Here is a 58,288-nt window from a genome sequence, read left to right on the forward strand (position 1 = left end):
GGGGTAGAGTAAACCGACGACGAGAGTCGCACGCGCATCGGCCGAAATAATTTTATCTGTCGCAACTAAAATGCCATACATACACAACACTAAACATTTTACTAACTAAATATTTAACGACTTTTCGCCGCACTGCTAGGCAAGTACTCCGGTCCCATTTGATTCAAACGATTTGAACGCATATTCTATCTCCGTTGAAACGCTAAACTGCCTTTACCGTTAAAATATTATTTTTATTGCATTTTTACGACGCAAAATATTATAGAAAAACTATATAGAAGAAATAAATTCTTTAAAATGTTTGTTTTCATAATTAAATTACCGTATGTTATGTTTAATCAAAAATCAATCACAAGTCAACTCACTTTTCAATACCTATGGTTTTTTAATTTTTTTTCGATTTATGGAAAACACAAATAAAAAAAAAAAATAACAGAAAATAATTTGAAATTATTATTAAAGCCTAAGCTTTAATAATATACTTTAGTTAGTGCTGAAAAATAGAGGATTTGAGAAATTCGTTATAGTTTGTTGTACTAGGTAAATAAATTTTTATCAAACAAAATAGAATACAGTTATAATTATTTATTTTTATTGTATACAATTCTGAATTTAGATTCATTGGTAACATTCCATGAATACCAAAATATAATAGTAACTTAAGATTAATAATACATTTAATATATTTCAACTTTATTAAATAAAATGCATTATTTATATAATAAATTAACACAAAACTCGATTAGTATAGCAATTGTATATAATTTTAGTCTACAAATAATTTAGATGGGGAAATATTCTATAAGTATAATAATTATAATTACTAGTAAAGGGCCTATACAATATTTGGTACAGGTATATAATAATCGGTATTTCATTTTGAGTGATTTAGTTGGTAAACTCAACATTTTTAGAAAAAAAAAATTTTTTTTTAATTTTTTATTCATTAATTGATATTTGCTTACTCTAATTAACTTTTAACAACTTGGGTGATTTGTATTTTGTTAAGGTTGGTAATTTAATAAATCTATAAAATAAAAGCTAAAAAAAATTAAAAATATTACAGACTAAACTTTTATTTATTTCTACACTAATTTACAAGTATTAACTATTTAATAATTTTTAATTTTAATTTGATTATTTTACTGTTCAATACATTTTCGACTAGAGATTGAGCTTCCATAGTAACATATATAAAATATGCATATATTAAAATACACACAATTATATTTTAAATAATATAACATATAAATATTTTGCATATATATATATATACGCTTAACACGAAATTAATTATTTTTTCAATATAATTTTAAATTCTTAATTATTATATGTATTAATTAAAATGAACACGCATCCAATAAATTGACTAAAGTTTCGAACAAATTATTTAAAAAAAAAAAAAGAATTCAGTAACACGCTGAATTAATACTACGCCTACTGCCTATGTTTAACTATATATATATAACTAGATTTATTATTTCCAATACGATAAATTATTAATATTTCATTTATTCGAAATCATATTATAGATATAACAGTAGTTATAAAAATTAATACATTAACCCTATAACTCTATAACTATAACTTCACCGTATCATAAGCATAGTATGAAAAATTAATTTAAGACAACATATGGATACGTGAAGAATTTTTTAACAGATATTTAGCTGTATTATTAAATATAAAATGCATTACAATTCATTATTTAAGATTTTTTCTTAACACAATGGGTATGAACGTCGAAAAATGTAAATTTCACACTTTTAAATAAAAATGTATAGAATATTTTATTGTAATAATCAAGATTGTAATTATAAATTTATTACAAATAATTATATTTATTTGAAAAACAAAACTATGAAGTATAATATGATAATATAGATAACCGATAGTTATAAAATGTGTTTATATTACAACAAAAAGTATAATAAACATTTAAAGATTCTCAAAAATAACACATCGATCCGGATATGTTATTAATAATATAACTCATTGGAGTTTTATAATTAACACATTTAGTTAACAGAAATAAGCATGAGTGTTTGATATATGAAATTAAACATGAAAATTAATATTTGTCTTAAAATTCAATATTTGTGAAAATTAAAATAATAAAAATATTGAATAGTTATGTAGTGAAAAACCAGTTAAATTGTTTGTTTAAAATATTTTACCGGACACAATTCTCCGTGTAAGTAAGATATTAAATTTGTATTTAACCTCGTGACCCGCGCATGCAATAACATTGTATAGGTGTCTGAACAAAAATGAGGTACCCGATTAACATCATGTTACGCATAAGCCTACGTAAAGAAATCCAGCATAAGTATGTGAGCATATTAGAGTATATTTATGTCTAAATAATCTGGCGAATAAAACACACGAAAGAACATCGTATCGATTCAGGTGTTGTGTAAAAATTATGATCGTATAACCTATTCAAGGACCCATTACGATGAGGAAGTAATACATATTTACTTAAGGTATACCAAAATTTTATTTATAGAATTTAATGGTTAGTTATAGGTTATTATAATATTTCTTTAATTTAATTAATCCAAAACATACAAAAAAAAAAAAAAAAAAAAAAAAAAATACAAAATTAAAATGTTATAAATCTAAATTTAAGAATAAAGTTGAATAAAATAAAATAAAACACATAAATTATTCGTTTGGCATTAAATCATTGGCAACCCCCTAATAATATTTGGCGACCTCCAGGTAGGGCACCACTAGTCTGAATCGCCACGACAATCAGAAACAACGGGTGATGGGGATGACGGACGGACGGCTTGTGATCAGATCACTCTAATTTCGCGTCGGTGGTGGGGGCCGAGGGGGCAACGGGGGTGGTGGAGATTGTAGTCGCGCGGTGAGCGAAAGGGATCGATCAGTTGCCAAATTTCTGTCCTGCACCGCAGCCCACGGTCCGCGAACCTGTGTCCGAGACAATGCACGTTTCTCCTTCCGATTTCGACGCGCGATTGACCGCGACCGCTGATGTTCCGAAGCGTCCGACGACGAACTGGTCGAGACCGACCGCTCGCGTTGGTGGTGCCGCTTGTCTCGCTGCTGCCGAGATTTCCGCCGCTTGGACAACGGCTTCGGAGAATGCGTCTCTTGGCACTCGTCCGATGATGTTACTTCCACGGTCTCCGTGATGGGCACGACCTCCGGCTGATCAAGCTTCGACTGCCATTTGAACGAGAAGTAACACGAAACGGGGGCCAACGGCTGTAACGAGAAAAATTAAAAAGTAAACGATAACTATCCTACATAACACGAACGGTACATAAAAACGGTGCATAAAAACTACATAATATACGTAATGTATTATAATAATTTTATTACAGTATTATAATATGTAATAAATAATAGTAATATAACATATCATGCGGGTCGGACTAGACCGGTAAAATAGTGATCAATAGAGTGAACCTCTAAATTATCATAATCACAAAAAAAACTGATTATTTTTAGGTAGTCCTTACTAATGTAATTTATTTTTGAAACAAAACGATTCCTCAAATCTATTTACTGTTTACTGTTATATTGTATTTATTTTAAGTGTTGTATATATATACACCGGGAACCGTCAAAACGCATCGCGTGACACAATGAAATGTGCCAGTTAAACAAAAAAAAAAAAAAAAGAAAAGAAAAGAAAGAAAGATCCATGGCCAATTGAAAACGTTACCCGTCCCCCGGTAGTTTAGTTCGACCCTGCAGTATACATCCAATAATGATAAAATCGAATGTAAAAAACTTACGTCAGATACCGACTTAAATGCCGAGTGCTTTGTACTGGAAGACACTATTTTTGGCTGTCGGACCGGTTCAAATGAGATGTACCTACGAGCAAGACATGACTGAAGATTTTCGCCTTCGGGCAAGACGAACCATGATACTTCACTGATATCTTCTTTGATCAATTCCATCGTTTGCAACTGATTCGATCGAGGTGGTAAAGGTGGTGGCGGTGGCGGCGGCGGCGGCGGCGGCGGTGGTGGTGTTGACCAAGTCGGTCGTTGTGATGGCCATACCAGTGGTGGTGTTGACCACATCGGTGATGGTGATGACCACGACGGTGGTGGTGTTGACCACATCGGTGTTGGTGATGACCTCATCATTGGTGGTGTTGACCACATCAGTGATGGTAATGACCATGCCGGTAGCGGCGATTGCGGTGGTGATGATGATGACCACATCGGTGGTGGCGGTGGCAGTGGTGGTAATGATGACCACATCGATGGCTGCGGTGGTGGTGGCGGTGGCGGCGATGGTGGTAGCGATGACCACATCGAGGATGACCACACCGACGGCTTCGGTGGCTCAAGCGGTGACAGCGGCATTAGCGATAGTGGTGGCGGTGGCGGCGGCGATAATAGGGATAATAAATCTGCCTCTGTTAATATAGACAAGGGATCACCTGTGTCCCATTCATTATTTTCCAGTATGTTAAACCCGTCGGGGTCCACGTCTCCGAGATTTCGTTCCACTTGATGGCTTATTATTTTATCTTTCGTTGTGTCTACACCGTGTCGTTCTCGGCCCTCTTGGTTCTTTAACCTTATGGCTCTCATAATCCGATCCGCAGGTCTTCGAAGTTGTCGGTTGCTATCGACTAATTCTTTTAGCGACCAAATCGCGTACTTATTACCTGATTTACCGTGTCGGGCGATTACCCACACGTGATTAATGTCCTTTTTTATATCGTCATTCCAGTATTTATGGTCAGAGCTATAGGAACGGTTTGATGTTGATGGCGGTAGGGATGGCTTATTGACGTGGGCTGATGATAAGCGGGTTTGAGTTATCATATTACTCTTATACGGCTGGCCAATAATCACACCACAGAGAAGTGCCCAATGTGCTTTACTTCCACCGTCTGTTGCATTCGGCATCATGCTTTTATCACAATCAAAACTACGGAAAAAAAAATCGATCATGAACTCAAATTATTACTCATCGTTTGTAGCAGAGACAAATGACGGTCCTCAGAAGACAGATAGCTGGACTGTCAAAATATCTTATTTAAATGGATTAATTACATTTTTAAATAGTATTTATGATAAATTGGAATATTTTTTTTTTTTGATATAGAAATTATTATTTCATTTTGTCTCAGATTACAGTTCTTTTTAAAAAAAAAAAATATCTTTTTTCTTTGGAACTCAACAGACCTAACCTAACCTAACTTATTGAATACATTTTCCACACCTTTTAGTAGGGACGAAAATAATAGAATTTGAACGAAATCAAAAAATATAACAACTGTGGAATTTTTTTTAGGTATTACAATAAATTAATACAAAATACTAACCACAAGGCTGGGGCCACACGATACGTCGATACGTGTGTAGTTTTTGACGCGGATTGTGAAAGTACAAAATTGATTGAGGTACGCTTTCCTAGGAGCACGTTTTTTGAGCCGCAGAAACCGATCACGTCGACGTGATGACTCTATCACGTCGGCGTCAACGCAAAACGTATTACACGGCGTAGCAGTATTTTCTTACAAGACTATTGGCAGCACGTTGAACAATTCAACTGACTACTGAAAGTGCGACTAGTGTGTAGCACATATATTAAATTTAATAAAGACCACTACCCTACGAGTAATTCTTCAGATCATATAGTATTTTATGATTGCTAACGAATCCGATTAGCTGATCGTCGTTGTCGTCGTCCGAAAAACGAACGTTCGGCCCAACAGAACTATTTTTTTTCCATATTATTGCTTAAATACACACACTGTATTAATACCAAAAAATATTAACATTATAATTTAGTTTTGTATACGTTCGATAAAACAGAAAATTAAAATAGAAACAAACCCAAACATCCATTCATAAAACGCTGCGCGCGACGCAATAAATTCCCTCTGTTGCGCCAACATGGAACGTGTTGCGCTTAATAGGAAAACAGTGCGATTAATTTCACAAGAACAAGTGAATAACGTACCGATTCAAGTGTATTACGTCATACAAGACGCGAAAAACGCGCTCCTAAGATAACGTACCTTTACGGGAGCAGTTACACGAGCGACACGCGTTAAGAATAGCATACGTGAACACGGAGCGTCAAACATATCAACGCCTAAATTAAATTTGTATTGTTTCAAATGTGAACGTCAAATCCACGGACAAACTTTAATCCGGACGCATATTTTATTGCACATTAGTATTTTGTAGTTGAATATAATTGTTGGTGTACAACAAAAGTTCGATCGTCAGTGAACGTGCGAAAGTAGTTAAAAAATGTTGCGGATCTTTTCAAAGTTTGTCGTACAACGTTACGTAATTTCATTTGTATATCGTTCACTGTTTATCGAACGAACCCATCATTCCCTTTTAGTTCGCTTTTATTCCGAGTATGAATATATTAACCCTGGGTCCATATTAAAAAAAAGACCCTTTTGAAAAAACTATGCATTACATATGTATTCACTACCAACTACCAAGTAGACAATAGTAAGATGCAATACGCAGTTATAATAAATTTTTATAGCACGTCTTATCGACGATCGTGCACTCGCTTGGTACGCGCTTTAAAAAGTACGTCCGATTTAACGGTCGTATTCTGTACGCTCGTGCGGTCCTAGTCTAATATTATTAGTAAGTAATTTAAGTAATTTCAGAGGGAAGAAGAAGCAAATTAAAACTTACCAAACTGCTATCAGATGACCACGGATCAATAGTTGCACTATATCCACCGACCACAACGGGTCGTTCGGCCGAACGGTTAGTCGCTCGTGGTGTTTGTCCATAGACGTTTGATCGCTTTGGAATGAATCGTCTCTCGCATTGCGCGCGTTGTCATACTTAGAGGTCGAAGGGGTTGGGTCGTTTAACAAATCGCGTTCCACCAACCATGCTTTGTATCGGCCAGCCTGGTGTTTATCCGCTATCACAGTCATGGCTAGAGCGCTGAACATTTCTCCGCGAGCCGTGTATCCGTGATTGATGGCGTCTAGTTGCAATTGATTTATGGTGGGCGGATTAAGTATTTCCGGCAAAGACGTATGATCTCCAACGAATTCAGACCAATTTTTTTTTATGTTCTGTATCAGGGCTTCTTCCACTGCATCGTTTGTGGGGTTAGTATTTTTTAACTTGTTATAACTGTCACAAACATTATTGGCTGCGGCACCATTAACTGCCACCTCAAAACCCAAGATAGGTCGTGCGGCCATGGCCAGTACTGCTAGTCCACAGCTGTTATAGAATGAAACATATAATATTAGAAATATACTTAGTTCTAAGTATAGCTACATCAACGTATACAATCCAATTACTACTTGCATTGATCTACATTTTAAGTAAATCCTATCTCTACCAAACATGTACAATAACTTATTAAGTATATCCAGAACTCCCACAAATGGGGGGGGGGGCAGTGAGTACCATAGTCCTGGAGCTCGGAAAAAAGTATAATATTATACATACTAATAATTTAATTTAGAAAAAAAATGAATCACGCCACTCCAATCACCATATTATTTTTATATAATATTGGATATCGGTATATAAATAATTTGATTTTTTACTACATAATTTCGTGTATTAATCTATGTGTATATATATTATTTGTATTTCATAAAATCGGGAATTGGCGTCGGTAGAAGGGTGCGACGCGAGCATTTATAAAAATAATAAAGAAAAAAATCCGGAGATGATAAAAGCAATCAGTATGCCGCCATAGAAATTTAAGTTGAATATCCATGTTTGCTGCCTATCCTACTGGTATTTATTTTACTGAATATTCGTATTCCGACAAAATGTTCATTATTTATTTATTACTATTTATTTTATCGACAGCCTAGGTCTAAAAAAAACCCACGATCATATTAATACACTACCAGAATTGAACGCAGGGGGTAGAAGTTTAACTCCTCCCCACTCCAAAAAAATCATAAAAAAATAACTTGACTCATAAATGTAGTAATTATTTTAAATTTTTCTGTGAGGCTTACAAATAAAATACAAAAATATATATTTATATATATTATATTATATATATATGTAAAGAATATATTATAATTCTTTAAATTGTATTTTATCGCACTCTGCACGGTTAGTGTGGTCATAAGGTGATTAGTAATAACAATAATAATGATAAGCAAGTTATGATAAAATAAATTAATTGCAATAAGGAAGATATGTAATATTATATGTTAGTAGTTTAGGAATTGACATTTTATTGAATAACAAACATTTATTGTCGTTTCTTTATGTTTAGGTAAGTTCTGTATATAATATAAATAATATGTAATAATAATAAATAAAACTTTATGTTTAGAGCAACACAATTCCAGTGTGATTTGTTCGTGGTCAATTCCTGAATAAAATAATTAACAGTCTTATATATATATATATATATTATAAAATGAGTAAGAAAGCATAATATTTATCAACATTTTACATTTATACAAACTCCATTCCCCCCAGACATTTTTTCCTGTGCTCGCCTTTGTACACTGCAGTATGCATTTTAGTTTTTACCACAATCGCCAGGCGCTGATCAATAATCTACGTGACATCTAATTATATTCACTCTCCGAGCTGTGGTAGTTGTTTGTTATCCTGAGTCTGTCAACTTTAAATATTATACACATTAAAATACTTGGAATAAGACCCGAGATTTTCATTGTATAAGCATAAATCTGGATCCAAAGAACGGACAATGAAATTGGAAAAATAAGAAAAATCCGTTTCAAATAATTCAAGTAATATATACATTTTTCAAACCAGTTAAAACCAATACGTATTCTATGAAAAATATACGACATGATAACAATGTATTAGAAATTGTCGGTCTTGAAAAATCTTATCATACTTTTAATGGAAAAATAGACAGACATGAAAATGTGAGTGCCTGTTCTTCGCTCGAAATCAAATGTAATTGACTGATTTATGGCCTCAAAAAATTATTAATGTAAATCAAAATATCTTCTCTAGAATTATTGAACGATATTCAAGCAAAGAAATTAGAAAATATTTTTAAAAATACTTCTGTTGTTTTAAAAATATTTTGTACACTACAAATGGAAGTTTTTGAAGCACAAAGATCTTTTAGTAAATTAGGAAATCAGCTTAAGACTTGGCAGGAGGCTTCAACTGGCCATGAATGACTTAACTTAATTTAACGTATATCAATTGAAAACAAATTTATATTACAAATTAACTTTTATAAAATTATACTCCTACATAATTTTGCCAAAAAAGCAAAAAAAGAAAAATGTAATTAATATAAAATTAAGTTTTAAATTGAGTGATTGAGTATAAAAAAAAAAAAAAATCATATACCATATGAATTTAGGTATTCGCAATGTACAAAGATATTTTAAGTTTAAATAATTTACATTATATTTCATTATTCATAAATAATTTAAAAAAAAAAAATTTTAGTTATTAAATTAAACTGCTGTAAATGTGTTTTTAACCTATTTCAGGATAACTTTGATAACTGATATTTTGTAAAGTTGTATAACGGCAAAAGAAGCTGTTTAACCAATAATTTAGGTATATTTTGTAAAAATAAAAAAATGTAATGATAGAATTTATATTAAAATTATATGATAACAATATACGATGAAGGCTCAAATTTATTTACAGTACCGTCATAGAAAAATGCATGTGGGGTGGGGGGCCTGAATATAACTAAATTTATTAAAAATACTTTTGTAAATCTAACGTGGCGTTGGAATACTTTAACTAATCGACTGATTTAAATACATGCACTTAAATTATTATTCGATGACTAATATAAATTAGGACGCTCATTTTTATAATAAATAATTTAATAAACTCTATATGATAAGAAACTGGAATTTTTACGGAGTAATTATACTACATTTACACTTTCGCCAATCGAATTAAAAAATTATGTATGTATCTGTAACACTAATTAAAACTACTTTTTCAATATGTTTCATGGTGAGATGCATTTTTAATCAAATATTCAAGCTACACATTAGTAATGGACACAAAAATAATTGTATTTGATTTTTTTACATTGATAATTGGTACACATGCCAGAACTAAAATTACATGACTGTGCACGGACGTACGGTACATTTTATGCTGTTTAAAATTAAAAATAGTTGGATAGACATGCTGTGCAAAACTGATAAATGCCTTCTTACGGTTCGATGTGTGCTTTTTCATCATCTTTGGTGATTCCTTATATTATGTTTACGTAATGATAGCTATTTTCACAGTATAGTTTTAGCATGATAATATTAAGAGTAATGAATTATAAGAATCTATATATTTGTCATGAAAATAAATCACTACGTAGGATATGATATTAAAAATAATTGTGCATCATATATTTTATTTGTAAAATATTCTTCTTAGATAAATTAAGTTCAAATTAAAAAACTCTATAACCTTAAACTTTCCGAACTAATCTAGGAGCGACTCAAATAGAAATAAATTCAAATGTATTAATCAGTAAGAAAAAATAATAAACATAAAAAAAAAATAAGATGGAGAAATTGTTAATTTAGATTTAGATACTTTATCAGACGCGGATCTAAGGAGGGAAGGGGCGAAGGAGAGCTCTTCAAATCAACCATTAAAGTTTTTTTCAATCGTGACAAAGAAAAACTATTCAATTATTTTTTATTTATCATTTAAAAATCCTAAACGTTTTATCTACCGATAGAATATTATGAACAATTTACATCGTACAGAATCGACTACAATTTCTTGTACGCACAAGTCATATACCAATGATTGTGTTGTATCTCGTTTTTCGTGTTTTATCTTACATCAATCGGTAATATTATGCAATGTAAAACGGCAAAATTTGATTTCGTGAATTTTCAACCGGAAAAATATAACGGATGTTTATGATTTTTATCGTTTTGACAACGCTTAACATTGTCCATGTTATATATTCCTTCAAAACTGAAAGTCCGTGTACCTACAGATAATAAACTCATAAATACCAATCGTGTTGCGGATCCATTAAATTAGATTCGCCCGTAATTTGACGCGTTCCAATATGTGCAGCACGTGTATTCGTAATTATTACGTGGCGGCATACATTAGGGAAAATAATTTTCTTAAACAGACACTGCGAATAACGCTACGTTAGATTACACGTTAGCGCAGGGGTCGGCAACTGACGGACCGCGGTCCGCATTCAGACCGTGGAGGGCAATACTCTGGACCCTGTAAACTTTTATTTTCATACTCCTAATATTGTAATTTTTAATATAAATTAATTGTAATAACCGCATAGTTATTTTTATTTTTATACTGCTATTTTTAAAATATAAAGATTTGAAAAAGATTGTTTTCACTGGACCTCATTGATTTACTATTTTAATCTTTATGATTCTAATATAAATTAATTGCCGACCCCTGCGTTAGCGGATGCACGTACGCATCGATGGCGGAAAACTGTTTCGAAACACGTAAACTCCTTCGACCGTCCGGCCCCCGTGCAGAAAATTATCCCCGTATATCGTTCGTGCAAAACACTCACTTGGGACCCGTCTGCTGCACCCATCGGATCGGCGACATCCAACACCGCAGGTGCAACGGTTCTTCTATGGAGACGCCGTAGTACCGTTTCCAAGTGGTGAACACTTGCTCGCTGAGCTGCTGCCGGAACTCGTGGAACCGACTGCGCGTCAGCTCGGCGATCGGATGTTCGGCGACGCGCAAGATTTTGGCCGCCGACCGACGTGCATCGCGACGCCTCTTGCACGCGCGCGCCGCCTCAGCGCGGTCCGCGAGCCAACGGTCCTCGCAAAGTTTCCGCGCGCACCGAGCAGCCGACGTCTCGGCACACCTCGCCTCCTGGTCGTAGGCCGGCTCGCGTTCCCGGCGCACCGGACAGAACCGCGACCGGACATCGCGCCTGGCGTGTCGGGCCGACCGGCGCGTACGTCGACTGTTGTGGAACGACCGGGCGTACGCGTCGAACTCCCTCAGCTGGCCGCGCTCCCGCCGCGACAGACCGTACCGCGGTCCCAGTACATGGAGCCGGCCGTCCGGATGCAGCTCGTCGCCGGACGCGTGGCTGGACGTGTCGCTGCCCGCCCATCCGGCACCGGACCCGGCCGCGTCTTCGTTCTCGTCCTCGACGCCCGGCGAGTCCGGGTCGTACGAACTTCCACCGTCCGAGCCCGGGTCCGGGCACCAGTGCCGCGGCACATGGCCGTCGGCCGTCAGCATCACGTACGCGATGTTCGGCACGGTTCGGGTCCAACCTCGGGCAATGCCGTGCGGCCCCAGCACGAGGCGCGTCGCGCGCCGCACCGAGTCCGCGCCCGGCAGCTGGCCGTGGTCCAGTCGCGCGGTCAGGGCTCCGTAGTCTTGCGGGTGCGGGTGCAGCATGGCCGTCATCACGACCAAGTGCAACCAGTTGGACGAGTCGCTGTGTTTGAGCGCGGTGCGCATCTCGCGTACCAGTGCCGAGGTCGCCTCGTCTTCGCGCGCGACGCTGTACAAACTGTCCAAGTAGTTCACGTAATAGCTCGCGGCGAAACGTTTGTAATAGCCGTTCACGGGCCACACGCGGTTCCATCTCAACGACGGGAACCAGTACGGTTGGTCCACGATCGACCGATGGCTGATACGCAGCGGATTACCGGTGTTCCTGGGCGCTCCCAACGGAAGCTTGACGACGAAAGTGGCGTTGCACGTGGCCTTGCCGATCGGGAACCCGTCCTCGTCCCGGAACCACATCTTCGGTTGAATCAGGATGGAGTCCAGAAAATCGCGGGACGCCTGGTACCCGTTCCACGGGATCGGTTCGCCCATTCGGGCCGGTGGCCCGTCTCCGTCTGTCGGTCGTCCGTTCGCGTTTTCTTCCTGGGGCCCGATGTTGCCAACGATGTAGCCGGTACCGTTGGGCAGTCTGACGCTGTAACTCGGAACGAACGGGTCGTCCGGCATGACAACCACGTCGTTCCCAGGGCTCTGCGGCCGGACAATCTGCATCACGGTCGAATCTCCGTTCGTGGTGGAGTCCATCCGGACGTCGCCGTCGGCAGTCGGTGAACGACTGCAACAAAACGTTTATCGTCCGCGTATATGTGTATGTGTAAAATTATATCGATATAAATGTAGAAATAGCTATTCCGTTTGTTAACGTTGTTTAAAAGTACAGTTCCGACTAGTTACGTGTTCTCGTGACGACTACTGCTACTACTACCACCCGTGAGATCGGCGCGAGCAGCAACTCGGTGGGAAGGTGCATGTGGGTGGGTGTTTGATGCGTAGACAGACGTACGGAGTTGGTGATACGCGTGATCGGTCGGTACTCGGGTCGGCGACGGCGCCGTTGGGTGGGTTCACGAGCAAGACGCGATCCGCGACTGCGCGCACTAGCGCCCTGCTGGACGGCGGATACAGGGAACAAAAATCGACGGGATGACACACACAAGAAGAACCTGTAGCGGGACAGAACGGTGACTACGATGACACAGTCGGTTAATAGGTCACTGTCCAATGCGGCGGGTATTGGGGGGGGGGGCGGTGCGAGGGAAAGTTGAAGGGAAAATTGCTTTTACGACACCGTATTAGTGTGCATCAGTGGCGCAGAATACATACTTCAGGTAGTTCAATTGAACCGCCTGGAAAATTGTAATATTAAAAAAAAATAATAATAATAATAATAAAAATGATCATTAGCTTATTCAAATTAATTACATGGAAAACGTTTTCCATACAAAATAGTACATTTATTTATAGGTACTTAAAAAAAATTGTTAGGGTGTTTGACAGGGTGGTAAATTGGATGAAGTAGTTGTGTAAATCTAATTATTTGAATTGGCAGTTTCAATTTCATTCGGCACCACTGGTGCGCATCGTCTATTTTTATCGAGTAGAATCCGTCAAAAAATATTTCATTGTGCATACATCTATATCGACGAAGCTGGTAGGAAACGGTCGGAATCCCAGAATAGCCGGGCATGCAAAGAAAAACGAACCGAATAACCATGTGGCCCAGGACTGCGCTTAGGGCGAAAATTGCAATACCTTATTTATTAATTGTAGTCGACAGGTTTCATGAACAAAGGTGTTGTGCGGTAACGTTTTTCTAGAGTTCGATAGATAGGAATATCGTTAGCGAACGTTTTTACTACCTACGTTTTCAGACGAGCGTATAACGCGTCTTAGAACGGAAAAAAAAAAAAAAGAAAATTCGAAAGTGTTTAGACCCGAAATGACGTAACGGGAGTACGGATCGAGATGCACTGCAAAGGCGATGACAGTCCGGAGAACACGGTGCACGCGATACGAATGACGTGAGCGTGTGGAGCCGCTGAAATAGTTCCATGTATCGAACGGCGCTCGATGGTCGCGACGACCCATCGATAGGTAGTCGCTCGATGTTTTTGAACACGTCCGTCGTTTCGAGGACAGGAAAGGCAGGAGCGGAGCGGGTGGATCGGAGTTTTTTTGAAATGCGAAACGGGTTTCTGTCGGCTCGCGAATACGGCCGAATGTGGAATATTGTTATTTTCAAACATTCGGCCCGTGTGTCTTTGGCAATTGCGGCTATTGTTACTTAGGTATACTTTGGTATACGGCGTACGTTCTTACGAGATACGCGAGTAACAATCGATAGTGACCCGGCTCGACGAGCAATCGATAGTTTCGGAAAAGTTCTCAACGGTCCGCGAACGCCTGCGCGCCAACTCGGAATACGAATCGCGCCGCCGCAGTTCCGGCCGTCGTGCGTACCGCGGGCCGTCGCTACTGCCACTCGCCGTCATCACTTCCACGAACTACTCGCGCGCCGCCCGTAGATGGGAAAATTATTATTATCTACCAAGTTCTTATCACGCCGAGCCAGCTGCCGTATTGTTTGCCGTTTGATAACGACCGCGACGACTGCGATAACATCACGATTAGCGCGCGGACGTACAAATGAGTACCTGTATAATGAACGTAACACCGAATAATTGTATCGCGTACTTGGCGTACCGTCGGTTCTCTCCAATTTACTTTTGGTAACGAATTCGAAATCGACGGCAACATCATCATAATATCATAACAACGGTTGTACATTGTTTTCCACGATCCTTTGTGTGGCGACAACCGTAAAATGTTATTGTACGTTATTGGACTATGGTGAGCAGCATTAGTGTTACAACAACAATTTGTTGACGACGACGAACGACCTTTAGGCTCGCAGATAACGCGCTCGTCTATGTTTTTATCGGATGTCTCTGTTTAAACACGGAAAACACACAATCTAACGACGGTTTATCTGTGACGTTAGTCGTGTACGCACATACACACTGACGGAAAAAAAACGAATGCAGTAAAACGACATCAGATAACACTTACATAACATGGTTCGTGTTGACCGAATCGTCGTTGTTTGGACATTTCGTCGTCGTCGTCGTCGTCGTCGTCGTCACCGCCGTCGTCGTAGGTTTGTACATAATCGAGTACAAAATATATAGCAGCGTTAACGCGACGAACACGACGTAGGATCATATTCCCTTTTGCGATTCGTTAGCGAAACGACGGCCGAGGTCGTATTCGACACGGTCGTTTGATGGCCGCATCATTATAGTGTGGAAAGATGAAAGCGGAATAAAATTTATTAATAACAAATAAACAAACAGATGGGGGAGAGAAAGAGAAAGATAGAGAGAGAGTGAGTGAGAAGGAGAATGAATAAAAAATAGAAAAAAAAAACAAGCCGTACCGATACGCGGTCGGAAGTAGGTCGCGTTGCGGCTGTAACGTACGGCCCTTAACACACTCGTCGGTACGGGAGACGGAATCCGTGATAACGACGACTGCTGATAACCACGTAGTCGTCGTCGTCGTCGTCTCGTACTGATAACGTTCGGCGAGCAAACGGAACGCGCACGGTGCAGCGCGTTGTAATAAATCCGTCAACAACAACAACAACAACAACAACGGACGACGAGAACATCGCCGAGTTCAATCCGTCGTCATCGGCTGCAACGCGACGCGCGGTTCGCGGTCCTGGTCGAATGACATCGGACGACCGCGGGTCCAGTTGATTGAACGCCGCGCGATACCGTCCGACAACCGCCCATATCCGCGTCAGGGTGACGCGAATGTCACGTAATGCACACGATCTAAGCGGATCGAACGGCGGAAATCACCACCACTGCGAGTGTTGTTACTGACTCCGTCTCGCCAACAGCACGGGACGGAAAAAGGTTCGTGGGGCACATATTATTCGCACTTCCATCGTCACCGCAGGACCGTCTTGCCTTTTTGCGCTCGAGTCTGTACATTCCGATTGCGCTCTGTTGCGCGTTCGTTTATATTTACACGCGTGCCGCACGTACGCGCATTACCCGTATCGCACGACGACGACACACCTGCCGCAATAAAAATCGCGTTGTCTCGCCGCCGCCGCCGACATTCGGTAAATATTGATTACGAAATTGTTTTACTACCTACCCGTCACACCTATTTGCCGGTGTCAAAGTCGTCGGTTATCGGAGCCGCACACTCGCGATGACGACGGCCCATTGTTATTATGATTTTTTTATCGTTTTCACTAACTACCAGAACGCTATAAAAACCGACCATACGTATAAATCGAGATTTCAATTATACGCAAATAACGTCGAGTATAACCACCAGCGTTCTGTTTACATCTATAAATACCATTGGACAGTGCTCAGCGAGTGAGTGTTTTTTTTCTAACTCGATTTTTCGTGTTTGTAGCGTGTCCACTTCTGTCTCTACAATGGATTATTTCATCTTCGGCCGCGGTAGATAGCGACAAGCAAAAACAGTAGTAGTGTCGTTGTGGGCAACAGCCACAAATCAGCAACGTAATGATGTCATCAGGTGGTGCCTATGGCCATCAGCCTTCGGCTGCCACTGCGGCAGCCGCGGCTGCAGCAGCTGCAGCTGCAGCATCTTCTGCAGCAGCAGCGGCTGCCTCCTCATCATCATCAGCTGCAAGCAGCTTTCTACACCTGGGTGACGTGGTGTCACTATACTCGGAAGGCACTGTGTCCGGATTCTTGAGCACATTAGGGTAAATATATATTATATTATTATATTGATCTTGACACAATGTTTCTTAAACGTTAATAATTCAGAATATAATTTTTGTATTATTTTCTAATTTAAAAGGCTAGTAGATGACCGTGTTGTAGTATGCCCTGAAGCTGGTGATCTTAAGAATCCACCTAAAAAATTCAGGGGTAAGTACTAAACAATATAATAAGTAATTCATTTATGTGTAAAATGTATACTTTTTTTTAAGATTGCTTGTTCATGATATGCCCTATGAATCGATATTCTGCACAGAAACAGTTTTGGAAAGCTGCCAAACAGCAACAGCTGCAACAGCAACAACGTTTAGGTGGTAATGGATTTCCACCAGGTGTTGGACCGATAGGGCCAACAGCTGCTGTTGGACCTCCAATGGCCACTGATACGGTTTTAATAAAGCGATTACATGTTAGTATTTTTAAATACAATTACAAATTTTATTAATTTCAGTGATATATAATACATTTTTATAATTAATCTAATGCTATTAAGTTTAAAAGCATAATATGTCAGTAAAATAAAAAGATTCAACCAATTATAATAATTTAACATTTAATATTCCTTTGTATATATATATATATATGTATTATGTTTGATTTATTTTACTTCATTTATATTTAAATGTATTTAATTTTATAAATAATTAGTACGTAGTTAATCTTTTGAATGATAATATTTTATACCAACTGGCTTAATAGTTATATTAGAAGTAGTATTAATTTAATATTAAACCACAAAATACCATGGTTTATCTAGTATAGACTTTTTTTGTCATTTATAGCATGCTGCAGAAATTGAAAAGCGACAAAATGAATCTGAAAACCGTAAAATCTTGGGAAATGTAATCCAGTATGGTAATGTTGTCCAGGTAAACAATAGTTCTATAATATTTTATTGAAAATACTTACTAATGTTATATTCTGATAATAGCTTTTGCATCTGAAATCCAATAAATACTTAACCGTCAACAAGCGTCTACCTGCCTTGTTAGAGAAAAATGCTATGCGTGTGTACTTGGATGCAAATGGTAATGAAGGATCATGGTGGAATATTATGCCATTCTACAAGCTGCGTTCTACTGGCGACAATGTTGTTCTTGGTGATAAAGTCACTATGGTACCAGCCTGTGTAGGCGGTGGTGGTGCATCACTCGGAACACCTGGCTTAGGTGGAGCAATGGGCGGTGCAATGGGATTTGGATATGGTGGAGGCAGCGGATATGGAGGAGGAGGAGGATTCGGTGGCATTGGTACATTTGGTGGTGGCAGTTTTGGAGGCGGTAGTTACTATCACAACCAGCAACAACAAGTAGCTTTACACGTAGCTGGAAATTATGAGCTCCCGGACAATCCAGGTTGCAAAGAGGTTAGCAGTTAAATTATTATCATGCACTTATAAAGTTGATTGAATAATATTTTTAATTTTAAAATCCATGTCAATCATTTTTGATAAATAATAGATTTCTATCAATATTTATAAACATATTGCTTAATATAAAAGGAGACAATATGATATATTTATAAATCTACATTTTAACCTTTAAAATTGAAAAATGAAACATAATTAATTATCTAAACCACCAAATAATATGTAATATATACATATTATATTATTCACTACTGCTTTCTTAAATTAAATTTTCATGAAACAGACATCAATAGTGTGGTTTAGTACTAAAATATTGCTTTAAGTCTAATAAAATTACATTACATATATTTCATACCTGTATTTTACATTCAACGGAAAACACAAATATTATACTACAAATAATTTCTTATAAATGGATAAATAATAAATTGTTCGGTGTGATTATATCATCACATTATTCATAGTATAGCTAAATGCAGAACACTTAATCGAGTTATACATTAAATTACGAGTAATTTGTAAATAAATAAAATGTTATAAATAATAATATTAATATTATATAATTAATATTTAATGATATATAAGTTAATAGTTACCAAAATCTTGATATATTTAGTAAGTTATAACAGAAAATTATAGTTAAATTACCAGTATAAATTAAATGTAACAGCTATTATAAGTGTAATCAAATTTTAAGTATGAATTACATCAATAATTTATTACAGTAGTTATAATTTAAGTATTTTATTTCACTTATGTAATATTTATATGATGTGAAGAACATTTATATATTTATAGTGTTTATAATTTAATAATTAGTTTTTGTGATTTATAGGTAAATGTTGTCAATGCGGCTACCGGTTCTATCCATCATCATGTTCAACATGGTAACCAACAAATTCAACAGTATCAACAACAATCATGGAAAGTTACACTGTTCATGGAGCACCGAGATAACCAAGATGATGTTCTTAAAGGAGGTGATGTTCTTCGGTTATTTCATGCTGAACAAGAGAAGTTTCTTACTATGGATGAATACAAACGACAACAGCACGTATTTTTGCGTACAACAGGACGAACATCTGCTACAGCAGCTACATCGAGTAAAGCCCTTTGGGAAGTGGAGGTATTTTATTGTGAATTAATTTAACTTTTGGTGCTGTAAATTTATTGTTTATTACAATGCTGTGATATGATATTTTTCTATAGAATCCAAAGGTATTCTTACTATTACTGATGTATATCATCTGAATGTATCTGTGGCTTTATTAGATTTAATTGTAAGAAACAGAATTTATTTTTCATTCCTTCTGCTCTATTTTTATTTGTTAAATAGAATTAAATAATATTTCTAACAAATTTATATTAAAATATGTTATTCATTTTTGTTATAATAAATCATTTTCTGTTAGAAACAATCACAAGTAAAATATTATGTACTTCAACCAATATTTAACTATAGTTTTACTTTTTTTATTAAATACTTTTAATAAATTAAATATAAAATTGAAAACAATAAAAAAATTAATTATTTATATTGGTTTGTTTAATTACTTTCCTATATTTACTTTATAAAAGTCAGTTTAACATGGGAATGAATAATTTTTCTGTATTATTTTTGATTATATTTTTATATAATAAAAATGTTATGAATACTTGATATGACATGTAACATAATTTATGTTTTATTTTTAGGTCATTACCAGTCTTATTAGTCTTTTAATTTAAATTTTATTTTATTTTTTTAAATTAAAATGTTAAATGAATCACTAATGATTAAAGCTATATAATTACTTAATTTACATTAACAATTACAAAAATACAAGTGTTAATAAATAATAAATAGTTTTTTTTTAATGATGAATACAATTTATGTCATTCTATTATTTTACTTTTATTAATAATACCTTAGTGTTGTTTTTAACATAAAGAATTTGTATTAAATTAAATGTACATTTGTAGGTAGTGCAGCATGATCCATGTCGTGGTGGTGCTGGTCACTGGAACTGTTTATTTCGATTCAAACACTTAGCCACTGGGCATTATTTAGCAGCTGAGGTGGATGATGATGAAACTATGGATCAAATGCGATCAAAGCTCAGAGGTAAATTATCAATTTATAAATTGTATAAAATTATTAGACAATAAATATTTTGTATTTATGTATAGACGTTCATGGTGGGCCTGTATATCACCTGGTGTCGGTACCACATTCCAATGAGATATCATCATTATTTGAATTGGATCCCACAACATTATATCAAGGTCGAAGTGGTAATCGGCTCGCTATTCGACAACTACAGTCTGGAGGCACTACAGCATATGGTGGGTCTTCTTCTACACCAGCTATTTCAGGTTATAGTGGTGGATATGGTACACCAGTAATAACCACCCTACAACATCATCAACAGCCAGCTAACTTGGACTCAGTAGTGCCTCAATCATCATATGTCCGTCTTCACCATTTGTGTACTAATACATGGGTTCACAGCACTTCAATTCCCATTGATAAAGATGAGGACAAACCAGTCATGTCAAAAGTAATTAATATATTTTAAATATTTTGAATACATAATTTTTTTGTATTTATTGTAACTAAAATTTGATTTATAATTCTAAAAGGTTGGCTGTGCTCCTGTTAAAGACGACAAAGAGGCGTTTGCTCTGATACCTGTATCACCATCTGAGGTACGTGACTTGGACTTTGCCAATGATGCGTGCAAGGTGTTAGCTTGTAACAGTGCCAAGTTACTAGAACATGGTTCAATATCTGCTAACGAAAGACGGTAAGGTTTTTTTTCTATAAATAATTTATTGTATTAATGGTATTTTTTCCTCTGAAAGTATTCATAATCTGTTTTTTTTTCTAAAGATCTGTTACCACATTACTTCAGGATATAGTATATTTTGTGGCAGATATGGAAAATGAACAAAATAAATCTGAAGCATTGGAGTTAGTGGTAGCCAATCCAAACAGGTATAATTTGAACTAATTGTTTTTTATCATAATTGTTACTATTTTAATTATTCTTAATAGAGACCGACAAAAACTGCTTCGTGAACAGGACATACTTAAACAACTCTTCAAGATACTTCAAGCTCCATTTGTTATGGACAATGTTATCAACTCTAGTAGTGGTGGTAACAATAATAACAGTAGTGGTGCACAAGTAGAATCTGGTAATGGAGCTGCCTCTGCTATTTTTGCTACAACGACAACAGAATGTCCAGATGGAGATAACCAGAAGTATGCTGCTGCTTATAAATATATGTTCAGACTATGTTACCGGATATTACGACTAAGCCAGCATGATTATCGCAAAAATCAGGTATGCCAACTTTATTTTAAATTATCTCTAATCTATACTATATGAGTAATATCATTATCTAAAATTTAAGACTAGTATTGTTAATATATTATAATTTACAGGAATATATAGCCAAACATTTTGGGTTCATGCAAAAACAAATCGGTTTAGATATCTTAGCTGAGGATACTATCACAGCGTTATTACACAATAACCGTAAACTGCTAGAAAAACATATAACAGCAGCTGAAATTGAAACATTTGTGGGCTTGGTACGGATGAAAAATGGTGGAGGTGGTAGTGGATTCAGTCAGTCAGCACCCAGATTCCTTGATTATCTCAGTGACTTATGCATATCAAATAAAAAGGCTATTGCTATCACACAAGAGTTGATTTGTAAAAGTGTATTGCTAAGTGGTTCCAGAGATATTTTAATTGAAACACGGTATAAATTTAAAAACTTTATTATTTATTCTTCTAACTATAATAGTTAGAGAATAACTTCATTTAAGCTTGTTATCCATGTATTTATTATTTTTTATTTATATTTTTTATCATAGGATGATAAAACGGTTACATCAGCGCCATCACAGTAATAGTGGTAAAGCTCCAATGAATATCAATGATCTTGGAAATCTTGATTTCTCGGATAATTCTGATTCAGACTTGAATGATGATCATGTTGTTATGTTGTCTTGGAACAATGGAAAGGTTTGATACTCAACTATCAGATATACCTGTTGCTGCTACCTTTTGGCAACAGCCAACAATTATTATAGATTAACATTATATATGTATAATTTTTTTTTCCGTTGAAAATAGAATTCTAAATCGTTGGTTAGCTTGTCAGCCGATGCACGACGTTGGCAACTGCAGCAGTTACAGCAACACCATCAACAAAACAAAGTTGGCTCAGCAGCAACAGCAACTGCAAAAAATTGTAGTGGTTTTGAAGATTGGAATCTACTTGAGTACTATCGACATCAATTAGACCTTTTCTCAAACATGTGCTTAAATAGACAGTACTTGGCACTAAATAACCTTTCACCACACTTAGATATTGATTTGATACTTAAGTGAGTTCTGAGTGGCTCCAATCAAATCTTATTCTTTCAATAAAGCTATTAAATAAGTTTTATTTTTCTACATTTTTTTTTACATTTTCAGATGTATGGCTGATGAAAACGTCCGTTACGATTTACGTGCTTCATTTTGTCGGCTTATGTTGCACTTGCATGTAGATCGTGACCCTCAAGAACCTGTCACGCCTGTCAAGTATGCCCGTCTATGGTCTGAGATCCCATTGAAGATAAGCATTGATGAGTGTGTATATATATAAATATATATTGATTAAATTATTGGTAATTTATGTTAAATGTATTGAGATGAGTTTTTCTTAATTATTGCCATAGTTACGATAATAACAGACGGTTAAATAATGACACAGCTGCTGCACAACAGGTACGCACTCGATTCAGCTCAACTATAGCATTTGTTGAAGATTATCTTTTCAATGTGGTTGCAAAAATGTGGAATTTCCAAGATGCTCAACAAAACAAGTTAACATTTGAGGTTATTTTTATTTTTTGTTTCTTTTATAAGTTTTTAAGACACTGTTCTCAAGAAATATTATATGTTGATATTACTACAAATATTAATTGAATTAAAAAATAAAAAAAAATGTCAAACATTTTATTTGTGTATTATAAATGACTTGTTAAAAAGATTATCATATTAACTTATTTTATCAGAAAGTTTTATTCATAAATCAATCATTGAATTCTATTCTTGTAAAATTTGTTCTTAAATTTATTAGCTATATCAGATAATTTCATTCTTTATTTCATATTAATTTATAGTTTTGTGTTCATATTCATATATTTTAAATTATAATATGTTTTTTTTTTAATATTTTTAAATAACAAGCATATTACTTAGATGATTAAATAGTAGATTTATTTTGAATATGTTTTTATTTATTGTTTTATTACAATATGTTAAAATGGAAAATGTAGATTGACAGAATATAACTTATGGTTATGTAAGTAGTTTTAAAATGACCAATTTTTATATAAAATAACCAAGGATTCAATACCTGTGAAGCTCATGATGTACTACTAAAACATGTTAACATACAATTTACACTTAATCATTTTATAATAATTAACAAAGCAACTTAATACATCTGTCATTAACTGTCTTGTATATAATTTCTTTAAAAAAATGTATCATAAAATAATTTTTTTGAGTCATAATTAAGAATTAATTGCATAAATTTTATAATATATTGCTTAGTGTATAAATAATTGCATATAGATTCACTTCTTAATAAACAATTGTATATTATAATTTTGTATATAGCAAATTCCATCTGTTGGATATTCTGTTTCTCTACATTATTTTTTTAGTTTTATATTTATTCATCATTAACAAATTCGTAAAATATACCTATTATGTTATAAATCTTAAAGTAAAATATTATTATTTCTACCAATATTCATGAATGTGACTTTTCATTATAAAAAATAATCTAATGATAATAGAAAAATAATTTTTGTAGATAATTTGTCAGCAAAAAATAGTGATTTTGTAGAATGCATCACTTATAATTTTCATAATGCTTATAGATACAACAAATATCTTAAAGAAAATAATTAACAACAATTAACAATACATCAAACATTTCTAGTTAGGTATTTATCATAAAAATATTTATTAATTTTGTATTCTTATAGGTCGTCAAGTTGGCTAGAGACTTGATTTATTTCGGATTCTATAGTTTTGGTGACTTGCTTCGACTTACAAAAACGTTATTAAGCATTTTGGATTGTGTATCAGAAAACGACTTTGCTGCTATCGGACGTGCTAGTGGTAGTGATATTGTCAGCGCTACGGCATCAGTATCGACAACATCAGCAACAGATGTACAAAGTAAGTTGTCAGATTTTATAATAATTTTATTCTAGTGCCCATATCATAATGTTACAAGGATGCTCAAGGAAACTGATGGTTATAATTAATAATCGACGTACTTTGTTAATTACGTTATAGCAGAAGGAATAGGTGCTATGAGGTCAGCCATCGGTGATGTGGGTGCCGTAGTAACTGGTCTTACGTTGGGTGGAGGTGGTGGACGCAGGCCTCCGCCACCATTGCTGAATAAATCGAAGTCCACTCTAAGTATGGTCACCACAACAACGACCGGTTCTTCTTCGTCGTCACTTCTGCATCAACAAACTTCTGGAGGTGGTGGTACTACGATTGTTAGTGGCGAAGCGTATCCTCTGGTTATGGATACCAAATTAAAGATTATTGAGATACTACAGGTTAGATAATATTTTTTAAAATTGGTTGAACCAGATATGTTATTTTTAATGAAAATTTTTTTCTCATTTAAATATTTGTATTTATAATGATATAACCATGTGAAATATTATGTCTTTATAGTTTATATTAGATGTGCGCTTGGATTATCGTATCGGTTGTTTACTTTCGATTTTTAAACGAGAATTCGATGAAATCGAAAAATCAGCTGCAATCGCTGCGTCATCCACTCCAACCACATCACAGCTTTCTACCGAAATAGGTGCCAGTTCTACATCACCAACTTCGTCTTCTAGTACTACAACAACATCGTCTACAGCTCCGCCATCTGCTTCATCAGCATTCATCGACCATCAATACCACAAATCCATCGATTTGGAGAGGGTTGGTGCTCAAGCTGAACGCATATTTGGTGAAAGGTATTTATCTTATTTACCACTTTATGTTTGGTTTGATGTTTTCTAATTGTAGTATTTCTTTATGCTACCTAACGAGATAATTTACGTGTGTATTTGTTTGTGTGTGTGTGATTAACTTAACAGCGAAGAGTGTGGTGGTGCCGCTCTAGATCTTGATGACAATGGTGGCCGTATGTTTTTACGTGTGCTCTTGCACTTGACCATGCATGATTACCCTGCCCTTATCTCAGGAGCATTACACTTGTTATTCCGGCATTTCAGCCAGCGACAAGAAGTATTACAAGCGTTCAAACAAGTACGTTGCCCAACTTATATTTGCAAATTAGTGGTATCAGTAACAGACAATCGTTCATATGCCTTATGTTATTTATACTTATATCTGATTTTCAATCAAATAGGTACAACTCCTTGTATCGGACGCTGACGTTGAATCATATAAACAGATCAAATCAGATCTAGATGTACTTCGACAAAGTGTCGAAAAATCTGAGCTATGGGTGTACAAATCTAATAAACCTACAACCGTTTCGGCAACCGTAGTAAATCAACAACAACATGGTGTAAGTGATGAACATCAACATCAGCAACAAATGTCATCAGTTACCAACCAAGTTAATACGACTTTAGAAAATGTTACACCAGTGATGAATACGTCGTCGATTGACGCGACTACATCTTCACAACCCGCAGAATTAGTAGACGATTTAAAGAATACGGTTCCACCAATTAAAGAAAATGGTGACACTTCCACAGTTAATGGTGATGAAAATGACGAAGTAGAAGATGAAGATGATGAATATAAAAAAATACAAAAAGTAAGTTAATAATGTGTTGGTTACTAAATACTAATGTCGATATTATCTGTGTACTTGATTTTTATTTTGGATTAACATTCTCCATCATCATATTTCACATTTATAGATTTTGATTCGAATGAATGAACTGTGTGTAACTCGTGTACCCTGTGCTGCTGGCAATGGACTACAGCCGTCGTCTTCCAAGTCAAGTCTATCCTCAATTCCGGTAAAATATATAGCTACAAACACAGTAACAGCAATGAAAAAACCTAGAAAACACGAACAGCGATTGTTACGCAATGTAGGCGTACACACGGTAGTGTTAGATCTCCTTCAGGTACCATATGATCGTAAAGGTGATCGGCGCATGGATGGCCTCATGGAGCTAGCCCATGAATTCCTTCAATCATTTTGTCTAGGAAACCCTCAAAACCAGCATTTACTGCATGCTCATCTGGATCTATTTCTCAACCCTGAGGTATATTAGTTGATAATAATAAAAATATAATATAATAAATTATATTATATAAATAGATTCGAGACGCGCGCACTGTATGTGCTATATTTAAAGACAATCCGGTTTTATGTAACGAAATTGGTGGCGGTGGTGGTGATAAAGTTATTCAGCATTTCATCCACTGTATTGAGTCACAAGGTAAACGAGTAGAGTACTTGGAATTCTTTCAAACTATAGTAGGATGTTGCTCACCTGAATCTGGATCTGCTTCTGGAACTGGACCACATGGGACAGCTCAAGAACCCGAAAACTACTATTACAATGGTAGTCCAAAGCATCGACATGGGGCAGCAGCAACCGCGGCAGTAGCAATACAAAAGCAGCAATTTATAAGAAAATCACAAGATATGGTTATGCAAGAAGTATGTTTTCAATAAAATATTATAAACAAGAATCAGACATGTACACAAAAAAATTATTTTTGAGGGTTATAGGTTGTACATTTTTATACTTATATAATCTATATATGTTTTTTACTCTATAAAAAAAAAAATGTTTAATAATTTTCCTGCATTTTGGATGGGTTGGTACCTCTTAACCACCCTCTTTCTTTTGTATGTGCCTAATAGAATTAAAGAGATTCTTGTCAAACAACTCTTAATTATATTAATTGGAATGTTGAAAATAAGCTATTTAACAATTATTTTACAGCAACAATGTCAGATGGTTTAAAACTGATTACATTTTCAATATATTCAAGTAATAATTAACTAATAACAAGCAATTGACAATGATAATGTATTTTTGTTACCTGTAACTTTATTATCATTTTAAATAATTACTGCTGTCATAATGTTAGGAAGTATCACAAATTTAGTAGTACCATCGTAATTATTCTGCAATTTATCATCACTTTAATAATGACAGTAATAATTGAAATCAGTGATTTTTTTTTTTTATTTGAATAATATACATTTAGTTTGATTTATTTTGACATTTAAGTTATTTTTAAATCTGTTGTCAGTAATACTGTAGTTATTTTTTAGTAGATTTTCATTTTATTCTTACCCTTGTCTATAAGGCTTTCGTTAGAAATAAAAATTAATTCTTCTATTACACATATGCCTTAATTATTACCAAGTATTTCAATTTTTCTTTTAATTGTATTTCTTATCACTTATTCTCTATAGTAAGACTTGTAATGTAAAATTTCTTTAAGTACGGTGAATAAAACTTCTTTTTTGATGATATTTTATATAACCATTGGAAGTATAACATAAATTTAGATGATTAAAAAAGTAATCGGTTAATAATTATAAATCCTAAGATAGCTTTATAGTATGTCTTTACAGCAGCGGCGCAACTAGTGGTGGGGTTTGGGGGTTGTGACCCCCCCGACATTGTTCTGAGATTTTTACAAATTCTACGTAAGAAAAAAATGGTTTATCTTGAACACGCGAAATGGCTGATTAATTTAAAATATGAATATTCGTATTATTATTGATGTCAATTATAAGTATAAGTACCTATTATAATTATGACAATATGGAACGTATAGTAATATTCCGTTCAACTTTATAACATCAATAGCCTTGCTACTACGATTTCTCGATAGTCGATTGTATAATACTTTTTTTTTTGTGGTATCACAATATGAAATAGAAGTTGAACAATTTAATTTGTAATTTAAATATTTTACTCTTAAATCTAACTTAATCTTACTTCCTTATCCGTACCAAAAACCTGCAGAAAATGCTTATTTTTTACAAATTCACAGCCTCCCCCCCCCCCGCCCCCGAAAACCAATCCTGGTTGTGCTACTGCTTTACAGCATAAACCATTGTCTTTTAGTGAGCTTAGGTCGCCTGAAATATCATTAAAACCATTACTGCAATTTCATGGTTTATTGTTAACATATATAATCTTGTTTACTAAGTAAATATTCACTATGGTTCATGTATGTAAGACAGAGATAACAAAAACATTTGTTTGCTCTCTATGTCTTCATATTAAGAGCTATACCACCATAGTAGAATATGGAAGTGTATATGTAGCATACAAGTGACAAAAATCAAAATATTACTTATATTTATTGACTGCAAACAACTTATAACTACTTTTTATTTTACGGAGGTATTTTTCAACGTTGATATCTTTTTAACGTTATTCGAGTATTCTAAATTTTGTTTAATAACATGCAATTAATTGTATTTTAATAGTTACTTAATGCTGGCGAGGATGTGCTGGTGTTTTACAATGACAATAAGGCGTCTTTTCAACAATTTGTTGATATGATGCGAAATGAACGTGATAGACAATACCAAGAAGACCTACAGCTACTGGTAATGGCATCAGAGAACTTCAAAAGTTCTAATAAATCACAAGAGAATCAAAAAGTAATTGATGATGGTGTACAAGGATTAACTAAAGAAGTAGTGGAAACGATGATTACAGAAGACTGCTTGCAACGTGAAAGAGTGGTTGAAGAATCAGAATACGAAGACAATAATGATCATGGTGCTCTACGGTTTGTTATTAATTTATATTTTATTAATTTTCCATATTTAAACATTATTTTCTGTTCACAAAATAATCATAATTCAATAGTATTTTTTTTAAAATATATTTAATGAACCCATCTAAAAAACGGGTTTTAACATTATCTTGAAAATACACGTACAATATGATTGTTATAATCACAAAAATATTAGAGTATATTATACTTTATAATGAAAATGAATAGTATAAATTAATCCAAGTATTTAAATATGTACAATTCATGCATATTAGTGAACTACAAACAATTTATATGGAAAAGGTTCTGTCTTAAATATTATACGAGTAGATAATAAACATAACTATATAATATAAATAAACTTTGATTAAAATATACTAAGTTAGATATATATTATTTAATAATGATGTTTTATGATTACAAGTTTTAATTTATATACATATTTCTAATAGATGATAACTAATCATAAAAAATATATTTAGTGTTCTGTAAAAAAAAAAAAAATTTAAATAAACTCTCTTCAAAAAGTACAAATATTTTCTAAAACTGAAATAAAAAATGAATGTTACTTATAAATTAAATTTACAATTGTAGAAATATAGAAACAATCGAATTTATATTTTTAATAACAAAATCTAAAATTTGTTTTATAGTTGGTTATAATAATAGGTGAAATATTAAATTATGTTCTCACATACATCACATTTATCAAAACATGTCTCTTACAGATACCATATTGAATTAGTGAAACTATTGGCTGATTGTACAATTGGTAAAAATGTGTACACAGAAATAAAATGCCACAGCCTGTTGCCCTTGGACGACATTGTAGCTATGGTGTCGCATCCTGACTGCATACCGGAGGTAATTGTCTCTCATGAACACTGTTTTCGTGTTGTCAAAAAAATAAATAAATTTTAATAATTATGAGTTCTTATGAAATAGGTAAAAGAAGCATACGTTAACTTTTTGAATCACTGTTATGTGGATACCGAGGTTGAGATGAAAGAAATATACGCGTCGAATCACATGTGGACAATTTTCGAAAAAAGTTTTCTACCCGACATGAATCGTGTAGCGGATCAAGTAGCCGCTGCGGCTTTAACGAAGAACTCAAACTCTACATCGACCGTTCCCTACTTGACTCGAACGAAATCACATCGCCAGCTGACCAAATATGTGTGTGATTCTCTAATGACAGTAATCGGTTCGTTTTTCGGTAGTCCATTTTCATCGACGGCCGCAGCAGCAGCTACGGAGGCCGCCGTGTCTGCATCTTCATCCAACCATCATCGAATGCGCACAAGCATCGACGACGTTGGTTCATCTTCATCGGTCTTAGCAGCCGCTGCCTTGGCCACTAATAGCAACGCAACCGCGGCAGTGCAGGTGAGTTACTTCTACGGCTGAGTACTGTGGTATAATAGACTCTAGTCATGGCCATGGTAACAACCCATATATGTACAAACCACTTATTGTAATTGTAATATTAAACGGGCATTTTTGTCCTATTCTTGTTACAGGCCAGACAACCAATATTCGTACAGCTACTACAAGCCGCAGTTCGGGTACATAAGCAACTGACTGCTGCTGGATATTTAACAGTCCAACAACGGTTTAAAATAGAGAACACAATACGTATATTATCTAATTATGGTAACTAAATTTTAAAAATAATGAAGCACTTGATATAATGTATTATTTTTCCGCTCTAAAAAATACTTGCTATAATTCCAAACCAAACCGTTTTATTGATTATTATTATTAATTTTTTTAATGTAATTATAAATTATTTAATCCATCTAAATAATATACAACATATTTATTTTTAAATTTAACACCAGCTAAAAACATACCAATCGAATTACGCTCTGATTTGCAATCTGAAATCAGCAGTATATTAAACAAACAGTCGCAAACAACAGCTGGAGGAGGATCATCGGGTAATACATCACCATCGGATCTGTTGTTTAGAAGGCAAACAACCAAATGGTTACTAGCAGCCAAGTCTACACCTAAAAAAATGATTGAAAGATCGCAGTCTCAGGTATTTTAACTATTGCAATTTATTAGTTTTAATAGCGATGGTGTTATAGTGATGGCAAAACAATCATCATCGACGCTGATTAATTTTATAAGAGTAAATAATAATCTCGATATTATCTATCTAACTATATTTCAGTTGATAAGGTTGGATAAAAGCATCGTCGAAGGGTTACAGGATATTGTATTGGTTTTAGAAGATCAGCTCCGACCTTTAGTACAAGCCGAGCTTTCACTTCTCGTTGATATTTTGTACAGACCTGAACTATTATTCCCTACTGTAGCAGCAGCTGCAGCTATTGGTGACACAGCATCAGTAGCAGTAGCTGCAGCAACGTGTGGTGTTACTGGTTTCATCAACAGGTATTACAAATTATTAAAAAATATTATTTATTTGAATCCTTGCTAGTTTAACTAAATATGTTATTTTACAGGCTCATCAAACATACAGAACAGTTGCTAGAAGAAAAAGAAGACAAATTGTGTGTCAAAATTTTAAAAACCCTTCAAGAAATGATGGCTATCGATTTAGATTACGGTGATAAGGTATATTATGCTTGTGTATATTATAATTAATGTTATTTATTTATTATGACATCTTTATACTTTAATAAAAGTGTATATTTTTACCCAAAACATAAATATACTGCTTTTGATATTAGGGAGATGCACTTAGACAAAACCTTCTTGTGAGGTACTTCAATGGTGGCAATTCTGGTATTGGAGTAATGGGTAAAAATAGATCAAGCGATAGTGGAATAGATTTGGCTGATCATGATGGTGATAAAGGAAGTTGCAATGGTACTGATGATGAAGACAATGACAATGTTTCTACAACCTCTAGTAGTCGCCTTAATGCAAATATCCCTGGAGATTCTACGAAAAAGATGAATATGAATCAGCAACACCTGCAATATTTACCTCATCCAGCATCAAAAACGTCATGGTCTCCTCCTCCTCCTATATCATTTCGATCTGAGCAGCAGCAACAACAACAGCATAGAGTTACCCATGGACCGGGAGGTAAATATTATTAAAATTAATTTAATCTATTTATCAATTTTATCTAATGTATTGATTTAATTATATAATTATATATATTATATGTTTAAGTATGTATATTTTATTAGATTAGTATATTTCATGGACATTTTTTTTTTTAGCCAAATTTTTACAACGTGCTGGATTGACATTGCATGAAGTACAGACCCATTTAGACCGTGAAGGAGCATCTTATCTTGTAGTTGAGTTAATTATCAAATCAGCTGCCGCATCTGCTGCTGCAGCATCAGTATCCGGTGGTGGTGGAGGAGGTGGTGAGGCTGTCGGTGGTTTCTTCGGTTCCAACGGTGTTGGCGGCATTGGTGGAAACTTTTTCGGCAACAATTACTTTGGTGCCGGTAGCGGAGTATTTAGTGGCATGGGACCAACAGCTTCAGCGGCAACCGCAGCTCTATCTGCATCTCCATCTTACTCAATATTTTTCGAGGCCGTGCAGCTTGGTGTCGCCCTGTTAGAAGGTGGTAATCCAGTAGTCCAACGTAGCGTTTACAACAAACTATTGTCCCCACTACCTCCGGGTACAGCTGCTGCTGCTGCAGCCGCGGCTTCGGCAGGTGGTGGAGGTAGTGGTGGTCGTAGTAGTGGCGCAAGTCCTACTGATCCATCAGTTAATTGCTGTCAACTATTTTTCCGAGTGTTTTATGATAAAATGCGTGACGCTCAAAACGAAATTAAGTCGACAGTTATCGTGTCGGTTAATACAGCTGCAACAACAGCTGCAGCTCAAGCAGCTCAACAACAACAACAAGAGGCAGAAATGGCTGCCGGTGGACGGCGAATTCCGAGTGTTGGTGGGCAAAAAAATCGTAGTGGTCAGCGACGACAAAATCAACGTTTCGATCGGCACCCCGGCAAAAAAGGTATTTCTACTATAATTATTTAAAGAATCAATTGTTGATGACACCTATCGATTTTTTTAGATTTGTTTTATAATAGTTTTATGAAAAAAAATGTCCATGAAATGTAATTAAAATGTCTGGTATACATGTAGGTAAAACAACGATGTCTGGAGGTGGTCATGGAACACGGCGCATTTTGATGACTGAAGGGTTACGAGAAGAACTTGCACAGGCTGCGGCTGCCACCAGCCAGGCGTACGCTGTTGGAGTTCGAAATTTGTCTATGGCATCTATGACAAATGCTACTGGTACACACTATATTGAAACAATCACTAATAAAAAACTATTTTCACAAAAATCTAAAAAATAGTCTTGTACTTGTAATATAATACTGTCTGTCAAATGAGTTATTTAAATGAGTTAAAAAGTTAAAAGTTAAGTTAGAATTTTTAAAATTATACTTATCTGAATTATCCACAAAACTCACAAGTTTAGAAGGATCAAATAGCCAATTACTTGATAGTTTAAATATATTTAATGAGATTAAAAATATTTTGATAAATATGAGAAAATAGCTATAGATAAATTAAAATATGTCTTGGAAAAAAAATGAAGAATATAAAACTATTAAAACTTACTCTGAGGTTATAGCAAGATATAAAAATATTAATTTAGATATAACACCTAACTTTTAAATAATTTTAAATATGCACTAATAACAAGTCTAGATGTTAAATCTACTTTTTCATGAAATAAACATATTTTAAGTAACAGATGATAAGATTTTCAAAAACACAATTTAGAGATGTATATAATAATAAATTTTAATTAAAAAAAAATAATATACTTTGGATATATTATGTAAATATCCATAATATTATTTAAGTAATTAATGATTATATATTTGATATGATTTTACTATGTAATTTTAATGTATTTTAACATATTTATACTACAGTTTTGATAAATTTTCATTACAATTTTGGCATCTTTTTAGTGCAATTCCAAGATATTTTTAATGTAACTATATAATTGGCCTTTAATTAAAATATAATATATAAAGATATACCATACTGCGGCATAGGGGCATATTGTAAGAATAATAATAATAAAAATTGATAAATACTAATAACTAAAAAGTAATATATTATATTATTATTCGTATATTGATATAGATACAAATGAAAAATATACTATTTCCAAGCACATAAACATATTATAAAATATTTTCACCATAAATAAGTTATTTTTAAATTAAATCAATTGGGTTATGCTAATATATATTTATATTTCAAATGTTTATATTTATAAATAGCAAAAATTGTCAGTAGACAATATCCTTATAGCCCACATGGGTTCACATTTAGTCACCTGAAAAAGTATTCAGAGTTTAAAATAAAGTATATTCTTAAATATCACGTTATTTTTATTTAATAATCTTAAAAACATGTTTAGTACCTACCTATCTGTATTAATATACCAAAAGATGGTATTTATTTTGACATTTTATATACTTTTGGCACCTATTACATAATTCTATTCATCAGTACCTAATAGTTTAATTATATGTATAGAAAATCTATTGGCTATTTCCTGTATTTAATAATATGATTTTTATTATTTTAAACCATTTACTGGGTATTTATAGAGATATTGAAAAATAATAAAAATAATACTTAATAATAACTTTTAACTCAACTAAGTTTTAAAAAAAATTAGGTTAACTATTAACTTAAAAATTTTTAAAATCTTCAATTAACTTAACTCGGTTAAAAATTAACATTAACTTGTCCAGGCTTGGTGAAATATTATATCTATTATACTTATTGTGTGTATATATAAATATTGTTAGTTTTCCCTTTAAATTGAGTGTACATAATCTTATGTTAAATTTTCTAATTTGGTAGATATTGTTTGATTAACAATTAATTATTGGTTATAATTCATAGACAATAATAAATTAATTAATATTATTGATACTATTATTGCTTATTAAAGGTGAACTTGACAATGATGACGATGGTGAAGGATCATTGACGTCAAATGAGGATGGTATTGGGTCTGCAGCTGATGGACTTCAACGACCAGAAAACTCATACTACTATAATTATCATAGACAACAGCAACAGGAATACATGCAACAACAACAACTACTGTCACCAAAAATCTTGATTATGCAACCCATACTGCGGTTTCTCCAGCTTCTGTGTGAAAACCACAATCGTGATCTACAAGTATGTCTTAACGGTTACATTATATTAAAACCATTTATCACAAATAATTATACTCATATCATACTAACCATTTAAGTTTTATTTTATTAATGTTCAATGATTATCACAACAATATTAATTTTATATTTACTATTACGAAATATTAATAATTATTATTTTCCTTTATTAGAACTTGTTGCGCAATCAAAACAATAAAGTTAACTATAACTTGGTGTCTGAGACTTTGATGTTTTTGGATTGCATATGTGGTTCAACAACTGGTGGCCTAGGACTATTGGGTTTATATATCAACGAAAACAATGTGTCACTCATTAATCAAACGCTGGAAACGCTTACGGAATACTGCCAGGTTAGGATTAATTAATTATTATAATATTTTATAAATTACAAAATGTATTTAATTATATAAGCGCATGTCACTCATTTTCATAAATATTTTTATAATACTATATATTTAATTTAGGGACCCTGTCATGACAATCAAAACTGTATCGCTACACACGAATCCAATGGGTTAGACATTATCACAGCGCTTATACTGAATGATATCAATCCTTTGGGTAAAACACGTATGGATCTAGTACTGGAGCTGAAGAACAATGCATCTAAATTACTGTTGGCTATCATGGAAAGTCGAGGTGACGGCGAAAATGCTGAACGTATTCTCTACAATATGAATCCTAAGCAATTGGTAATTAAATATTTCATATTATAATGTTATGAGATATTTTAATATTATAACCTTATGGAATAATACTTCACGTGTGATTATTAGTTTCTATTGTTCTATTGTTATTTTGTTATAGTTATGTAATTGTTATTACCATTCTCATTGCAGGTCGATGTGGCATGTCGGGCATACTATCAACAAAATTATGATTCGTCGTCCTCATTGGCTCGCCGTCGCCGTCTTGGTAGTAAGTCAGCATCCGCTTACGGTGTCGTCGATGATGACGACGATGTTAGCGAAGATGAAGATGATGATGAGGATGATGACCACGATGGCTGCGATGAAGACAACTGTGATGATGAAAATGTACGGCTCAGAGAAGGAGTGTCCACCCGTCGTGGTCGCAGTACTAGTGCCTTTCTTAATAATAGTGCTGAAGGTGACGATGACGATGATGACGATGATGATGGTGCTGTCTCTCCGAAAGAGGTACGAAACAACTCAAATAGTATCTGATTAAAATGTGATCACATGCATAAGATTATATATAAACAATAAATATATAAATATTATAAAATTATATTTAACTGGCCGATTTGAGCTTAATTTTTTTAGACCTTGTTTTTTTTTTATCTTAAACACTTATAGGTAGGCCACAATATTTACATATTGTGTCATCAGCTAGCTCAGCACAATAAAGAATTGGCTGGATTGTTAAGACCCAACAGCCTATATTGTAGTGAAGTCGAGAATGGACAAGCGGCAAGTGGACAAAACCAACAAGAGCAGCAACAACAACAGCAACAATTACTACAACAGCAAAACCAAGTGGATCCTCGAGTTAACCGAGCGCTGGTGTATTATGCATCGCATACAGCTCAGATTGAGGTATCATTATAGTAAATTAATCTGATTTTTATTCTTGTTAGAGGCTATTGCAATAATAATATAATTTTATAATGTCATTGTGTCGGTCATGAGATAATAAGTAGTTATATAGTAACTACATAATATTTTGTTTTTAGATTGTTCGTCATGATAGGACTCTAGAACAAATAGTATTTCCCATACCAGAAATTTGCTATTACCTAACCCGTGATACAAAAATTAAAATTTACAACACGGCTGAACGTGACGATCAAGGATCAAAAGTATCAGACTTTTTTGAAAAAACCGATGATATGTTTAATGAAATGATGTGGCAAAAAAAGCTGAGAGGTAATTTTTCAAAAATATTAATCACAGTATTACACCATCACTAAATTATATGCCGCTGAATATATGCATGTTTTATGTTATAGCTCGACCATCTCTATTCTGGGTCAGCAGCTACATGTCTTTGTGGAGCAATATTCTGTTTAATTGTGCTGTTATCATCAATCTGATTGTTGCGTTTTTCTATCCATTCGATCACGACGGAATCGATCGGAACGATGGTGTTAACAACGACAGTGGTCAACAACGCAGAATGATAAATGGTAAGTCAAATGTACCATTTATGATTCTATATCTAATTTGTATGTATCCTGATAGAGAGGTTTACCAATACATGGTTTTAAACAGAGTTGATATGTTTAAAGGATTTAGTTTTAAACAGTAGTTTAAAACATGTTTTAATCATTTAATTTAATCAAATGCCATTTTGTTAAAATAGTTTAAACCATTTGATTTAAACCATGTAAAAAAAAAAGTTGTTTTAAACAGAAAAAAATATCATTTTTGGCCTATCATTTACCATCTACAAGTTTTATTTGATTTTCTGCAATAGTTAATTCATTATTTGATTTTTTATTGTTAAGTGATTAATCGAAAATTCAGTGTAATACCTACATTTTAACTTTTAAGATACACTATATTTCTATAAGTTAATTAGAGAATGATTCTAGTAGTCAATGGATACTGTAAAATATTAAATTAGTTATATTAATAAGTTCCATCCCTTATGATAGTAACAAAATAATTAAATACCTATAAAGAATATATAAAGTTTAAACAGTTATTTTACAACTCGGTTTTATAAATAAAGATAAAATAAAACAAGACAAACATTTAGAACAAGTTTAAAAAGTACAATACATTTTACCAATATATATAACTCTAATATCAATAAATATTAATCAATATTAAGAATTAAGATCTTAGGTGTTTTTGAATCTAAGGTCCTTTTGAAAAATAGAAAACGCAGAAACACGAATTTACATTCTAACACTTATAATCACAATAATAATAAAACAATATTATTGCATGGATACTAGGATATAATGCTTAATGTTATGTATTTTATTAGTATAGTATTTATTTGTAAATAAATGATTCTATTAATTGTTATAGTATTAAAATATATCCAACGACTAATAAGTAATAGTCAAGATCAAGTCTACAGTAGTCACTATTATAAAAAAAAAAAACTTTTACGTACACCTGCATTAGTTATTATCACTTATTCTTAACTTTAAATTACAATATACTTATTTTTATTTTTATAATTTATTTACATTTCAAACATAGTACATACTTCTGTTATTACATTTTTACTATTTAGTATTTGTAGTATTTTATTACTTTTTATTTATTATTAATAACTAAAAAGTAATAACATAATTAAGAAAAAAAACCAAATAGAAGAAAAAGCAATAAAAAGCAGGTTTTGGGGAAAAAAGCAAAAAAAAGTTTACTTCATTGAAATCAGAACGATTCAAAACGTACTTATATATAAGAATTATTTTTTATCATATTCCCTTCAAAAAAAGCATTTCCTACAGAATCCTATCCCTAGTTATTAGTGCTATTTATTATTTTTAATTTAAACAATATTTTCAAGACTCTCACTTCCACACAGCTGTTGGCTTGGAAGTGACCAACTACTGTATTCTGAAAATATTAAAATTTGTATTGAAAACTATTAGTTGGAAAATAAATATATTATTATTATTATTACTTATTACTTACTCGTATTACTTATTAGTTTTACGCCGTAGACACGTAGCTAATTGCTACTATATTTAATATTATATTAAATAATTTTTTATAATACTCATTTAAGTTTATATATTATATTATAAATAAACTTTTACCAATCATTTTATTTCGTTTAAAATTCGATTATAATGTGTTTTAAAAATGTTTAAAATAATTAAAAAAAAATAATTGGAATAAACATGTTTTAAACGATTAAAACTGTTTTTTTTTTGTTTTTTATAAAAAAAAAACATGTTTTTTATCAACTCTGGCCTTAAGACGTAATGTGAAAGTCTATGTTTTATTTGAGAAATTATACTTTAAATCAAAGTTTCTCAACCTTTGTATTATAGCGACACACTATTAAAATATTTCATACTTTGTGACTCACAATAATAAAAATAGAAATGATGAGTAATATTAAATATTTATTATTAATTGATAATGTAAACTTAAAAATAGGTAACAAAGAAAAATATAACATAAAACAGCATTTAAATGAGAAATTTGCAACTGATATTTCTTACATAATGTATCAATACATGGTAAAATCTTCGACAAAGCTACTATTAACTCTTCTCCGACATTAATTAATCTTTCCCTTTTTTTTTTTTTTGTTTTTAATTTCGTTCAATGCAAAAAAGCTATCTCGCTATATGACGTTGAAAATGGTAATAACACGGAAAGTGCCAATTTTGTTAAACTTGGATATTCTTTTTTTGTGTAAATCCAAAATTCGCCTAGCCCGAGCTCATTAAACTTCATTTGAACAGAGCCATCGTTTATTAATTCTGTAAGTTCTTCTTTCTCTTTTAATAAAATATATGAGGTTTCTAAACTTGGATTAAATGGATTTCTCACCCAATCAAACATTTTAAAATTCCAGCGAAGAAAAGTTATCAATTAATAAAACTCTCGGCAATTAAATAATTTTTTTTTTTTAAGCTAACGATTAGGCAATACAAAAACTAGCTTCTTGTGCCTAATCTAAAATGTTCACTGATTTCACAAATTGATTTGATTGTAGTTTTTTAGAATCCCAAAGCCATTAGAATTACGATAATGATAAAATTGATTTAATGTCAATAGCTGATAATCTATTTTTATTCATTACAGAAATTATATCTAATACCTTTTAATTTTTGTAATAAATGTCAATAATGTTTGTACATTTTGTGTCATTTAATACTAGTACTTTACGCGACACATTTGGACTTACCCGGCGATACACCGGTTGAGAAATACTGCTTTAGATAGTAAATATTTTTATCAATGACAAAAATAGGCACGTTTAGGTAATTATTTTTTACCAGGAGTACTAATAGAAAGTTGTAAAATATCTTTAGTATCGGTATATTACTCTCATATCTCATATTTATATGTTGCTGCAGCATTAGGAGGACATATTTCGGCAGCAGTATGGCTTGGGTTGTTAGCTTCGATTTGTGCGGCTTCGTTTTTGTTGTGGGCTCGAGTTGATGAAAATGCAGATGACATCGACGACGAGGAAGAAGACGACGATGAAGATGAAGATGATGGTGGAGAAAATAGCGGTACAGATCGAAAACAACAGCAGCAGCGAAAAACGTCTCTCCGTCGTAAACAACGGCGACGGCGTAGACGAAGACGTACGTTGCTCACAACCAGGACTAGCCGCCGAAGGTGGACAGCCGCAGTGCGTACTACTTTAGTAGTCACTGCCATTCTCCGATTGATCTTGTCTGTCGGCCCGGAACCTACTTTGTGGCTGTTAGGTGCAATCACGGTATGTCCATGCTCTATTATACAGGTTGCCTCTACGCACTCTTTTATTTTCATCCAACACTCATCGATATATCTAAATCAATGCTTCTCAACGGGAGTGATATCGTCCTCCGGTGGGCAGTGAAGGAGTACCAATGGGCGGTGGTCTCGTTTTGGACGATTGGGGGAACGGTGAACTTTTTTTCTGTTCAAAGCAACTTACCAAGAATTATTTGTAATTGCTTTCCGTTCATCGATTTCTAAAATAAATTCGTGATTATGAAATATAAACTACATATATCAGAGGTAGTGCGTTATTATCTAATAACAAAAAAAAAAAGAAATCGATAAGACATCGTCAAAAGAGGAGATTTACGGTTTCATCTCATAAATTTAAACCAAACGAAAAAAAATTGGCTTTGAATCACCGAACATTTCATTGATCAATACATTTCAAACCATTTAAATTATCCTTTTAAATTATATTTGAACATAAATTTTACATTTCATTTTTATTATATTCAAATTTTTAGCTTTATTATTTATTATTCAATTATAAACATTTTATGTATACTATTTTTATTTTTATTTTAATGAAGTGAAGGGTGGGGGGCGTTGAAAATCATTTTACTTCTTAGATGGGGGGGAGGTGGCAGTTTGAAAAAGGTTGAGAAGCACTGATCTAAATTTAAGAAATTAAATCATGAACTGTGTTTTATGTTTTGTTAATTACCGCAGGTTGTAATGAAAAGCGTGCATATAATCAGTATCATGGGTAATCAGGGTACATTCACTAAACGCCTGGGCGAAATATTGGTTTCAGCAGAGATACTTTATCATCTGATGTACATTATGTTTTGCGTGCTTGGTCTATGTATGCATCCGTTCTTCTACAGCGTTTTGGTTAGTTATCAATAATATAAAATCTGATTAATTTTACTATGTTAGACTCGACGTAAATTTTACTTATTATATAGTTATTAGACGTCGTGTATCGAGAAGAAACATTGTTGAACGTCATACGGTCAGTCACACGTAATGGTCGATCTATCATATTGACCGCCGTCTTGGCTCTCATATTAGTTTACCTGTTTTCAATAATCGGGTACATGTTCTTCAAAGATGATTTCCTCGTACAAGTCGATGACGACGTTGTATTTGGTGAGCATAATTATACTATATTTTATAGTGCTATTATCATTAGATTATATTATGAAAGTAACAGAGTTATTTCCGGTACTATTCCAAAATACACATTTTTAACACAACAATAATTGTTATAGAATATAATTATTATAATCCTGAGATACTATAGAAAACAATAAAAAAAAAAATTAAAATAAAAAACTACAGAAATATTTGTTTTACTTCACTGGACATAACCATTTTATAACTCATCTAGATGTAATAATTTTTCTTTAATTATATTCGTACATATTATATTTTATTTCTAACGCGTTCATTATGTGTATTACCAAAACATTTTAACGACAGATATAATGTACGATTGTTACCCTTCTATTAACGAAATTAATTTTAGTATTTTATGATTTAAAAATTTACACCTTGGCAAAAATTAAAGTCAGAAGAAAGGCAAATTATCATGAATCTATAGTAGAAAGAATATAGCAACTTAACATATTTTTAGCATTAAATTGTAATTTATCATAGTATATACTTATTAATGTTTACTTTTATGCATAGAAAATGGTGATAGTAACGAACAGACCTGTTCAGCGACGATGGTAGGAGAAAATGTTGACTGCAATGATGCTAACAGTTTGACAAGATCATCATTGTTAGTAGATGCAGGAGGAGGTGACAGAAAAGAAAGAGCTTGCGACTCGTTAATTATGTGTATTGTTACGACGTTAAATCAAGGTCTAAGAAATGGTGGAGGTATAGGTGATATACTTCGTGCTCCCAGTAGTCAAGTAAGCAACCGTCTATAATATTATAAATAATTATATTTAATTTAAATTATTTCACCTTATATAGGAACCTCTTTTTGTGGCTCGTGTCGTGTATGATCTTCTGTTCTTCTTTATTGTCATCATTATCGTTTTAAACTTAATTTTCGGTGTCATCATCGATACGTTCGCAGACCTGCGTAGCGAAAAGCAAGAAAAAGAGCAAATACTGAAAAATACTTGTTTCGTATGTGGTACGTATTCATCCTTCACTTCTACACCTATATCATACATTATATTGCAATGTCATGTTTTCTAATTCATCGTGTAAGGATAAAATACTAATTTTGTATTTGCATAAAAGTAATTAATTGAATAGTGTTTATGATCACTATTTACGCTTAAGTGGTGATGTGTCTATTATTTAATTACAATAATTTATATTTTGCAGGTCTAAACAGATCTGCGTTTGATAATAAGACCGTGAGCTTCGAAGAACATATAAAGTGTGAGCATAATATGTGGCACTATCTGTACTTTATCGTTTTGGTAAAAGTCAAGGACCCCACGGAGTTTACTGGGCCTGAGAGTTACGTATATGCCATGGTCAAGGTGTGTTGATATACATTCTATATATGATGAAAATTGATTATTAATTTATCATTATGTTATTGTAAAATCCTTATAGGATCGCAATCTAGACTGGTTCCCACGATTGCGAGCTATGTCTCTGTTAATGGCGGCCCAGGTGGATAGTGAGGGTGAACAAGTTGAGCTTCGAGGCTTGCAGACCCAGTTGGAGATGACACAGACTTTAGTGGCTCTGCTGTCACAGCAGCTGTCCGAGCTTAAGGAACAGGTATGTCAATGATTCCTTGTCATTAAAAAATAATTTACCCAGATTAGTGATGTGCGGCCATTGATTATTCCATATTTGATACCTTAAAAATATTTTAAACTATTATGTAAAGTTATTGTACTATTTTTAGACACTTTTGTACTTCGTGGACTAATTATTTAATTTTCAATATACACTCGTAAATTGTAATAAGATACAATGTTTATTTAATTTAATTTTTCTAAATTAATGGAATTATTTTTAAATTACATTTTTTTGTATATTATTTAGATGACAGAACAGCGAAAACAGCGGCAACGAATCGGACTATTGAATTCTACCAATGCATATTATGGTGTTGGTGGTGGTAATGCTGGTGTTTTTCGTCAACAACAAATGGGCATGATGTGATACGCATGTTTTAAATTTTTCTACGATAATATAGATGTATATTATATAAAATAATTTAAAACAATATGCGCTCAGAAACGTTTGTGATAACAGCAATAGTTATGGGGTTAGCAATAAAATAAATACTTAAATGAAGAAGTGATTATAATTTTAAAAAGTTATTAATGCTATAATTATTAGTGTAGTTAATTGTTATTGTTTAAAAAAAAATATCAGATACATTTTAAAGTCTGACATTTTTTTTAATGTAGTACAGGGTAGTTATATTTGTTTGTAAAAAAATTATCGTGAGAAATTTTAAAGTTTAATATTGTTAAAACATGTTATAGACAAATGTAATAATATATTTTATAGTTTAGTACCTATTTATATTAACAACGACTATGCTGCAATATTATTTTTATTTATGTACTGTGTTAATGAAGAATTTTTGTGAATTATATACCATTTAAAAATAGTTAATTATTAGATATTATACATTCCATAATGTTAACCGCTTTAATATCTGTAATTTATAGTTCTTTGATTGTTTTATGTATATTGTTCTTCTTTTGTTATAAAAAAATCATAAGGGGCTTTATTCTATCACTGTTGTTGCTTAGTTTTATCTTTCTGTGTTGATAAAAAGTAATCCATGTATGAGTACTAGGGTTAGTTTATAATTATTAAAATAGTTTTTTTTATGGTAATCCATTAATCAGGGTTATTGGGATAAATCACTAATTTTTTTATTATGTATTGAAAAAAAATAATTAACTTGTTTCGATATTTTTAAATATATGTTAATATCTCTATAATTTCCATAATCTGGTAAAATATATGATCACATAATGGTAATATTATAAATTCACTAGAAACAATTTTTTTTTCAAGTTTAATATTTCATATAAGTAAATGTTAAATCTGTTTAACTATTAAAAATTTAAAAATAAAAAAATATTAAGTCACTTAAACTGTTTTTGTAAAAAAATCTACATACAATTTAAATAGATTTTTAAATTTTTTAAAATTGCAATTTCATATTTATTAAAGTTGATACTTTTTTTTCTAAACATAAAGGAATGCAATATAAAATAATATTAAAACACATTTTTTGTCAATTATAATTTTTACCACTTCTTAATGTAATTAATTTATTAATCTGAAATATTATATATACAATATATACAATCTAAATTCTGCTCAACTAATGAACGCATGTATTGGTCTCAAATTGACCACACACATTATGTTTATAATGATACACTTTGCTCGCTTAACTGGTTTTAATAGCTGTAAGGTTTCATTAAAATAAAATTATTATGCTTTGTGTGATTTGTAATGACAAAATATTTCAAAGCATTTATATTCAATGTTCCATATGTAAAGAGTTTTTTTACTTTGGATATGCAGGTTATAAATAAGTGAATATTAGAAAATTGAACAAAGTAACAAGAGCTTCCTGGTCTTGTTCAAATTCTAAAACAACAAAAAATTCTGATTTAGTATGTAAATCACCTTTGCTAATTAAATAATTAACAGAATAATCAGAGGAAACATTAAAAAGAGTAATTGAATCTGTTAACTTTATGAACTCCCAATTTGATTGCATTGAATAACAATTAAAAAATTAATATCGTCATTCTGTCAGCTTAAAAATAAAACCAAACGTATTGCAGAAGAAAATTTAAAAATTAATTAGAACTTTAAATTTTAAGTAAAATGTTCAACCTGCTTCACTAGAAAACAAACTTCGCACCGCCACTGATTATACCAACGTATAATATGTATTAATATAAATATTGTAATTTGAACTAACAAATTGTGCATTTTCTATTTGATTGTTTTTTTTTCTCTGTTTGTGATTTGAGTAGGTACCTACACAAATGGTCGAACTAAAATAAAGTTATAATAACAACCATTGTAAAATTCGAAAAATATAAAATATTTTGTTTCGATGGGCACTCATCTCGGAAGCTTATGTTATGCGTAGGCGTGCTCAGGGAAGGGGAGATTTAGGTGGTTCAAACCCCCCATGGATACCTGACAAGTATATAATATGTATTAACTCTTTATATATAATTATAATTATTGTATTTCCCAAGTCTAGATTTTTTTTTTATAATAATTTATTTATTAGGTATCATTTTCTCCTTATTAGTCTGTATTATTTGATATTGGTGGTGGTAACTATTATTATTCTACGACCGTGGTAACTGCCTACTAACTAGTTACTAGCACCTACAATCACGAATCACAAAATATAACTCTCAAGTTATCAATTTATCATATAATATCATATCACAGATTATTTTAATAATAATTATATCATTTATTCTTTATATAAATTTGTTTTTATCTGTGCAAAATTTTGAGTTTTGAAATTGTTTAATTTACAATTAAAATGTCGCATAATAAGATTATGAACATTTTTACCACTTCATCCACGAATGTCAGTGCTATTGCAGCCGATACACTTAAACGGAAACACGAATTGGAAACAAAAATTAGTCAAATGATCGATAATCAGGTAAGATAATAATTTTGAGTTTTTTGACTATTAAATTACACTATTCTTTAGCATAGAGCATAATTTGTTTAAAAAACCTCCTAAACTTGACTTTGTTTTATGGTTTTAATTTAATAAATGTTCTATACAACAAAAATGATGCTTTGTTTACTTATAATTTTTACATTTTAATTTAAAATGCATATTGATTATATAATATCAAAAATAACTTGTTCATGTGCATGTTCATTTTTCTTAAAAGTGAACATTTTCTATGAAAAAATGAACGTGTTTATTTACATTTTTTTAATTTATTTTTATAAATTATTTACCTGCATTCTGTATAAATGAGATATTTACAAAATATAATACTTATGTTTTAATTTATATTTAAAACCAATAATTAAACATATTGTAATTAATATTTATTATTTATACGTATACTTTTAAAATGGTACATCAAATTGAATGACATTAAATGTCGTAAATTAGATTAAAAATTAAAAACACCTCTTTACTCTCACAATGAGTAATAGTTCACTTTATTGATACTATGTTATATCGTAGTAAAGAAATACATATTTATTAAGGTTTTTTTTTTTTAAAAAAAAAGTTAAACCTGCAACCCACTATAAAAACGTTGAAAATATTACGATAAGCATTTACAACATAAATTTACTAGGATTAAAAATAACTGTAATTTTTATTGTAGTCAACATATAGTTACGTTTAGTAATCTAATCAGATTTGATTTATCTGATTAAACTGTGAAAAGAAGTCTTGATATCAGTAAAATCCAGTCTTAAATAATAATAATTATTACCTGTACTTATAAATTATAAACAATAATTATAGGTACATCACTCATGATTGCATTTTAAAATTAATTTTTTCGAATATAAAATAAGAATTTTTTTATAAGTACTTATTATAATGAATAAATTTTATTTACAACTTTATTTTACAAGTTACAATTATTTAATTGGGTTTATTTTATGGTTTTTCTTATCTGGATACTTACTTTAGGCATTTTTTATATTAAATAGTAAATAGAACGTATTTAGACTATCAACCATTGAGAAACACAGCGATTACTGAAATATAAATACCTATGTCCGATGTCAGCGACAGGTGTCCCCGTGGCCCGTATCAATATTTTGTGCGTTAAATAATATTATCTCATCTGTCTATAAATAAAATTAATAACCCGACAACAATCGAGACGTGTTTTTAGAAAAACCATGATGGGTCTGAGAAAAGTCAAAAACCATATTAATATTATGATAAAAATTTAAAATAATTTTAAATTCAACGTCATTTTGTTTGTATAAATAAATAAATAAATAAAAACGTCGACGAAAAAATATTGATGAAATGATAAATTATTTAAAATATGAATCTAAAAGTATAAAATGAAATATGCCCTAAAAACCAAAAAAACGCAAAATATGCGTTTATATGCACAATAAAATTTCAAAACTAGTAATTTCATAACCTAACCGTTTTATAGCTTTGTGAAAGCATATAACGTATTTGTTTCGCACTCTGCTATTTTTGTGAAAAAATTATTATTATATTATTATTAATTATTATATTATATTTATTATATTAAAATTATTATTTGTGCAAAAAAAATATGCAAATGCTACAAATCCTCTGCTCTACTAATGATAGTTTCATATCGATTTATTTCTATTTCATATTATATCACTTATATAACAGTTATTTTACGTTTTTTATTTGTAAAATTAATTGATATTCATTATGTTTTCATTCGAGTTGTAGTTGTATATGACTATAAGAAATCAAATATTTAAACTATTTAATAGAAAATATCCTTTATGTGTGAACCAGACTTGGGTAGTATTCCGAATACATTATTCGGAATACTGAAAGTATTCATTAAAGTATTTTGAATACCGTTAAATCATCACTTTTTAAATGATTTTATTACTTCTCCGTCGTATCTTGTATAAACTAATATCAGGTATTTATTATTGTTGTAAACAGTGGCGCACGCGGGGGGAGGTAAGAGGTTGTAACCCCCCGACATTTTCTCCGATGTCTAGGTTAAAATTTACAAATTTTACAAGTTTGAAATATGAATATAGTATTAAATACCTAATATCATTGATTATAGAATAGTCTATTCTATTATCAATGCTATTATTTAAGTCATAATATATTAAGGATTTGCATAATTTTGTTAATTGTGTTATATTTTTACCTTGACCATCTCCCCCCCCGAAAAAAAATCCTATGTGCGCCACTAGTTGTAAACCATAAACTATAACAGTTATGTAATATAAAAATACATTAAAATAACATATATTTAGCCTAAAATTTCAAATATTTCTATTGAGTGGACATCTTTTATTTTTATAGTATGAAAACTAAAAGTATTTTAAAAGTATTCGGAATACTTTTGAAGTATTCTAAATAATGTATTCGGAATAAAATTTGTATAAAATATTTGAATACATATTCAGAATACTATTTTTTGTAAGTATTCGAGTATTTATTCTAAATACTTTTAAAAAGTATTTTACTCTAGTGTGGTGTGAACAAATAGAACACCGTTTCTTGGTAATGAAAAATGACTCATTTCCAATTGATCACTAGAAATAAAAATAATATTTTCAAAGAGGCTACATCATAATACTTACGTTTACGATTACGTTTAATAGTGCCCATACAAATTTACCAAAATTGTGGTGTACAGTATCGGTGCATAAAAGTAATAAAATAATAATTAAATTATTAATTCGTATAGAAACTTCATCAAATTATGTTGTAAAAGTAAAAATAAATTATTGATTTATAGAAAAGTATTAAAAGCTAGGCACCTACGTTGAACGTGTCTGACCAGCAGTCAGCATTAAATGTCGTAACAGTACTCTTCCCTATGTATTTACATATACGAAGGATAAAACCTTCACCTTTATGACTTTTCTCGTGAAATAATATTAAAGCCATAAAACTATTTTAATTTTAACTGTAAAAATACAATTATTTATTTTTTTATGTCCCTAGTAAATGCATTTTTAAATTTTTGAACGAAACTAAAAATGTCAAGTTTATTCTCGCCTGATATAAATTGTACGAAAAAAAAAATAATATTAGTAATATAAACTATTAATGTATAGAGTTTTAACGCGCAAGTGCGTGGGCCGTGAATAATCTAAAAATAATAATATAATTAGACGTGAGGCGTACCTATACTACGCTCAAAATTATTATTCATATACCAATTTTTCCAGCAGCTGCAACTGAAATGATCAAGACTCCGTTTTCTTTGTTCGACTATGTCGTGTACGACAGAAAATTATTTTATTATTTATTATTAACGTTTCACTATTATTTAAGTGAAGCATAATTGTCCCAAAAAAATAAATACTTTTACTATAATAGCTATTGATATATTAATATCAACTAACAATAAAATTGTCAGTGATAAATGATTCCTTTAAATATCGAACAACTTTTTTGTTTTTTTTTTTTTTTTGTTTAATTTGTTTAATTGATCATGGTGGATGGATTATTCGACGAAGTGGAATTTGTACTTCTTGGTTTTTTTTTTCAAATATTTTACATTTCATTTATATAATTACCTATATATATATATATATATACATAAGCGTGTGCAGACATAACTGGCAGGGTAGTCAAACATAACACATTATCATTTAATATTAACAAAAAATTTGCATTCGTAACTTTATTTAACTTAATAACTTTATTTCTCCAGTATTCTTACATTTTTTTTAACGTTAACTAATGTTTCGAAGTGGTTGAAAATAATATGTTTATTTATTATTGTGATCATATTGAATATTTTGGTGAGGGTGGGAAGTTTCACAGAATAGTCAAGTACCTACCCTGACTACCCCGTGTGCACGCTTATGTATATATATATATATATAAATAATAAATTATCTTTCTGCTAGGATTTTAGCTGACCTATTTAATTTTTCTTTGCTATTTCTTATCACTCATCATTTTTGTATTATTGATTGTTATATTTTACGAATTTCCATGATTTATCTTAAATAATATAAGTTTTTATAATTATCTAAAACTTAGGTAGTTATTTTATTCATACATTTAAGGTGTATTTTAATATTTAAATCCTTTAATTTTATTAACAAAATTTTTATTCATATTCGAATATGTATAGTTTTATTCTTGTATAATAAACTATATTATACATTGTATTGATACTACTGCATTATATTTGGCTTAACAAAGTTGAATTTCAATATTTAATAAATCGATACAATGTAGAATCTAAATTATACTTTATTATTATATAGGGAATGCTAAATATATTTTATATATTTAAGGTGATTATGATAATTTAATTATCCGTGAACTAAATTAATACTGTCTATTTATATTATATAATTTTCTATTGCCTAAGAAATAGTATTCGATATTATAATTTTAAAATTCTAAATAATAACATAATTCATATTATTATCATTTGACGATTCGATAAAAAAAAAACGCGAAACAATAATGTTAATATTATCTAATGTAAGATTACATTTTGAATTCCAAAGTAAATAATCTATGTAAAACGATATTTTTTATCATAATATTTGTCGTTCAATAAATGACCTATAAAAAACGATTATCAATTATTCTATAATGTATCTTGTTCAAATATATTTACTTATTTTATTAGAGTGTAAAGTTCGGACAGACATGAAATGTCTTTTCTTCACGTATTTACTCCAAATTCCATTAGTTTTGCTTATTATGTAACAATAGGACATTTTCAACATCATACAATTATTTTTACTACATTAATCAAATAGAATGAGATACTGACTGAAGATCGTATTGTGAACTAAAAAAGAAAACCGGTGAAGCGTCAGGAGTGGAAAATTGGTGCCAACCAGCCTTTGGGCTGTTAAAGAACAAACATTTTGTTTTTAATTTAAATAAGTACAGAGAACATTTTTAGTCGTAATCTGATATTGATACTTATGGGCGTGCACAGACAGTATTTCAAGGGGTGCCTACAATATTTTTGGATCCTATCTTAACAAAACGTGTAGATATATTAAATAAACTATAATGCATAAATAATTAAACAAACATAACTTTAATTTTTAATTTAATATTATGGTATATTTAGTGGCATATTTTTGAGGGGGAAGGAAGTCCTGAGACTTGATCTCCTTTCAGAATAAAAAAGGTTCAAAAATCATAAATGACTAACTATGAAGGTACAGAGAAAGAAAACATTAATTAATATTCTCATGGTTGTAACTAATTCTTAATTTATATTTATAATAATGATAGAATTATAAATTTATGAATTCATACCTTATACGTATTTTATATTATAAGTGTATCAATACATTTCCGAAGCATTGTTTATGACGATTACATTTCCCAGATTTATGTTACTTTTGCTTTACTACAGCATTTCTACCTAAATTGTTTATTGAGATTTCTTTGATTACAAATTATGAAATCAAACCAATGATTGTTTTATTTTTCACCGAAGTAGTTTTAAGTAATAATCATATAAGTTGTTGATAATTATAAATTTATAATTTTATTCATAAATCAGTAATTATATTTTTGTTATGAAACCACCATATTTTGATTTTAATAATAAATTTATTTAAAAAATTGTAAATATAGAATTAAAAAAATAAAACAATAATTAAGAATTTTGTAACGGACATTACTTAACGCTTTCAATTTAAATCAAAGTTATTCATATAAACATCTATAAATATTATTAGTGGTAAAAAATCATAAATTTAAATAAGAACCATCCAGAAAAGCTAATTTTATGTAGATTTGAATAATTATAGTTCTTACGGTACGTATTAAATTTGTATTTAATTAATCATTTATAAAATATTTAGTTTTAATTTTATGATCATTTAAAATATTAGATTTTAAATGAAACACAACTGCATTGTCTTAGAATATTATGTTTTCTGTTTTTATTTTTTATTTTTCTATTATTAAATTAAATTTTTCTTTATTTAAGAAATTAAAATGTTTACTAATTAATTTACATTTTTCCATACACATAAAGATTTCTGAAAGTATACAACCTTATCCGTACTAATTCTTGTAACTTTATCGACAGTGCAAAAATAAAAACGACGGTTTAGAAACTTTGAACCTCGATAATTATTATTTGAACAAGAAAAAAAACTTTATGCATACATGACGTCAGTCGATATTGTGTGTTTATTTTTGACGTGTAAAAATAGTAATGTATAAAATTATATCGAGTTATAATATTGTACCGACCTTGTTTTACTTGAAACAAATTTTGAAATTTTTTTAACTGTTAACAAAATAATTAATACGGTTCAGCGTCGTACCTACGATAACGTTTCAAGCCAAATATCTTTTTTATGTGCGTTTACATGATTGTAAATTCATAATTCAAAATTTAAAATTGTGCTGTACAATTCTCCAAAAAAACAAAATATGATCATTGTAATTCGAATTATGAATTATGTCGTTTACTGTTTATTTTTGAGTGACATTATCATAGACGTTGATACCAAATACACGAATGAGTATCAAAAATCTAATAAATATTTTAGTTAGTATTAGCTAATCTATAGAGTTTTGACGTTCATTTTGTATTTATAATATAATTTGTTCGTTACTATTCTACTTTTTAACCCACGGTTAAGTCCTTTTTTTCTATAGTTGTTCATACCCAATGTTTTAGATCGTTCAAAATAAAATTACGTAATATTAGTAGTACCTAGATATATTAAGTACATATATATTTATAAAGAGTGCTATTTTTATGTTTGATGATAATAACCTTTTTAATTATTTGACGCTGTACTTATATGTGTGTAATTATTATCGAAAGCTTATGTACTTAAAAGTAACTAAATATGTATCCACTGAGTGTATTCAACAATATTTCTATATGTAACTAAACAAACAACTCTAATATGAATTCTTAATCACGTTGTTTTGTAATGGAAATCATTAATTTTTTTAATACTAACAATTATTTATAATAACTTATAATAATATCGTATGATTTAATTTGACCAGTATACATTTTATCATAATAGTATAAAAATTATACTCTTATTGTATACAATATATGATTATAGTCTACAAGCGTGTAAACACTGAAAACCAATTATTTGTTCAAAGTAAATCAGAATTATTTATTTTAAACGAATAAGTTTTCCATTTATAACAATTTTATATTCTTATTTCATATATTTTTAGAATATTGTACCAACTAATTATAGAAAATACCAGCGGAATTGGATAAAAAAAATTATGAATTTTTTAGAAATTTTACGAAATTTAATTTAAAAAAATAGCAAAAATTAACTTATTTAATACGAATGTAGTAATATATTGAATCAACTTATATGACGTATATAGTTGGGATTACCATATATGACAATAATATTATGAGCTCATAGCTTTACGAACATATGGATTATATATACTATATCTTATCCGTAACAAATTCATTTTCTTACACCAACTTATCAAAGCAATTTATTTGTTTATTTTATTAGTTTAATTTTGATTCTTTCTTACTAAAATTATAAATTAAAAAAATATTTTTTCTTAAGAATATAATAACTATGCATTAATACATATTTATATTGAAATATACCATATTAAAACATTATTTTTTTTTTTAATTTTTTTTTTTGGGTGGGTTTCCCGTCTTTTAGACCATCCCTTATAACTAATATTCCTCAGCCTCTCTCTGTCTTCCGCTAATTCCCTCCAGTTTGCTCCTAGATCCACTTTTCCAACGTCTCTCTTTACACAATCTTCCCATTTAAGGCGCAGCCTGCCCAGTGGTCTTTTTCCTATCGGTTCCTCCTCAATTACTGATTTTATCATTGTGTTCTTTTTTGTCCAGGTGTATCCAGCCCACATTTACCTTCTTTTTGTGGCTTCCATTGATAAGCATGGTTTTTGGAACAGGTTTTGGAGCTTCTCATTGGTTTGTGAGTCAAGATATGATCCGTAGATTCGTCTTAGAACTTTTATTTCAAAAGTATCTAATCTTACTTCCTCTGCCTTACTTAGTGCTCATGTTTCTGAGATATACAGGATAATAGGGCGTATTAAAGTCATATACATTTTAATTTTTAAATTTATAGATATCGATCTAGATCTTATCCGGGTTCCAACTCCAAAATAGCGTTTGCTTGCTAATTGTAATCTTCTTGATATCTCCACCTTAAGCTCATTGTTTTGAGTTAAGAGAACGCCTAAATATTCAAATTGTGGTGCTCTGTAAAATATGTGTCCTTCCACTTCCACACTCTCTCCTCGTTGATACATCCTATCACTTCTGCTAAGTTTCATGTATTCTATCTTTTTGTCGTTTATTATAAGACCGATTTTACTTGCAGCATCCATTAGTTTCTTACAATGTTTCTTTATAATCTCTATGTTGTCTCCTATGATAGCAATATCGTTTGCATATGCCAGCAGGTCTATCTTTGACTGACCTAATGAAAACATTATAATATCTGTAAATTATGTCACATAATTTTCTATTCTCAACTTTATTTATATGTATACATATTTTAATTAAATATTCTAAGCTCTAATAGTTATACCTAGTGTATTTTTAAAATAAAATATAACTTGAATACTCAAACTATAAGGAGCGTGAGCATTTTTTAAAATAAATTATTTTTCAAATCGCTTTTATTGATTCAATATCGAGTTTACTTTTACTTATAAAAAATATTATATAATTTACATGTAAAAATATCCCAACAGAATAGATGTTCTCGAATAAATATTTCAGTAGAGTACAGCCCATTTGCGCCCCGAGGAATGTGGACAGTTACGCCCAAAAGATAAGGTATTGCCTGTCGATTTATTGCCCATATATGCCCATTTTGCATACAACGTTGTCGTTTTATACTATGGATTTTCTCACACTTTCAGCTTTCTAAATTTTTTTATTTTAAATTATATTTGATTCATAATTATGGATATCTTTAATATCAATTAGTATTGATTTTGAATGATTTTTTTTTAACGTAATGCCAACTTATATCTCCCGAAACTACTAAAATGGAATTTAGAGTTACGAAATATTAAACACTCATGGTTTTTAGTAGTATTTGTTATTATAAAACCCATTTTAACTTATAAGTTTAACATTACAAAATAAATAGTAGGTGGCTAGCTTTACTATAAGGTGCACAGAGAGAAGTGAGAATTGTCAGAAACTACAATTAAGATAAAACGGACCGATATTCGATAATATCGATAAGAATGTAATTTAACAACTTAAAATAGTTTAATACTAATATTATAATATACGAGTACGCAACCATGAAATAATACAGTATGGCAACGTTGCACAGTTTTTATTAAAAATATTTCGGACGCAAATGGGCCATAAAAAAAGGTGTGATGGGCGCAAGTAAGCTGCTCCGTTTCAGTGACACATTTCGTTTATAGTCCGATTTAGCTATTACCGTGGACGGTATGAAAGTTTCGAAATTAGTATTATTTTTCAATAATAATTTTATTAAATTAATAGAATTACTCAGGAACCTATACTGAGTGAAAATGATTGTTCAATTTTAAAAAGTGTATTTTAGAATATGTCGATTTTGGTTTTTTTATTATTACATGATCTACGATGAACTCCTTAAAGAGTCATTGGTTCGCATACTTGTTAGTTTATACTAGAATATAACATGAACATTTCATGAAATAAATAACTCAAAAACTTGTAATTGACAGTGTAAAATATTTTTTATTATTTAATCATTTAAATAACTATATAATTTATTTATCAAGATATTTTACTATTATAATGAGCAAAATAACATTTCAACTTGAGTACCTACTTGACTGTGAAGTTATTAGATTTATTTTTTTATTGAATAAAACATTATTACAATATTATTTATCAGATCATAGATCCGCCAGATGTATCTGTGTGTTAACAAGTACAATGCACTTGTTAACACACAGATACCATAGTCAATCTAACTCGTGTGAATATTTTTGATTTCATAACTAGAATTCTTCTATACTCTTTTAAACGGTTTTGTGTTAAAAAAATTTCTGGATTACATAACAATCAAAATATCATAATACTCGTATGTGATATTGCAGGTATGACACCGTTTGCATATTTTTTTTTTTAATGAAATCTAATATTTTTTAATTTGTAATTTTTTCTTTTTCTTATTGTTTCTTTAAAGCCATACAAAGTCACTATACATCCTTAACACGTTTAAAAATGTCGATGATTATTGATTAAAAGTGCAACTTCAATTTAATTAACTAACGATTGTTATCTATTATACATATATCTATGCATGTAAGTATATGTATATATATATATATATATATATATATATATGTATGTATATTTCTTTACAAAAATATTGATATTCATCTAACATTCGAATTATAAACTATTCAAACAATTTAGTAACAATAAAATGTTTCCAATTATTTTATCTTGTGTGATGTCATTGCAAGATTATATTAACTATTAATATTATCATTAACTTACACTGTTAGAATTAATGACATAAAATAATGTATATTTTATCTTCGGGATAATTATTTAATATTTTATTATATCAATTAATTTATAAAATTGTTTACTTGTTAACTGCGTTCATCAGTCATTTCAAATGAGTTTTTTAAGTTATACAAATAGAAATTTAACAAAACATTTAACTTTTACTGATGATTATTTCGGATACTACGTGGTATAATATACCTTGGAACACTATTTCAAATGTTGTGGTATTAATGTTGAATGATAAACATGTAGAACGAATTATCACTAATTTCAGATAGGTATGTCTTTTATTTTAAACAAACGTTTTAGCTTACAAAAAATATACTCTCTGCATTTCGATCATTTAATGATTCACACCACAGACAATATAAGCTATCGAGTTTATAATTCTATTTTCTTCTAGATAACAATATGTTAAAAACATTTAAATTGAAATATACATAATTTTAATTTATATATGATGTAAAAATTCCTTTTCAAAATGTTATTTATATGAATATTATTTTCCTAATTTGAAACTAATTACAACAAGTGATTTTATTCCAAAATCAATACATTTCATTTTATTTAAGTTAAATATTTAGAAAACAATTATAGGTATATCAAATATTATCAATATAATAAATTTTTTTAATTTAATAAAAAAAGTTACATTTTATGATAGCGTTAGTGTAATTGGTTTAAATAACTCGCAATATTATTTTACCCAAAATGTAAATTAATTTTGCTTAAATATAATTAGTTGAATAATCCGACATTGCCCGAAAAAATGATTGTGACTCCTTTATTAGTTAACTCCTATATAATTTAAGCTTCTATCAGAATTTTTTGAAGACCAGTTATACGTGGACGTTCCATATTATAGTGTATTAGAATCACCTCATAAAATTCGTTGTTCTCAAACCTCTCGAAGCTGAAAAGGTAGCCTATAACATTATTGATATTTTCTCGTTGCTTGAAGCTTCTACTATTTTACAATCCGATAATGGACGAAAGTTTTCAAACCAAATAGTACCTAATTTAAGAACAATGTGACCAGACTTTAAAATAGTAGTTAACAGTAATATAGTACAACATTAATTATAGTAATTAATTGTGGTAAACCAAAGCATAGCCAATATCAATGTAGTGTAGAACGAGCAAATCAAGATATAGAGAATATGTTAACAACGTGGATGCAAGATGAAAAAATATGAGTAATAATATATAATAATTATGTAATATAACATATAATAAATTGTTTTTCGCTTTGCCTAAAAAAAATTAATATATAAATTAAAGATATTTTACAAGAAAATGCTAACAATTTTTTCTAT

At 31.4% G+C, this 58,288-nt stretch overlaps 2 protein-coding genes across 9 annotated transcripts; one reads left to right on the forward strand and one right to left on the reverse strand.

The window, feature by feature from the left end:
* Window positions 1-2,602: 2,602 nt before the first annotated feature.
* Window positions 2,603-15,733, reverse strand: LOC112691292. Of its 7 annotated transcripts, XM_025565457.1 has the most exons (7): window positions 15,324-15,416; window positions 14,979-15,202; window positions 14,803-14,908; window positions 11,503-13,029; window positions 6,672-7,220; window positions 3,774-4,929; window positions 2,603-3,237 (listed from the first exon to the last, which is right to left on the reverse strand). In XM_025565457.1, exons 3-7 carry the CDS (start codon window positions 14,874-14,876, stop codon window positions 2,812-2,814), a joined length of 3,732 nt encoding a protein of 1,243 aa, XP_025421242.1. In that variant the 5' UTR covers window positions 14,877-14,908; window positions 14,979-15,202; window positions 15,324-15,416; the 3' UTR covers window positions 2,603-2,811. The 7 variants fall into 7 exon arrangements, with proteins under 7 accessions (XP_025421242.1, XP_025421239.1, XP_025421241.1 ...); XM_025565454.1 differs by having other exon boundaries at window positions 14,803-15,202; XM_025565460.1 differs by lacking the exon at window positions 14,803-14,908 and having other exon boundaries at window positions 2,604-3,237; window positions 14,958-15,202.
* Window positions 15,734-15,844: 111 nt separating this feature from the next.
* On the forward strand, window positions 15,845-44,114 carry LOC112691291 (inositol 1,4,5-trisphosphate receptor). Of its 2 annotated transcripts, none has more exons than XM_025565453.1 (49): window positions 15,845-16,177; window positions 16,695-17,013; window positions 17,112-17,182; window positions 17,245-17,441; window positions 17,815-17,901; window positions 17,964-18,398; window positions 19,237-19,527; window positions 20,364-20,505; window positions 20,571-20,941; window positions 21,024-21,187; window positions 21,274-21,378; window positions 21,439-21,730; window positions 21,832-22,154; window positions 22,270-22,420; window positions 22,532-22,785; window positions 22,877-23,032; window positions 23,122-23,281; window positions 24,445-24,640; window positions 24,761-25,035; window positions 25,157-25,452; window positions 25,576-25,747; window positions 25,851-26,267; window positions 26,374-26,727; window positions 26,784-27,128; window positions 28,926-29,233; window positions 29,950-30,085; window positions 30,167-30,610; window positions 30,745-30,877; window positions 31,066-31,268; window positions 31,404-31,627; window positions 31,699-31,810; window positions 31,927-32,287; window positions 32,428-33,186; window positions 33,318-33,473; window positions 35,164-35,399; window positions 35,569-35,748; window positions 35,863-36,090; window positions 36,238-36,558; window positions 36,718-36,957; window positions 37,095-37,287; window positions 37,371-37,547; window positions 40,419-40,792; window positions 41,509-41,673; window positions 41,748-41,931; window positions 42,475-42,704; window positions 42,769-42,934; window positions 43,132-43,292; window positions 43,369-43,539; window positions 43,810-44,114. In XM_025565453.1, the coding sequence occupies exons 2-49, from the start codon at window positions 16,808-16,810 to the stop codon at window positions 43,927-43,929; spliced, it is 11,442 nt and encodes a 3,813-aa protein (XP_025421238.1). In that variant the 5' UTR covers window positions 15,845-16,177; window positions 16,695-16,807; the 3' UTR covers window positions 43,930-44,114. The 2 variants fall into 2 exon arrangements, with proteins under 2 accessions (XP_025421238.1, XP_025421237.1); XM_025565452.1 differs by lacking the exon at window positions 15,845-16,177 and adding an exon at window positions 16,197-16,389 and having other exon boundaries at window positions 43,810-43,929.
* The last annotated feature ends 14,174 nt before the right edge of the window (window positions 44,115-58,288 follow it).

This window comes from Sipha flava, unplaced genomic scaffold (assembly GCF_003268045.1).
Source record: "Sipha flava isolate LNK unplaced genomic scaffold, YSA_version1 591_pilon_pilon, whole genome shotgun sequence".
Classification (NCBI taxonomy): Eukaryota; Metazoa; Arthropoda; class Insecta; order Hemiptera; family Aphididae; genus Sipha; species Sipha flava.

Bases quoted from the DNA above. Each gene is read 5' to 3' on its own strand.
- LOC112691292 (XM_025565454.1), bottom strand. From the start codon at position 15,041: ATGTACAACCGTTGTTATGATATTATGATGATGTTGCCGTCGATTTCG. The intron at 13,030-14,802 runs GTAGATAATAAT...GTTTTGTTGCAG, and splicing joins CTCGGCGTGATAAGAACTTG to TCGTTCACCGACTGCCGACG. The intron at 3,238-3,773 runs GTAAGTTTTTTA...TTCTCGTTACAG, and splicing joins CATTTAAGTCGGTATCTGAC to CCGTTGGCCCCCGTTTCGTG.
- LOC112691291 (XM_025565453.1), top strand. From the start codon at position 16,808: ATGATGTCATCAGGTGGTGCCTATGGCCATCAGCCTTCGGCTGCCACT. The intron at 29,234-29,949 runs GTTTGTTATTAA...TGTCTCTTACAG, and splicing joins AATGATCATGGTGCTCTACG to ATACCATATTGAATTAGTGA. The intron at 32,288-32,427 runs GTAAATATTATT...TTTTTTTTTTAG, and splicing joins AGTTACCCATGGACCGGGAG to CCAAATTTTTACAACGTGCT.